This window comes from Phoenix dactylifera, chromosome 11 (genome assembly GCF_051530095.1).
Source record: "Phoenix dactylifera cultivar Ajwa chromosome 11, Ajwa_hap1_PhDact_Kaust_v1.1, whole genome shotgun sequence".
NCBI lineage: Eukaryota > Viridiplantae > Streptophyta > Magnoliopsida > Arecales > Arecaceae > Phoenix > Phoenix dactylifera.
Window position 1 is genome coordinate 5,259,160 of NC_143200.1, and position 72,089 is coordinate 5,331,248.

At 37.4% G+C, this 72,089-nt stretch overlaps 3 protein-coding genes across 6 annotated transcripts; 1 reads left to right on the top strand and 2 right to left on the bottom strand.

Moving 5' to 3' along the window:
* Positions 1-2,619: 2,619 nt before the first annotated feature.
* LOC103707808 (ADP-ribosylation factor GTPase-activating protein AGD3-like) lies at positions 2,620-31,277 on the bottom strand. 4 transcript variants are annotated; one of them, XM_088706595.1, is made up of 20 exons: positions 31,231-31,277; positions 30,605-30,983; positions 25,526-25,602; positions 19,834-19,934; positions 19,648-19,718; positions 18,712-18,774; positions 18,573-18,617; positions 17,357-17,422; positions 17,175-17,222; positions 16,423-16,518; positions 16,298-16,339; positions 13,873-14,088; positions 13,494-13,625; positions 13,144-13,365; positions 12,834-12,920; positions 12,412-12,750; positions 8,675-8,817; positions 8,456-8,552; positions 4,824-5,323; positions 2,620-3,188 (listed from the first exon to the last, which is right to left on the bottom strand). In XM_088706595.1, exons 2-20 carry the CDS (start codon positions 30,647-30,649, stop codon positions 3,071-3,073), a joined length of 2,508 nt encoding a protein of 835 aa, XP_088562721.1. In that variant the 5' UTR covers positions 30,650-30,983; positions 31,231-31,277; the 3' UTR covers positions 2,620-3,070. The 4 variants fall into 4 exon arrangements, with proteins under 4 accessions (XP_088562721.1, XP_088562722.1, XP_088562719.1 ...); XM_088706596.2 differs by having other exon boundaries at positions 31,107-31,231; XM_088706593.1 differs by lacking the exon at positions 31,231-31,277 and adding an exon at positions 26,183-26,313 and having other exon boundaries at positions 30,605-30,858.
* A 16,457-nt stretch (positions 31,278-47,734) lies between these two features.
* On the top strand, positions 47,735-50,955 carry LOC103707807 (uncharacterized). The gene is made up of 3 exons (XM_089926280.1): positions 47,735-48,020; positions 49,970-50,051; positions 50,572-50,955. Exons 1-3 carry the CDS (start codon positions 47,964-47,966, stop codon positions 50,742-50,744), a joined length of 312 nt encoding a protein of 103 aa, XP_089782406.1. The 5' UTR covers positions 47,735-47,963; the 3' UTR covers positions 50,745-50,955.
* An 11,336-nt stretch (positions 50,956-62,291) lies between these two features.
* On the bottom strand, positions 62,292-69,784 carry LOC103707806 (trihelix transcription factor ASR3-like). The gene is made up of 3 exons (XM_008792466.5): positions 68,970-69,784; positions 68,750-68,791; positions 62,292-62,896 (listed from the first exon to the last, which is right to left on the bottom strand). Exons 1-3 carry the CDS (start codon positions 69,619-69,621, stop codon positions 62,622-62,624), a joined length of 969 nt encoding a protein of 322 aa, XP_008790688.3. The 5' UTR covers positions 69,622-69,784; the 3' UTR covers positions 62,292-62,621.
* Positions 69,785-72,089: the final 2,305 nt, after the last annotated feature.

The following is a 72,089-nucleotide window of genomic DNA, read 5'->3' on the forward strand; positions in this document are numbered from 1 at the left end:
TTTTAATGTCTGGAATATTTTTCACTTTTTTCTCTTTTTTTCTGAGTTTAATTACTTGAAACTTTTTCAGCTGCGCATACGAAGCCCTTTTTAGCATGTCAATATGAGCTTAAAAGTTTAAGGTTGGACAAATTGTTAAATGACAGGAGCAAAGAAAGAGATGCCATGATACCACTTCTACCATTAAGAGAGGTGGCCCTGCTTTCTAGAGGATGTTTTGATTGTCTTCACTTTGAACTGACCATCGTGCTAAAATCTTATATTAGCTTTGTTATAAGATTGGTGTACACACCGATTATTTTTTAATCTTACATTATAAAACTGGCTTTTGTTGTGGAAATTGAACTCAATCTACTTTAAAGCAAATGAGTTAGATTTAGATTCAAAGACTGCATGCACAAGGTAAACGAGTTAAGATTATTAAATGATATCTGAGCATCGATTGCCACTTTTCTCTGTCCCTTCTATTCTTTCTTTTCTTTAATTGTGAAAGTAATTTCATTCATGGCTAAAGGCTTCAACTCTATCTGGCAAAAGCCTATACCAACCATCCTGATGTTGCGCCACATGAGCTCTAGTTACAATTGTTGCATCTTTTTTTCTGGCAAATCTATTTCTAGCCAAATTATTAAACTTGCTAAGTTTTAAGAATATAATATCACTTTAGAGTTTTGTACACTGAGGACAGTCCTTTAAATATTTCTTAGGGTGTGTCTGGATGCAATAAATAAGTATGAGATTTCATGATTTTATATTTTTAGAATTAAAAACTCTGATTCTATAATACCAGGATTTTGATCATGCAATATAATTTTATAGAGGCTATAACATCATGAAACTGAAATTGTCAACTTTACATAAATTTTTTCATATATGTTCTTTATCTCTGTATCGTCTTACAACTTTCTGCTCTTCTGATCTTTTCTTCTCAACAAACAAAACTTAACAGATCTAAGAATGTTTTAGTTTTGGATTAGGATCTCATTTTTGGCATATCATATCCAAGATTTCGTCAAAATTATGAAATACGCCTCCTTATTTCTATTTACAAATCAATCTAGTAATATTAATTTTATTTGCAACAAACATATTGGGTTTACGCTAGCAAAATGGTATACAGAATTTTCATAATGATTGGTGGACTGTTGTAAATTAGGGGACAAAATTACCTATCTCCATTTTAAAGGTTCCATTTCTTCCCCTTCTTCTCCCCATCTAAAGTTAGTGATTTTACAGTGCTAGGGTTTTTCACCGAGCTCTCATCAGCCTTTTCCTCCCAAAGTTAAATCTCCTGCCAGTTGCCAATCATTAGGTAAAGATTTAGGATTTTGTCTACAATTCCATTCTTTAATTTTTCATTTAAATTCCATATCTCTATCATATCAATTATTATTTTGTACTTTTAGTTCAACTTAATCTTCCATAACTCTTGTGAATCTGCCAAGAATAAAGAAAGGGAAAGGAGTAGAGACAAATATGAGTTCAAATGTATGTGTTAATTTGCCTGGCAACTTTTAATATCATAATTACATCAATTTTGCCGAGCACGGATAGGGAATTATTTTCGAGTGGAAGCATCGGTGACGACAGCCAGGGCAGCATGAGGAACAAAGATGACAAAAAGATTTTGCCTAAAGGTGAGAAGGGGAGAGCTCTGTGCTTGTAACTCCTTGTTGAGAGCAACCAAGATAGAATAATCATTTACCATTCCTGGTTAACCAAAAACCATGTTTATTTGAAACGAGAGGGGCCTAATTCTAAATTAAATTAACATTATATAGGTTGATTTATAAGTAGAGATAAGGAGACATGTTATACATAATTTCAACAAATCTCTTCAATGTGATATAAAAAACCCTAAGATCGAAAGATAAAATCATAAGATAGTGGTGGTGGGGATATGAAAATACTATTGGATAGATTGTGTCTAAGTAATTCCCCTCTGAATTTGTATGCACACAAAGAAATTTTCGAATATACTCTTGTATACGGTTTTCAGCAGTATTTGTCTCACGGATCATCAAGGTCATCTTATTATTATTTCCATTATTTTCTCTAGGACTACCAGCATTTACCGCCGGCACACAGCTATGGTATGGAAGAAATTATACTCAACACCACATGCACCAACATGACCATATACCACACCAATCATTCCATCTTGTTCCTATAGGCCAATCACCAAGACGAGCAAATGATAAATAAAGCCCATAGAAAAGAGACAAGATGATTGATGTGGTGCACGGCCATATGATGCATACAGTAATATTTGGTACACCTGTTTCAGTTGGGTTGGAACTGTGCAATTGCTAAAATCTAACTTTGGCAGAATTAAGCAGTAGAAAATGAGGTACTTACAGAATTGATTTGACAAGCATGCCACTTGGTTCATAAAAAATTCTTGAATACAGTTTGTTCCAAAAACTAGAGGTACTAATGTCAATTAGTAGATGTTTCAATCAATATACATCCATAAAATTAAAATATCAAGCTCAAATTTCCTCCTCTTTTTTTACCAGCTTCACATGTTTATACTAATACTGCTGACCTATCAAAAACAAACATAGATACTACCCTTTTTTTCTGAGAAGACCACCACATTCCACAAAGAGTGCTGGGTTGGATAAAGTAGATTGTTTCTTATACCAAATCAAAGGAGAGATCCAAATGATAACTAACACTGCATTTCTCCTCAAGCTATAGTTTTCATGGAACAAAGATATGTACAAATTTCCACTATCAGGAGGGTGTCCAATCAAGGTCGACCGAAAAACAAGTTAAATAGACTCGGAAAACAAAACAAGGCAATGTACAAGACTCACACAATGCATGCAGCTGCAAACAAAACCAGACTGAATAAATAAGCAGATACCTTACATTACAGAAGCACCAGGACCGTATCCTGCTTTCCATCCCCAGAACCAATGGAGCTATTTGATTTGTTAAGCATGGGCATCCACAAAGTCACGGGCGATAAGCCACCTGCTCTTGTAGGCCAAATGCTTTTAGCTGGGATTGACCCAAAACTCTTCAAATGTAGTTCCAAGTAATCCTCCTCTGGATTTTCACACTATCTGCTGGGGTCCTCCAAGAGAATAAGAACCTCTTCGTCTATGATGTTTCCAGTCTCTAATGCATACTGTAGGGGGGTTTTGCCATCTCTGTCAGGAGCATGTGGGTCGGCCCCTCTGCAGACAGATGATCACATAATGGGTTTATATCTCATTGTTTTATTAAAAAAAGTCATAAAAAAACATTAAATAGATGATTGATGCTTGAAGCCATGTAATGGCTCCAATTATAGAGGTAAGTTCCACCCATAATGCCGCAAGTACGTACGCACAAGAACATGCCAACTTTTAGATAATAGAACTTAAAAGAGCATATATTATCTGGAACATAAAAAGCTGCGTTCCACTTTGTGGCCTCAGAATGACACATATAACTGAGTTGCATAAAATTGTTACCTACATCCTTACAATCATGGTATCTGACGTGGGAAGGCTTTTTTTAAGACAGCTTTCATTACAAAGCCCTGGTGTAGACATCCACCAGAATCCAAATATATCATAAAACTTTATGGGATTCCTTGTTTGGCAGATGTAGGAAGATCTTTTGTTTAGAAGCTTGTGATCTACTTCCAAACACTAGATTCTGTGATCAATACTCAATACTGCCACAGCAACCGTCGTCTTAGAGCTACTCTAGAGGACATCTAGTACAAAAGAATTCCAGCCTCTTTTCATCAGTCATCATCAGTCGTAGTGATTCAAATCACTTAATGAAGAATGTGAGAAGTCAAACAAATGAAGGTGATATAACCGGGACTGTAAGTTTTATACAAAAAACAACAGCACAACACAATCTTGAAATATAATATAGAATTTCCCCTAAGCAAATAATAGGGAATTTCCCCTCGGCAAGATAGCCACAGACTCACTTTCCATCTAACGTTTATTTTTCGCTGGAGGATGAGAAATTGATAATATGATCTTGCATGGCACTGAGAATGACCTCTTACTTTAAGAACAATCAACCAATATGCCATCAGGTCTGGTCGCTTGTTGTAGATAACATAAACTGTAGCATATAGACAACACAATTCTATTGTTTCCACGTTTGGGAACATGTATAGACAAACTAAGGAGACATACATCGGAGAATATACATTAGATACCACTGCAAGAACATTACCCAGGTGCTTGATCTTTTCTTAAATGACAGACCAGTTACCAAGTGTGTGCTGTAAGTTTTTTTAACACACGCATGCTTGGAGGCAAGAGTTTTGTCTATCAGCAACTACATAACATGTTACATGGCAACAACCTTACAGTCACTACTATGCATAGGAGTGACCATACAAATTATCTAGGCAAACCATAAAGGCAAATCAAACAGCCATGATCAAATAAAAAAAAACATCTGTCCACAGACCACAGCTTTTGTACCACAACAATACTTAGAATGGTATTAAGGATGCTAACCTAATGATGAGGTCTATTGGTAATAGTAGTTGTTCATGACTGATGTCAATTCAGAAACACTACTGAAAAAATAAGTATCCTTGCATAGAGAATGAGAAGAATAATCAAATGGAGAAAAGTATTCACACAAAAAATACATTGTTAAAGCAAATAATAGAGAATAATCCATTAAGATAAATTTAATCAATTGTGCAATTTTTCTGAAAATAGTCTCTTAGAGTCAAAATCCAAGTGGAGTAGCACAATTGAGGAACTTCTAAAGATGCCATAAACTAAGTCTACAATTAAGGATATTTATGATCTAATAAAGATGTCAACAATTAAGGATAAGCAAATCACCTGGAAAGAAGTAGTCTGGCAAACAAATGTCTTCCTTTAAGAATACAATGGTGAAGTGGTGTCCTCCCCCTAAAATCAGTAGAATTTACGTTGGCACCATACTGTAAAAGGAGTTCTACCATACCCATATCTGCTGTTCGGCATGCAAGGTGAAGGAGGGAGAAGCCCACAAGGCATTCATCCAACTCACTTCTGTCTTCATTTGTGCTTAGCGAGCTAAAAGAGCTCATGGTGGAAATCTTCTGCAGGGAATCACCTACTACACAGCTAGAACTTCGATCCAATACTGCAGTTGGCTGCTCTTGCAGAAGCATTGCTTTAGCAAGAGTTAGAGGTGAATTAAAAGATCCCTGACCATACACAACATTGACATCAGCATTTGAAGAAACAATGTGGTGATATACTGCTTTCTTGTCATTGGCACAGACACTGTCCCACATCTCTTGAGCCACTATATGCTGATCTGTCTTTGATTTGCGAACAAAATCCTTCTCTGCATACTGGAGGCACAGAAAAGGTACTTCAGTATCACATTCCTGAAGAACCTAGAAACCTGTCACTAAGAACTACTTTTACAACTTCCAGTGGGCTACAGCAATGATATGTCAAACTAAAGTTAGATTAGATCAATGACACAAAGAGCATGATTTATATATATTCTGCAGAGTATGAATTACGTATTTCTGCAACATATGAAACTTGTTATTAGAACCAGGGAACAGTGCATAAAACTAGATTACATTGCATCAAAGGTACACAAATAGGAGTAGCATATGCTCCAAAAACATCCATCATGCTACTAGCACCAAGGATAGGGCAAACATGTACACTCAACCACTCCTTCAAGGAAAGTCCACATAAGAAGATTACAACATACATAAGCATATGTACCTCAGCCTTATAAATACTAATGACTAAAAAACACAAGTTGCACTTGCATGCATACACAAAGATGCATAAGTACATGCATACATACTAAAGAAAGAAAATTGTGAAGGTGTGAAGTATTCCATATAGAGAAGCCATGGAGAACCTGAAAGAGGTCCATAGGACACAACAACATAAGTTGCATTTAACAGAATAGAGCAACAAAAAGCATGGCTCAGGATGATGTAGAGCAAGAAAGAAGTAATCAATGTAGAAAGAAATAGAAGCAAATGGTCTGACAATCAACATGATTCTTCCTGAAGCACGAAGTGGGGCTTGGCCAGGACAATATAAGAAGCTTCGAAAGAAGCCAAAGGTGGATCAAGTGTTGGGCATCTCTCATAAACATAACCGCACAAGGTACAGTCATCCAGCTGTACATGGTGTATACGCTAAGCCAAGTTATTTCCCCATAATGATGTTTGACAATTGAATTAGAGGTAGTCATGGGTAGAAAAGAACATAAAATAATGCTAAAATATAACAAAAATATGCTAAGATGCAGCAAATTTAGTTCAAATACCTCAAAATTAGTGATATAAAAGAACCAGGTGGAAAAAATAAATAAAGATGAAAAGGGGGAAAAAAATCTAAACAACGGTTAAGACAAGCTACTTCACAGACCGGCTTGATAGACATGGGAAGGCATGAAAGACATTAAAGTAGCAAAAGCTGCCAATTTAGGATATCAAATATGTCAACCCTGATATACAATGTTGACCCATTCCCTATCAGCTTATGAATTGGATTCTAGTGGTTAGTTAACAAAATGTATCATACTGAAATAGAGCTGATCAAAATTCGGGCCGGACCGGGCTCTACAGTAGAAATTAGGCCCGATGGCTATGCCCAGGCCCGGCCCGGCCCGACTATCGGTCTTAAATTTTTGTCTAGGCCCGACCGACTTTATAAATCTGGTCCCAGGCTCGACCCAACAGGCCCGATTTATTTTTTGTTTGGAATCTGAAAATGGGCCAGAATGGCCCAACAGCTTAATGGGCTCTCTAAAACTTTATATATATATAGTGTTTTATATATAAAACACGGGCCGGGCCGGGCCATTTTTAAAAGTTTCCAGGCCCGACCTGATTTTTTGGTCGGGCCGCTTTTCCTGCCCAGGCCCGACCCATGGGCATTTTTTTAATGCCCAAGCCCGAAAATTTTCGGGCCAGGCCAGGCTGGGCGGGCCAGAAGGCCCGTGATCAGCTCTATACTGAAATAAATTGGACTAATTTGTTGTACTTACACAGCATGACGCTGTATAGGGCGAGGGAAAGTCATATAGGGCAGAAAGCTAGAGTTGGATGAACGGCAAAACAAATTTACATCGGGTTTGCATGCAAAAAAAAGGTCAGAACTCTTGTACAGTTTCATGTAAGCAAGAAATGATATCATAATCTAAGGAGAACTGCAGAGATGCACGAGAGGGATGAAGCAAATTGATAAAGAATGGTTCAACTGGTGATGTTGCATAGTCTCTACTTAAAAAACCCTTAATGGAGAAGAGATTAAACAACAAAAACTAGAACACAATTGATTACATTCCAAATGCAGAACACTGACAGCCATTAGAGAATCAAGGTTTAGATACAAACTCCCCTTGAAAACCAAACCAGAATCCTATTGCTTGCTGAAATTAGATAAACCTTATAGTGGTTCACCAAAGACATGACAAATATTCAATGCAGATTCGTCCAGCAAGATCCACAAAATGTATGAGCAAAGAAGAGACAACACTAACTGAAACCTCGAGTAAGAGTGACAACAGTTTGTTGGTTTGCTCATGATATAAAGATATTGGGCCTTGGTACCATGGATTTCAGGTGAAGTCATTGTGATACTTGCACTAACTTGCCATTGAGAGTTGGTGTCTCAATACATACAGGCATGAATAAATGCTGTCCACAACTATTTTCTCTTAACACTCCACCACTCACTGATGCATGACAAGACACCGAGAGCATGATGCAGAAGCTTTGCTCATAAAAAATTGTTATGTGCAAGCACAAATTCATGAAGATTATTTCAGTGACTGCATAGGTCTAGCCTTTTTAATAATAAAGTCTAAATTAATGTAAACAATGTTGCTCTATACTCCATCAACCAGATGATATTTTTCTTTTCAACTTAACTGGATTAATATTTAACTTTTAATTATGTTACTCTATCTACCAACTGCACATCCAGGCAAAATGGCAGGACCCTATCTAGCCAAATTTTCCCCATCCAAGAATTCTGCATCAATTTCAGAAGGTTGGAATTAGGTTGAAAGCCAACAATGAAATGTTCTCGAAACTTGATCAACCATAATCTGAATATTAAGCCTTTCCTGTATAGATAAGTTTTAATGATTACAACCAAGGCTGTTTAGTCCTGTTTCCTCATGACACAATTTAGGTATCGTTTCCAGGTAATAGTAATGTTCTTATTTAGGCTAACTTTTCTCAACTTGTCTCAAGAGCATAAAGATCTTCCTATCAACAGTAAAACCCTCCATGACTATGAAACTCGCTACATGCAAATGGAAAAGCATTGTCACCTAACTCCTCTTTTTTAAAAAAAATTAGTTCCTCTAGGAAAATGATTTTTCTAATGATCAGTTTGAACTTTGAAGATAGAAAGAAAGAACCAATCAATTACTTACTTAAAAGAGAAACATCTTAGTTGGATGAACTATAACAAATAAATGATTATCTTTGCAATACCTTAGCTTGAATGAACTTCTCTTTTACTGAAATAGGGTCTGAGTGCTTGGGTTTGCTGATAGCTGTCTGCTGTTGTTTCTTGTCTAACTTACTGAAACTGCATCACAAGAACATATGCAAGAAAATTTTGTTAACTTTCTCTTAGTTAATCTCTAACTATACAAGGATATGTGAGCCGAACTATATTACAAAATTACTATCTAGTCAGTATAATATTACCTAGAAATGTCTTCGCATTTTCCATTACTTGTTGATGGCAATAATTCCTCCCAGATCGAGTTGGCAAATGTATTGCCCAAAGCTTGAAACAGACTGATAACAGAAGGTTCCCATACTTTGACATCAAGAGTTAAAGATCTTACCTGCAACCCTCCACCATAAAAGAAAAACATGACTGGCAATAAGACGAACTGCAAGAGCTAATTAAATAGCAGGCCACCAGAAAAATACAAACAGCTAATTAAAAAGCAGGCCACCAGAAAAATACAAACTACTTTTTTGTTATCGTTGAGTAAGGAGTAATCTTTTTGCATGAGACAAAACTAGAATTTGAATGCATCACTTGTATCTATCCTGAACAAATTAGCACAATTGCCATTTTAGAAACGACAGAAGTACATTCGACCCGAACCAAGTGGTTTTTTCTGTACCAAACCAAACCAACGCCAAGTCAAAATGAGTCAGCCGGGTCAGGTTGGTTCGGTTATAAAACCCCTCCCCTTCCCCCGATTCACCACAATAAAACCTCTCCCCAACACCCCACCCATGGTTTGGTTTTAAACCCCCCCCCCCCTCCTCCTCTCATGATGGTTCAAGCCTCCCCCTTCCCGCCGACAGTTTGTGGGCACACTGTTCCTCCTTGCTCGCGACCATTCAAGGGTTACGATCATTCGAGAGCATCCTTATATCTCTTATAAAATGTTCAAGGATTTCAATGGTGCCAAACTCACACCCTCTCAGCCGTCAATTGTAAACCCTCGGCCCTCCCCATTCCCCTCACCCCCCCTCCCCTTCCTCTCTTACTCGACTAGACTTAGGGTTAGGGTTTAGAGGGACCCTCCCACTTCCTCCCACCACCACCCCTTCTCTCGTTTAGTCCCTCCCCCCTCCTCCCTATTTTCAGTGTGCCCCAGAATGGCACGATATGGGCCCGTACCGAACTAGTCATTAGCTAATATGCCCTCCGTCCTCTGATACCAGTTCAGTGAACCTTGATTCATACCCTACCCATTTCTTTTAGTAAAAGAATATTGCTGCAACAATTACATCTCAAAATCTTAAACTTGTTCTTTTCCTTAATTCAAAAGATTCCAAATAATTGGTCAATAAAAGAAGAAAGTTCAAAAGAGGAAGAACTTAACATATCAAAATGGTAGTAACCCTACATAAGCCTCTTTATGTGGTACGCATATCCTAAAAGAACATATTCTAAATCATTATCCATGATGCATTTTCAGAAAGCATCACCTCACATGAGGTGAATCTCATAAAAGCCAACTTTAACAATGAAACTACAATAACAATAGTTTCTAAACCGAAAATTCCATAACTAAATGTTTACAAAAACTATAGTAGGCTTGATCCAATGAGGTCTAAAGTTGATAAATCAAAGGAGTTAGAAAATGTTAGCATGGCTGCTTCTTCTATTGCCTTCATGTGAATCCCATATATGCAACATGTGTGATGTCCTGCTTACAGGTGGAATGAATATCCTGATAACTACGTTGCCCTCATACTCTAGCTGCTGTTTTCACTGAAGTGTAGGGGCGAAAGTGGATCGGATATTATCCATCCAGATCCATTTCTGTATCCAAACCTACCCAAATATGGACAGATTATGGCATCCAACTAACATCCATAGCTGTATTTGTATCCATCAAAACAAAAGCGGATATCAATATAGATACATATATCTTGATCCATATATGAATATCCAATTCCATTTGCAATTCTATTTCTGTTTAGTTTTATATAGCTCTCATAAACTTCAAAGGAAAATAACAGCTCAACATATCTTTCATTTAATCAGTTTTCCATACAGCGCCATCTCCAAATTGGTGGATTGCATGCTAAACAAACAGTTTTTTACTCCAAAGTATAAAAATTACTTGGCAAAATCATTAGGATCCACTAGAAAAAGCAGATGATTAAGAGAATAACTATGATTTCATTGTTTTCAGTACAATTATTTGCTTCCTTTAGAAAAATAAAAAAAAGGGAGGCTTATATACCTTATATTTTTATTTTTTGGATGATTATTTGTTTATTTTAGAAAAGCAATAAAAAATGTTGGGAGGCTTAGATGCTTAGAATGTTTTAAAAAATATAAAGTGGAATAATATTTTAGCGATTAAATTTAACCCCAATTTCACATCAATATCAGTATTTGTCAGTATCTGATTAGTAGTCAAATCCATTTAAAACAAACAGGGATACAAATTTTACCATCTGACTAATTTCGTATTTGTATTTGCCAAACAAAAATGGATTTGCATATAGACAAACTGAAACCTGATCTCTGTTTTCAACCCTATCAAAGTGGTTGCAATCACCAAAAGCAGTAAGAACTAATTTAGGCCATAGTTTTCTGCTTGGAGTTCCTGAAGAAGCCTAAGCCTACAGGTTGATCATCTGACGACAGCAAAAATCCAGCAGAGAAAGGCTCTCCTCCAACATCAACGAAAAGTAAAAGAACAGATATTTTCAAATGTTCTTGGAAAGCAAATGTTTCTTCCATGAGCTAGGATGTAAGATGCAAGATAGTTTAAACTACCATACCTACCATGAGGCTTGTTGGCTATCCAATTCAGCATTGATGAACTCTAACATCTATAGCATTAGCCAACCATTGGAGAGACCTAAATCTGCCTGAATCAGTTTGGCTGGGACCTTTTTTCTAGAATCAGTCAAATCATAGTTTATTTATGTTATTAGCAACTTGACCCACCTACAAAACCTCCTTCAAGATTCTTGGTGATTTACCCAATCTCTTGGGATCAGCTACCCAAAACTATGAATTGGTTTGGGTTGCCTGAGTCCATAATTGTTTCCCATATTACTGGTTCTTATGTTCTAGGAGTTTTGCATTGCCTCATCAATTTATCATCATACTTGTACCTTTTTATTATTATTATCGGTCTTCCAATACTATTTTTTGGTTAGTTATTGGATTGCAAGCTCCTAGCTTGGAATTTGGGTGATTTTCGTACTTTGAATTATTGATCATCTTTTATCAGTTATCTATTGGCCTGAAAATGGCAATCCCCTCCCTAAAAAAAAGGAAGAAAGAGGGGGAAGAAAAATCTTATACTCTGTTTTGTCCTTTTGGAGAGTCTTGGATTTACATTCTGGCAAGCAGATTCTTGGAACCCTTTGGTTTTCCATCTTTTTTTTTTCTTTTGGCAAAGTCATTCTTAGGATTCCATTTGCTAGGTTTTCATATCTTCATGAGCCATACAAATTCTACTTCAAAATAGGATTTCATTAGCCCTCTACAAGTCAGATTACACTGGCTTCTTAATGTTTCATCTTCCCAACCCATCCATATCTAGCCTTAGACCCAGCATTTAGTTTTAAAAGATATGCATCTTTTGCCAGTTTTAAGGTCAATCTTACCAATAGCCTTTTCCACTTGGGAGCAGCCCAAGTACCCTGACAATATATAAGGATGTGTGCCAAAGGTGAATGAATTACAATTTCACTGCTCAAGAGTTTCAAGATAAGGGATAAGGAAAGCAAAAGAATTAATATATTCAGGAATAAGAACTTAAATAACAGTTTAAGCCAGCTGGCAAAAATTCCAGTTGTACAGTGATGACAGGTTAAGCATACACAGAAGGATGTGTGTCTGAATTGTGTGTCTGAATGCACATGCATTTGTGACTCCACAAATACAAGTGGGAGCAGTCCAGAACAAATTTCAAAATATGTATGTATGGTGCCAATCTTTTGCTTACCTTAGATATATGCACACCAAGATTTCGATGAACCCCAGAACACTCGATGCATACCAGAACGCCGAGGTTTAAGGATGCCCAGTCAGGCTCAGAAGCACCACAGTCAGCACAAGTGTCATTTCCACATACTTTTCTTAGCACATCAATTGGTTTCTCGTGCTTTGCATTGAACCTATGCTGTTGTGAGCTTCTGCCAGAACGCTCACAATGCCCACTCATAAAGTTCCTGTCCAATGAGGAGTCTTCATTTAAGTGATCAAAATCAGATGAGCTACCAAGTGAGCTACTTTCACTGGCAGCTCGATGATGGCCGCTGCTTGTAGGGCTGGCGAGGAGGCGCTGAAATGAATTTGGGACAAGCAATTAAGATGAAGCCATGAAGTATGCGGTCATGCAGCAACATAAATGTTCTCTTTACCAACCTGTTCAGGTGACTGGGAGCTCAGTAGAGAAGCAATAACTCCAGTTATTTTTTCAATCCAATCCATCTGGTCCATTGCACTCTCCGCCTGCATCAACATACATAATCAGCTAGCAGATAAAATATAGACTCCACTTTGATAGATACAAGAAACATTGATGTTTAATAATGACAAACACAATCAACAGTATAAATTCATTTTAAGCAATCTAATAAGTAATAGAATTTGCAGACCCAATGTTAGCAGCAGTAGTCATAACAAGTAGTAAGAGAATTATAATTTTACGTTTTATGATGACTTAGCATTCTACCTGCAAAGTGTAGTTCTTCGCCGGTGAAATGATCCTGAAGCAGAAACGTAAGTCTGATTGGTCTGCATCAACTTTTATCGTTGAAGTGAGCAGGTTTACAGTATGACGTGCAACAGATTTCTCATCATGTACACCACCATGATAGTGAGAAGAGAACCACCGGCTCAGCAATCCAGAACCATGTTCAGATGAGTTGTGACTTCTCTGACTAGAATGAGCTCCCTAAAATTACACAGTGCATGTTAAGAAAGACATAAAATATGAGTTAAAACAGAGCAAATCCAGTCAGGTCAAGAAAATGATAAAAGAAATTACTTTCAGTAATTTCATTAAATACAGTAAGGACCTACAGATGGTCTGCTCCACTGCTTGCGATAGTAGTATAGCATTCCTCGACTATCAAGGACAAAAAACCTTCTCTTCCAATCACCTCTCAAGTTTGATGAACGTTTTGAAAGATAACCTTGGCGAATAGTTTGAACCTGCAAGATCATATCAATAGTGGTAATGCCATTAATTTAAATAATACAAGTATTTAGCCAAACAGAATTAACATCAACCTAAGCAAGAGGTATTCAAAGATATTTAGTTAACCAAAGAATAAGCAGCATCAAAAGTTTCAAAATCATGGCATTCAAATATAGCTAAGGTAGCAACCAGTTTAATTTTTTAGCCAAAACATAATGTACTGAGAGCTATAAAAATTGGAATTTAATCAAAATATGTCACCTTTCCCTTTGCAGCTGACTGCATCACAGCCTCTATCATTTTATGAGAACTTCTGCCAATAGCTTGTATGCCATCTCCATTAGGAGAATCATGCGACCCATTTGAAGACCATCGACTTTCTCGGTCAATCTGCCTTTTGAATTCTTGCATTCTCTCAATAAGAGCCGCCTGCTCATAGTTAGACCGTTCTCTTGATTGTTGTGCATAAGCCAGAACCTTTAGATAATATGTGCACAAGGATTTTAGTACTCCACATTTTAGATTATATAATAAATGTGTTTTTTTCTTGGCGTTAAATGTTAGCTTGAGTAGCTGAAAAAAGTAGGAAACCAAGCAGACAAGATTTATCGCTTAAACATAGGACTTACACCAGCCCAAAGTCTAGCCCAAGGATGACGAATGTGGGTAGGAAAGGGCCAGTCTAACATATGCAGCTAAGAATCATAGTAGTTCAGCAAGGACAAAGAGCTCGAGAAATCTTAATATAGTTAATCACAGTCAGGACTGCTCATCTTACATGTGCATACACAGATTACTATTAGTAATTACTGATTAGAACTCGTAACAGTAGAGTAAGATTTTCCTTGACGTTAGATTGTGCCTGTGATCTGAAGTTTTGAAACTTTTTTGATAGCTAGGACCTATGATTTGATGATTGTAATACCAAAATAACTATACCTGAAATTTACAAGGACCTACATTTAAAGACCCGGTCCAGTCTGGCTGTCCCAGATTGGACATGTAAGAATCCGGGTCTTGGGGCAGGTCCAGGACCCTGCTACATATAAAACCAGTAGTCCTAGTTGGTACCAGTTCGTGCCGGCCCGTACAGACTAAGTTGGCGACCAGGACCAGCCAGGACACATGAAAAAACAAAAGAGAGACATATGCCTCTTTTATTTTCCCAGTTTGTTTAACCTATATATATAACTTCAAGAAAAATCTTGACAGTGGGCCCCAGCCCCTGGGCCAAAGATCCAAAGTGAGGTACTGTACCAGTACATTCTCTGAAAATAAGATGTAACATTACAAGGAAGAGAGAAAAAGAAGCCAGAGAGCAGATCATGGGCACCATAAACCCAATAGCAAATTGGTGCCTATACCGACACCATAAACCTAATCATCGGCTCAACTAACCTACCCTAATTCTTAAATATGACAAACAAACTCTAAAAATTCCTCTAAGCAATCATTGGAAAGAACAAATGACAGAAAGAAAAGAAATGGTGTTCAGTGACTTACTGATATGCCAATCCATCCCGACCCAGTTGCTAACAGATGACAGGTCAAGGACCAAGATTTAAAACTATGCCTTCTACAAATATTCAACAAAATAACTATAAAAGCTTAACCATTCCCTTAGCAGTAATAAGTATGTGGCATACTGGTGTTAGCTGTTTATTTTCCTCCCAGGGTTATTAAGTTCTTTATGAAATTTTATTTCACATCTGATTTCTGGCATTCTAAAATCCATAAATTATTCGTGTAACCAAAAAGATAAAGGAAGCCATCAATTCTAGATATTTTCATAACAACTATGGTACAGGGTGTCTCAAGTCCAGTTCAGAAGTCAGATAAGTAGAAGCTTAAATTCTCTACTTAAGTTACCCAGACCACTGGAGGATTCTACTAAGGCTTTGGCATATACAGCCTCAAACTTATATAGCCAGTTATATATAATAGAAATATAAGTCTTAGATAGGAAACTCTATGAAATTTAATGTTATTCAATACAAGTATGTGCTCTTCCCCTTTTTCCCCTTCTCAAAGCACCCATTCATGCTCTGCACTAGGCTACTAGGTTTTAACAAACCTCTCTATCTTTTTACATAATGACAAGATTTATGAATATACAACAACAAACCAGAGATATGTAAAGATCAGCCTAGTTAATATAAGCAACAAAGTTTCTAACCTTCCTTCCCAAAGTTTTAGCAATAAATCTAGTAAAAAGCTATTTTTTCCAACATCCACATTCATGTGGTGAGTAGAACCATCTACCAACTAAGCCATTCTGGTAGTGATTGCAAATAAACATAAACACCAGAATGACGTTATGATTTTCATCAAAACAAAATGCAGCAGATGCATCACATAACCAAATTTATTTCGTATATGGAAGGCAGGTGTTTCAATTTCATCATGCATAACGCATGCAGCGTAATTCTGAAACCTAACTCTCCAATCAATATCAGACAAAAGTTGGATGAGATAACTAACACTCACAATGGAATTTTTGGGAAACTTACAACAAGAAATGGTTATCATGAAGATCTGTACATGCATTTTGGAAGATTTCTCAGTCAAAAGGTATAAACCATTACAAGCATCCAGCAATGTTGTATGATTATGAATATAGCCAATTTCTCCAACCATATGAATGCAAAAGTAGCACAGAGTTAGAAGGCATATGCTTAAAATGAACCTGGTGGATGTATGGTTCCATCTGATGCAGTAGTTCATATCCCTGCATAAATGGCCATAAAAGATTAAAAATCACTATACTAAGATGGACAACAAAAACCTGATAAATCCAACCACAAGAATTACTTGTTTGAAATAGCGAAGATGAGCATCCATTGTTCCACTAACAGCCTCTAAAAATTCGAATCTCTTCTTTGCCTCGATGTTTGAAAGAGCAGTAACCTGGGCATTCATAAGAAATCTATCTTAACATGACACAATATTAATTATTATACATATATGAATATATATACATATATATACATATATATATGTATATATGAATATATATACATATATGAATATTATACATATATGAATATTTATACATATATATATATATATAGCTAGACTTAGCTACACTCGAGTAGATCTCCACTTAGATCAGGTCAGGTCTATATTGAACAATGGAAATCCCACATCGAAAATCCAAGCCGTTGGATGTAACCTACTAGCTTTAAACTACTTACACACCAAAAATTATGCGATTTAGAGATCTCTAGCCTATACATCAGTGGTCAAAAAATTGGACAATCTAAATAACATCAAATTGTCTATATTTTTTCAATCACTTGATGCATAGGCTGGAGGCCTCCAAATTACAAGATTTTTGGTGTGCAAGTTGTTAGAGATAGTAGATCACATACAACGGCTCGGATCATCGATATGGGACCCACATCAACCAATCTAGTCTTGACTAGATCTAAATGGAGATCCACTCGAGTATCGCCAAGTCCAGCTCTCTCTATATATATGTGTGTGTGTGTGTGTGCGCACGCGCAGAGACATGCAAACACATTGAGTACATAAGGATAAGTTAGATAGGGTGATATAATTACCAGACTAAAACGGGCTTGTTCAAATGATGATCTTGCACTATGGAGCTCCTGGATTATGTCCATAATTAATTCCTTAATTAGTAAGAGGACACTCAGAAGGAAAAAATTGCAGAACTTGGGATAAATTACTCTCTCATTATATGAAAAAATCACTTTAATATAGAAAAGTATACGGTAATTACATCCTCTAGGACAGTAGCTATGTCTGCTTTTGTGCCTTTCTTCAGTGACAGATACTTCTCGCGAGCCTATCATACAAACACCAGAAACTGTCAATGTCAGATTCATAACAAAATATAAACAATATTCCAGAATCAATAAAACCATTAAAATCTAGTCGCATTCAATAGGTGAAAAGCTTATTTCTTGAACTTCCTTGAAAATCAATTATAATAATGATGAAGTAAGTCAGAATGGCTGAGCAATGTCAAATAGATCCACCAAAAAGGTAATCAATATTTTTTATTTGTTCCTGCATGAGAGTATTCACATGGAGAGGTGTTACAATCAGTCGCCACTGTAGGCTAATCCAACTTGATGTTTTTCTTGAAAGAGATCCAGGTTTGTAATTTGTATTTCACAAGGATTGCATAACTTAAACCGATTAAAAGAAAATTTGGCTTCTGTGAACAATTAGGGATCCTGGATATCTGTAATATTAATAAAGTGCCATGATTTATTTATTCAAAAGATATGGTTAGATTTATCCTTCATGCCTTATTCATTTTATTCCAACCTTGAAGGAATTTTGAAATTGGCAAAGGGATTAAACAAGCTCCTATTTTCTAAAAGTTATTTAAAAAGTCTAATTATCGTTTTAATTCTTTAACATTTCTAACTTAAGGTGGGCAAATCTTATCATCTTTAATGACTTAACATGGTTATTAAAAATAGTTAAGTTATAACAAAAAAGATGATTTGGTAGCCCTAAGTTATGTCTTCCACAAGTCAGCCAGGCATTCATCTCCCATTATAGATTTTATTAAGAACAGAATCCAATTATAAAAACAAAAGTACATATATGTGCTGGTTCCTGGAGATATTTTATTAAGATGAATAGTTCGATACTTCTGTCCATTAGCTCCACTTAAAGCACAATCATAACATGAACCACCATCAATTAGCCAAAGTTTTCTGGGTCAAATCTCAACTTCATTTAGCAACAAAGCAACAATGACTAATTCAACACAACAAGTTGAGGAAATTGGTAGGCTAAAGAACACACCACATAGTGAATATAAACCATCAGCCATGGCTAGACAGGTATGCAACCATAATAGATCAATTTATACTCTTTTCACACTTTTACAGTAAAGTTGCATAACCATCTGGCACAACAAAAATAATAGTTTGTCAAAGACATGATTAAAATATAAAATAACAATCCTACAAACTGACCTGATCATAGAGAAGGCTAGCCTTGTCAAAACGCTTACGGGCATCCTGCAACAAGATGAGAAGTATACAATGTATAGTTACAAATGCTTGCAGTCATAAAATTGCAAAGCTTCTAGGAAACAATAGACAATAAACATGCCTTGACATCATGCAGATCAATATCTACAAATTGCAGCAATCTGTCATTTAACATGTGCTCGACCTGTATGCAAGAATATCAGAATATCAACACTAGAAGAAGCAGAGAAAAACATAATACAAAATACAGTTAAATAATATCACTGAAACATGAGAAACAGGATTTGGCTTGGTCAAGGTGAAAATATCATATTAGCTCAAGTTGGCACTGGATGACTAATTGGCTGACTAGAGGGTGAAATGAAGCAGCTTACATATATCTTGGTGGATGATGAACCAGTACTTTAGTTGGTAAATATAACAAAACTATCTACAAATAGGCTTCTAGATCTTACTTCACCAATCAGTTCTGAAGTCATATCTGGCGAGAAACTAGACTACTTCAAATCTTTCCTCATTACTTACAGGTAAAATAAACTAGCAAGTTGAGCTGTGCAGACAGCAGGAGATAATATAATCGTCATAGTGCAAATTAATTAAATTTAAACCTCAAATTGGCAAATATTGTTAACCAGTTATTGCAAGCATTGTCTTATAATCTTGTGTCTGCTTAATATATCTACCCCCTCTCTAACAAGATTCCGGTAGAACTCATTTTCCACTAGTGCTTTTCAAGAACTTTCCTTCTTTGGGGTAATCTCAACTTTTTAACAAGATATAATTTCTAACATAACATAGTTACTTTAAAAAAAAAGGGACAAAATCCATACTTATACGATAGCGGGTTGGAAACTCTAATATCATCAATAAATGTTATATTATTCGGCATTGTGAGCAAAATAAAACATGAGAAAAAAGCTCCATCTTGTGGACCCATCTGTATGAAGATAGATTAAAACACTACCATAAAGATAGTTATTCGGGTGAGAAGAAACTAATAAGGGGGAACTTATTTCTGTTCATATACATCTTGAAGCATATAATTTAGGCACTTTACCTGGGAACGTAGGACTTCTTTATATGTCCCTATTTCTCTCAAAGCAATTGTAAATTTGGTCATAACAGGTCCTGCATAAGAATTAGATAACCAGTAAGCAAGTAAATCAGATAATCTTATACTTTCTAAACATCAGTTTGAAGCAAACAAAAAAATTGAAGGCAAAACAAAATTTCCAGGACTAACCTCCAAAAGCAACACTAATGGGGTCATTGTGCCCTCCTCCAAATGTTTCGAGAGAGCTTGCAAAAGCTATATCCCCATCATATGCCTCACCAAGTCCTTCTCTGGAAGTCAAGAGAAAACACCATTAAATATTAAAGATCTAGAAGGCAGGACAGAAGCATGAAAAAAATTCCAATTTGTAATCATATGCCAATCAGAAGTGTCACTGTGATAGGGTGAGTTAAAAAAACATGCACACACACATAAACACACAAACAGAGAGACTAGAATTGCCTACTGCATTACCTTGAAAAGTTTGTTAGTAAAAATGACCAGGAATCGAAAAATCAAATCATTATCAAATATTTTACCGCAAAGAGACAAGTAGCTGATCATTATCAAATGCATAAGCTTTTTTCATGGTTCAGATAATTCAAAATAAACAATATGATAAAAGTGGGGAAAGGCAATTCACAAAATTTATCTCAAGCTCCAAAATTAAATCTAAGATAACTAATTTTGCGTAAGAAAATAATTGTGATGCTATAAGCAGCAAAAAAAGATTGTGTAAAAAGAATCTTAAAAACAATTACAGGCCTGAAACTACCAACTTCCATTCAAATACCAGAGCAGTACACCGACAAGATTTGAATCAACCATGCTATCTGAGATTCTAGACAACTTTAATCCAGCAACACATACAATTGAAATAAGTGGGCAGGTAGTGTGTTAACGGTCTTCATGCTTTATAGCAAGGGATCATAGATGATTATCATCAGAAACTGCTAAAAAACCAAACTTGTCCCTTATGGATTAGAATCAAAACTCTCTCCTGGGTAATTTCTATATCCCATTAAATTTTAATGTGAATCCTGGTCAATTGTTTTGAACCTATTCTTATTCTGAGATTAGGAAAGGGTGGAATATTGTGCAGCATGCACTTTGGTGGAGATGTCAAAAGAGAAGAATAGGACATGAAAATCCAGCCTCATGGTTGAAGCAATGCAGCATAATATCATTTAAATGCTGCATTTGGAATAAGGTGCAAGAACTCTATTCTTAGAGTGACCCTTGATTTCTTTTGAGATGATTGTTTTAGATCCTTTAAGAAATAGAAATTGTAATTATCAACTTGATTTTGGCAGAACTAGCAAAGTTTGTGGTATCCCTGCATGAGGATAGATCTTGCATGCTAGAACATTAACACCATTCAAAATGATTGGGATGTATGGATACGAATTCCTTTCCTTCAGGAAATTAAAAGATAAGGCTAATTGGAATTCTTAGACCTGGTCAGATTATGAAATTATTAAATATGACAATGAAGTCCATTATATTTGAAGCACATTTTCCAATCTTAGAAGCAGACTGGTGGATGCAGCACAGAGAACAACCAAGTGGTGCAGGAAGATTGTTTTTGAGATCATGAAGTGCTTTAGAGTCCTTGCTGGTATGGGCGTCCAAATATGTTTATGCATGTATGGAGATATGTATCTGTGTGGATTTTATCTGATATTGCAATTCAGACTAGAATATAGCTGAATAAGGATATAATAAACGGATTTGTATTCTCATCTCTATGCCTCCATATCTGTATATGAACCCTATTTGAACACTTCATATATGTGTTTGACTAAAAATATGGATAAGCATCTACCAAAGGATAGGGCATATCCAGTTCCACTTCCACTACTACAATTACGTTGTTTTACAGTGATTGACAGTACACATGGTCCACATAAGGAGCTGAAGGTAAGCGCCTTTCTCGCCCTGCGCATTTGGTTGGCAGGATGCCTAAGGGTACTTGGTCTGGTCTTTCAAGGATATTTGGTCCAGTCTTTCAAGGATATTTGGTCTGGTCTTGCAAGGATATTTGGTCTGGTCTGATTGGTATATTTGTTGTTCTAAATGACGGTACTCGAAGTCTGCCCACAAAAACTTCCATTTTCTATCTCCTATGCCTAGATTCTTCCGTGCAATTTCCTGGCCGGAATCGACCTCTGAATCGGATCACCTCATGGCTTTTGAATGACAAGTGAAGGACCCCTACAAGCCTTTCTAAAGTGTGGCACACCCAGGGAAGTAGGGGGGTGTGCAAAGCCTAGAGAGGCGGAAGCGGCAAATCGCATCAAACGAGTTCTCCGCTTATACTCAAATCAGGTAATATCAATCTCGTAACATTTTCTGATATATTTGATAGTCGCCGACATTTTCTTAATCTTTGTTATGGTTGTTGAGGCTGCTGAAGCAACTATTAGGCTAGCTATTGTTTCATTAATCCATCGGGGTTAATCCCTTGGTCGACGGCTTTGTTATAGAAAAGGGGGTGGTAGTGGGTTCCATGCATAGACATAAGAGACAATCAAGGTTGACAAACAACCATGATGTTACCATTGATGACAATGGCAATGTCAGAATTCATGTGGTAATGAGAATGTTGTTGGAGTTCATGAGAAAGGCACCATTGTCTGTTCTTACATTTAATCATGACAACCAAACAATCGATGATTAGGAGTTACACAGATGGCATGCATCAGTTACTATCATGGAAGGTGATGGTAATTATCATGGAATTGTCACATCGATGGCATCAATACTTTTCCCAAAAAAAAAAAAATAGTATTGCAAGCGGCCACATTTTCCAAAAGATAATATATGATTATGCCGCTCATCTTAATATTTATCAATGTTGCAAAATGAGAAGGAACATCACCATGAATTAACACATGGAATGTTGTACCGCCCTTGGTTCAAGAAATCTAGCAAAACAAGGGAGAGGGAGCGGGGGCGGACTGTCACGATTCCGCACCTTGGTTCAAGAAATCCAACAAAACAAGGGAGAGGGAGAAAGAGATAGAGGAAGAGAGAGGGAGGAAACGAGACATAGAGGAAGGAAGGGAGAGGGAGAGGGAGGGAGAGGGAGGGAGGGCCCTGTTTTCGTGCGGTCGGAGAAGAGGGGACTTGAAAGCCCTCCCTCCCTCTCTCGGCCTCTCTCCCCCTCCTTCTCTCTCCATCCCTTCCACTCCCTCTCCCTCCCTCTCTCTCTCTCTCTCTTCAACGAAACAAGGGCACCGCCCCTATTTTCATGCGGCCAGAGGAGAGGGGGCTCGGAAGCCCTCTCTCCCTATCCCTTCCTCTCCCTCCCCCTCCCTCCCTCCCTCCCTCCCTCCCTCTCTTTTTTCTCTCTTTCTCCCCTCCCTCATCGGCTCTGGCTATATCGATACTAGCCCAGAACAGCATGGTACCATATCATACCGTAGCGCCAAACAATCAGTACGGGTCCCGATACCGGCACAATGTACCTTGAATTAATGCATTTCTCTTGTTATCAATACATTTGAATTTATGAAAATATATGACACCTTTTAAGCATTCTTCATGATTTATGCTTGCACTTGGATAGAATCAAACAACAACAAAGGATTAACAATCGGTGCTTTTTTTGTTTATTTTTTAGATGTTAAAAAAGACCTGCAGCCAACTTCATTCACAATGAAGGCTCACAAAAACATATCTTTCCATAAGATATTAATTAGAGTCATAGGCATCCCACGCTCAATCCTCACGTTCTCATTTTGATCGCATCAAGCATTTTTTTGCATGCCAATCACCAGCCCTGTTGGCATCCCACTCCACATCTCACTGGAGCATTCTCCATTCTACTCAACATATGTTTTATGTAGATTCATTGGCCATGTACCATGGTTGAGGATGCGCGATGTTCACAAGCTGACACAAGATATGAATGTCACCATATTGCTCCTATGACTTCTTTACAATACTACAGTTAGCTATTTCCTTTAAGTAATTATGTTTTCATTTGAATGTGCATAGTTCATCTCATAAATTTGATTTAGATACATCAGTCGCCTGATACTCGATTATTTACCAACTTTAAGTACAATAACAGCAAAAGATAAATGCATTATAATTTGGTCATGGGCACCTGTCTAATGCAGGATGATAATACTCACTCAACGGGATTGCTCAATTTATCAACCCATGGAACAAAAGACATATAAATGACTGTGATAGTATGTAATTTGATGACAAGAACGGTTCTTCTTATGGTCATATCAAAATTATCTGAACATAATATGGATCAATTACGATTGATGAGATGAATTTCAAGTTGCAGGCTACTCCAAGAGTCAGCCTTAAGCCCATATTGATGCAGCACAGGGTGCAGCCAACAAGTACCATGACCAGCTGGACCATGCCAAGCTTCATAGGAGCCAATGAATCCAAATTTTTCTATAATTTTTTCATTAGAGACAATATTGAATTTTAGCCAAGTTTCTATATTTGTAGTAGAATAATTCTAGAATGTTTCCTAATTATTGAGTCAAATTTAAAGTATAATTCTATATTGGGTGAGGATCATCTTTGAAACTTATTGCCTAGTTCTACGACTTGCAATGTTATATAATTCCTATAAGCAATTAAGATGATCAAAAAGTATTAAAGATGTACAATAAAGATGAGCATGTTAAGTTGAATGTTAAATCAAACCAACTAGATAGGATTACAAACAAGCAAGTTAAAGGAGGTAAAGGTTTAGAGCATACAGCATGTGGAATATTAACCGAGATGGTAGGCATGAGATGCAAAGATCTAAGGAGGACACTATTAAGAATGCAAGTTTGGCGTGTTGAAGAAATAAGATTGAGAACAACCATAAATATTTAGAAAAGCTAGCAATGAGCAAGGTTTTAAATCCCGTGGGACGGGTTGTTCCGATTTTCCCGTGGAATGGAATGCACTGCCGTCCCACCCCATCCTGACACTTAGGAAAGGGGATGTCCCAAGCCGTGCCGATCGGGATGGTGGGACAATGACAAAACGGTCCTATCCCGACACTTGGGATGGTACCCTGTCCCAATGTCCTGTGCGATGTCCCGCGAGACTCGAGTCGTCGGCAATGACAGCAAATGTAGCCCTCAACTAGAATGGGAGGTAAAAGAACTTCATGCATTGGCCCTAAACCGTTGAACTAAATCTTGTATACGATTATAATTATAGAAACCAAGTCAATTATAGTGGTAGCATTTTAACAAAAACTCTTTGGAGAGAGATGATTTGTAGGACCATCATGAGACTAATGTCCCTATCCCCACCTCTTCTTTTAAGCTGATATCGATACTAGTTATCAAAAATAATAACCCTTTTTAGAGGGAGTAGGCTACGTTCATAATCCCATTGAGACTAGGTGTTTAAAAGAAATTAGGGATATAGATTCCTTCCATTAGAATTATATAATAGATGCATCAGCTCTAAGGATTTTTTAAGCATGTATTTCTCTTAATTTAATAAATGGAAAGAATCATCTATACTTGCAAAATACAATGTGTGGCGACACGCATTTCATCTGCATGTTACCTATCTAATCACAACTGAAAAATATATTATATATCAAACAATGGTAATTACATTGAAATTATTCTAAGATACTAATTAAAGAGACTAATTATGAACAGGAAAAGATCTCAATTATGATGACAGACATTTCTTGTGTACTTGTCCAAAGAGAAACTTTCCCAAATTTCAAAAGAAACATAAAGATAATGTGTGACTCACAGAAGTTTGTCTTAATACTCAAACCATAAAAATTGCATAATTTTCTGTATATACCTACTTTCTCATGCAAAAGGAATTTCAAGAAACAAGATTGAGTTGAAAACGTAGTTTAAAAGAATCAAAAATCTTGACATACGTATACTTGCGACAGCCTTTATAAAACTTTAGACACCTCTCCCTCAACGATTCAGCACTTTCTTCCAGTGATTGAACCTGTTTATTGGGAAATACAAACCAGTTGTCAATATCATCCAGAAAAAATAAAACTCAATGATGCATGAGTAACATAAATAAAATCAATGATAAAAAAGTGAAATAATTTATTGTTCTATTCAATTATTCTTTGTAACCATTTAATGGTTTTTGGCCATGCATGACCCTTAGCAACCAACCACCACAGGAAGTATGTAATTGCAAATAAATTTCCTATTCTTCCCCTCTATCTGACTTCTTGTTGTGAGTTATTTTCTATGATCTTCAAAATAAGATCAAAGAATGAGAACTGCTGGAGGCAAATATGTTGAATATTCCTCGAAACCTACCCACTGATTTATAATATGGAACACAAAATTGCAGCACTGCACTACATAGCATTTCCCTTTTTCAGTACTCTTTCACTGATAAAATGGAAAGTTTTCTCTGCAACAGTGCAGCAGAAACAATCTACACCAGGCCAGTGAATAAGAAATATGGCGTTAAGAAAAGAGTATGGAGAGCAGCAAGAAAAGTAGCAGCACACCGAAAAACAGGAGAATCAAGCAGATAGTGTCATCTAGAATTTTAGTAAGCTTACCATGCACAATTCACTAAAATAGAAATCAGGGATGCAACATGTTCTGGATAAGCTGAACAGCCCCAACCAATCCAGAAGTTTTTGGAGTGCTGGCAAATACATATGTAGATGATTGAGTTATGATTGGAAAACTGCACCAAGACCATTTGTCTGAGTTCAAGTTGAGGTATAGGACTACCTAACACAACTAAAAAACACGCCAGAATTTATTAAGCTCTCATGGTGACATGAAACTACTTGAATTATATATACAGATACAGAAATATTAAATCTCATCTAGCAGTTTTAAACATAAACAAAGAAATCTTCACTTGTAATTGTCATCTTACATGTTGTTTCAGGCTGCCTTCTCTTATCTCTCCCCATTTCAATCTCTCCATTTAGTCTCCTCAACTTACCAAATTCCATTACTCTATTTCTGCATCATCAAGTGCTACTATCTAGAAATCTAGTATTGTCTTCTCCACTCATGACATACTCTTGTTGATGTTGTCAGTATGGTTTGACTCCAGCAGGACTCATTGTCAGTGTTCCTTCAAGAATGAAACAATAGTATCTAATAATTTCGAACAAGATGGCCAGCTTGACCATCTCCATAGCACCTGCAGTAAGCCAGTAACCCTCTCTCTCACACACATGCTCTCTACTCTTCTCTCTCATACTTCCAACCATTCCAAAAGCAACTTGATTGGAATTGTGGCCAGGTTGAATTTCTGGCACTCTAGTCAGTTTCGTGATAATGGGTTGGTCTTCGTCTGGGGCTACATTAGAACAATCCTCTTTCTTAATCAGTTTGGCAAGAGCTAGCCCACAGCCCATGTCACCCAAACTTGTTGCATATATTATTGATATACTTTCAAGTTTCAACAAGTCTTTGATTTAAAACAGAAGAAAATATCCTCAGCATTGTCTTCATAGAATTTACCTTTTGATATATCCAAATAATAGTAGAATTCTTCCAAGATCTAATCATCTCCTTAGTAAAGCATATAATTGCTGTTTCTGGGAGTGAATCTCGGACAGGAACTGCTGTAATCAATTTCTTATTTCATAGGAGGTACTACACCCAAGAGGTCTAGGTACTATAGCAGTATATTACCAGAACAGAACCATATGTTAGTGAGGCTCGACCTAGTGTCTAACGAATAATGCACATCTTTATCTTGTTAGATGCCATAAACAATATAAAAAGATTGATGCAGTAGCTGTGTATTTTGCCCATTAGAGTAAAAGAATTCCAACATGAATACAGCATCATAACTTCCAATTTTGTTGGTCCAAACCACAAATACTCCAAAAGCAAGGAACAACTCTATGAAAGACGTAAGGAATGAGACAAGTTTAGGTTCAACTCAAAGAGATTTCTTTCGGATGTAAAAGACAACAAAACAACACGACTATTAGGTGCGACCATAATGCAGCAAACAGCAACTGTCAACAAATATGCTTCAAACAATTTGTTTCCAGACTTAACTAATTGTTGTGCCAGCCACAAGTTTCAAAGTATCAGACCAAACTATAATATGATGCAGGATTATGTATCATGTCCTGGCCCATATAGCACAGTTTTGTAGTGCATTAGTCTTTATTATTTTCCTTTCTGTCTTTACATGCTTTCTTGTTCACTTTATTTCTTATCTTATTTTTTCCATTTTATGTTTAAATGCTCTGTTATGTGTTTTCTAGCAGCAATATCATTGTACGCTCACTTGCCAATAATTATCTTCTTCAGTTCCATCCCTCTAGTTGATCACAGTGTTCCACCAAAACAGATAAAAAAAACAAATTCCATATTGTGAAGAATTTTTACATAACAATTTTTTGTTCCCAGCTAGTTATATATAGATTGATAGATAGATAGATGCATACATACATACATACATATACATTTATCAATCACTGTAAGTGCATATATCCATTTGATCAGTAAATGTCAAAAATTGGGTGATGGCCACTGAACCATTATGACATCCCTGGATGACAAAGTGATGAAAAATGAAGCACGATGGCAAGGACATGTACAATGAAGATTTTAAAAAAAGCTCCTATAGGGAGAGACGCCCCAAAAATGTAAAGGAGGACCTAGTAAAGAGGGATTGAAGACCTAAGAGGAAAAAAACATAGGAGTGACAAAAGATTTGCAAAGATTTTTGATGTACCTATCAACAAAAAATATTGCAACGAAGGGTTTATAAAGCTAACCTAGATTGATTGGGACATTGCTTGATGAGCCACTGAACTTAGTAGGCTAATGGGCCAAATTATTTTGTTTGATTAGAATAAGTTGAGTTATCAAGTTTTGAATGGTTGCCATCAAAATACCCCACCTACTCTCAATGTTGGCTTGGTTTGCCTCCAAGCATGTTAAAAGAAAACCAGAAAAAATTGAACTTCAGCTAAAAAAAAAAAATCAAAACATTTGTAAAGTAGGATTCTCAATCATCATTTCATCCAGTCATAGTGGCACCCCATAATGTTGAATTAAAAAGGATTGAAATTTGAAGATCCTTGCAAAATGGCAGCTCCATCCTCTCCATAATAGTTATTTCACTTCATACGTATAGCAAACAAAGTTTGCACAAAAACTATTTTGTTAATGAGTGCCAATGAGTTTAAAAGGGAGTGCAACGAACCAGTTATTATGACATTATTACATAAAAGTAGCAATATTTCCCAACATTTCAATTCCCATAATATCCCTAATTATATTTCTCCATTAGTGACCTTACTCTTAACCTTGGCATACTCTTCCTAATCCTAGGTCTGTTATCGCTAGGAGTCCTTGACGATCATCTTACCTAGCATCCTTGATCTCTCTCTCCACCCTACCAAAACCCTAATTCTAAAAACTCTTCAATATTATTGGTTTGGAGACCCATGATCCTTTTACTCGCAAGAACCAATTTCCCCAAAAGTTAATAATTAACTAATTTTAACTTTAAAAAATAGAATTTAGGTTTTCTTGAAAAAAGGTTAGAATTTAGTCAAATTGCCTTATATCAGAAATCTTTAGAAGCCACTTGCATTATAACTAGTGTATCACAAAATTGTATTGGATCTTCTTGGACGTTGGAACATCAAACCACCCACCCCTGGGGTTTGATATCATTAGCTCCACCAATTACTTGGCTCCTTCTAAGAGGTGAATAGTTGTATGACACTAATTTCCCTTGGGAGAAACTCTGCCACGCTAAAGTTGTGGCCCACAACTACCAGCAGCATTTCCTTGAGCTCCCAATTTAACACTTACTCTGGCGCCAAACATAAGTTTAACACATTTTTGTTGTGTTTTATTGTTACTAGGAAATTAGGGCGAAAATTTGTCTAGAACAGAGTTAGCTTGAATAAGGTTTTGGACCAATTTTAGAAGCTATTACTTTTTTTAAAGAATTTTACACATCATGCTACTTTCTCATGTGACATGAGAATGGACTTGGTGAATGTTCTCTCCAAAAGACTGGTCATCGATGATGAATAAATTGATGAATTACCCCTGTTTATGATAGAGTCCTAAAACCCCACCATCATTCGTTTAAAAAAAAAAAGCAAAAGAAAAAATGATCCATCAAACTGATTTCGATTCAGCTTTGCCCCTCCTCAAAAGGAGACAGTATGAGCATGTGGACAGATAAGCCCAAGATATCATTGCCCGAGGAGCTCTAATCTGACACAACCAAGGGTCTTTTTCCAAGGATATATGTGCAGAAGTTAGCATTTCAACAATTGGCTATGCAAATTCCTTCTCTACGTGCATGATGCAATGATTGGCAGCCATGTGCATTTGAATACTTATGTTTTTATGATGTCATGGAAACCTCACAATCAATTAAACCAACAAACTACCCTTTGATCAATATGTGTGTACATGCATGAACATGTTGGATTTCAAAATACCACCTTTTTGCAACAACATGCCGTAAACTGCGAGAAAAATCCTATGGCCAATTTGTTGCAGCATGTACTGAATGCAATTGGTTGCAAGAATGAAGACGAGCCATAGTACATGTTCCCAAGGGCTTGCTAACTTCTCTCGCTAGTATCTAGTCAAAGGAATTCCATGCATTACTCTATAATCAGCAGACTAATATCATGTAAGAGCTCGCAACAGCTCTCAAGGTACTCGTGCCTATAAAGACCTAAGAGTACAATCATCTAATTTCCAAAAAAAAATCGAAATACAGGTAAATCATGCTCCAAAAACCAGGCTCATTACAAAGAGCACATCATTCAAGTTAAAATGCTGATAAAGTGGCAGTCTGGAAGATTGTGCTTAAAAAAATAGCAATTATTAAGATATTGAAACCAAAGGGAAGGCCTTTTGAACATCTGCATCGACAACAAAGAAAAAATCATGCATGCATCTAACGGCCTCGAAAAAAAAAAACGAAAAAATTGAGCCAGACTCAGCTGTGAGCCCCTCACCTGCTTCCGAAACATGGGAGAGTCATCGAGCTTGGTGAAATACATGGTGAAGACGAAAACTTTTCCTCCTCCCCAAACCAAATCCTCATCAACGCCCACGCTCCAATCCCCAGCTCGCCCAACCCGACCTCTAATCCAACCCCGGACAATAACAACCCGTCCGAACCCTCAGAGAGGACAGAATCCAGCAAAATTGAACTCCCAACGCATCAATTCCGCTCCGTCAGATCCGGACCCACTGCGGATCGAAATCCACTCCAATTTCTCAACCCCGATCGTCACGAGAAGCTTCTTCCGGCGAAGCCCATCAGCATTCCCTAAGATTTTATCTCTCTCTACCTCCAGAACGCAAGCTCTACAGCTTCAAGGTTCCGAAAACCTAGAAATTCGAAGAAAGAGAGAAAAACAACGAAAAAACACGACGAAATGAGGCGATTAAGGAGGAAACGCAACTCTGATCGAAGAGATTTGGGGAATCGAAGGGAATAATTTAGGGAGAAACCTCAGAGAGAGAGAGAGAGAGAGAGGGGGGGTGGGGGGAGGAGAGAGGGGAACCGAAAAAGGAAGAGAGAGAAAAAGAAAAAAAGGGGAATTTTTTTTGGAGGGAAGAATTTATTTTTACTAACCGGATTTAGAGGGGAGTTTAGCTCTTAAACGTCGGGGCCTTGTGGGTGTCCCGACCGTCATTTCTAGGCGCGAATTATTCATGGAGATGGAGGGCGGTCACCGCCCGGTGAGCCAGTTCAGAAAACAGTAGCCCGCTTTATTTGTTTCTTTTTTGGTTTTTTAACAGCAACTTGTTCTTTATATTCAGAAACTCTGATTGTGTTGTAGTTTGTTTGATCCTTCTCTTTTTCAGACAATTTTTTAGTTTTTTTTATAAACTCTGCCAAGAGAAACACCAATTTGTTAGAAATTTGGCCATAGGGACACTAATATGCTTGGATTTGATTGCCTTGTATGACTCGAGCATAAGAAAAACAATTCCATTTTTTTAGATTCTCCACTATTTTTTTATTTATTTATATTTATTAAATTATATATATATTATAACAATATAAATTGATAGATTTAACTATTTTAATATTAAAATAAAACTCTTTTAATTTCTCTTTTTGTCAAAGCCTGCTTTGTGTGATTAAAATATCCTTCACACATTGTCTCTCCGATCGTTGCTTTGAAATTTCTTTGTGTCATATATATCATAATTACTCTATTTTGTTAATGATTGGATAATACCATGATGGTAGCTATAGAGATGGAATAGTAGTCAAAAATTGTAAATAAAAAAATACTAAATCTCATAGTTATATATAGGATAAATATAACAAAGTCTTGTCATGTTTATATAATAATATTCCTAAGTATGTATTCTGATTATACTTTTATCAACTAAAGTATATCTAGCTAATTATCTCTATTATTATAATATGAATTTATTTAGTCCAACAGTCAAATCCTCATGTCTTTGGTCTTCATATATTTGCAGGTTCCCTCACCTATTCATTAAATAAATTGGCCTTCATATCTTTATAGACTCTCTCACAATTTTAAATACGGCCTTCCAAATCTTTGTTAGAGAAGACAATTGCACGAGTTTAATGTAAAGGTGTTTTCATCATATTACAAACAACATGATAAATAGATAATTGTAAATATTTTATTATTTCTTTTGTATGCATTGTTAGAATAATTATGATTAACATGCATTTCACATGCCTGATGCCCAATGCTTGTGCATATTATTTGAATAGCAGCTCACAATCCATGAAGGGAGATATGCATGATATTAGATGATGATATACTTGCATAAAAGGTATAATCTCATATAAGTTAAATGTAAGGTCAGGGATTTAATTTTTATAAAAGGTCAAATTTTATACGCATTTTTTAGTGATATAATACCATCAATAGAGATCAAATGTCAAAGAAGAAATGGATTTTGCTATGATCCATTTGATCAAAGGAAAAACACATAGATAGTACCTAGAGTTTTTGAAATGAAAATCTTGTACACTTTAAGGATCAAAATTGCAGCATATAAGGACTTGCAAACCAATATTTAAACATGCCAAGTTATTTAACATTTGTATTTTTTTAATAAAAGCATGGAAAAATTATACTTCCATGAAAAACAAAATAGCTCCCTTACACATGCTTTAGCTTAAACTGATATTCATGATAGAAAACCAAAAAATCCAAATATAAGAAATGTAGTCCAATGCACTATTTTTGGCTAGCTAATCTATTAGTTGGTTATTTTGCATGTATGTGTGTGATAGCAAGGAAAAAAAAAAGAGCCAATAGTCAAATATTAGTTGTAATGACTACTATGAGCAAAGACTTTTCTTCTTCTTCTTCTTTTAAGAAGAATCTAATCCATAACTTTCATGACTATAGAAGCCCCAAGCCTCTTAAAATTTCTATAAAGAGACGTTTCAAAAAATCAATGGTTCAAAAAAATAAATATTTTTTTAAGTATCATGTTAAAGTCTCAATGGCTCCCAAATCCTTTGAGTAAAGTACAATTATATTTTAGAACCTTAGACTATTTTTAGAGAGAGGTATATTTTTAAAACATACTAAAAAATAATTAAATTAACCATTTGAAAGGCCATAGAGCACCTTCACAATATCATAAAAAAAATTCAACAATGTAATCTCTACATGATATGAAACTCATCTAAAAATAGTGCTAATATCGATAAAAATACTTATCTTGGAATACACCAACATACATGATTTTCCAACTTGGCATTTCTCCTTTTTTTTTAATTTTTTAATACTATGAATTGCGGACAAACTAATAAATAAAACCCCTCCTTTCTATTTTTTAAAAGATGTTGGTACTTATTATTAATAATAAATAAGTGAAAAAAGGGAGAGAATAATTTATAGTTATTTCAGTGTATATTTACCACTGAAGGTGAGCAGATCCACACTGTCATTATGATGTGAAATTATAATAATTTATAGTTATTTATGAAAGCCACACTGCCCCGAGTCCCGATCTGACAGTTTGGAAGGTGGGGCTTGGATTGCATCTTTCGCCCCAAATAATGATTGGTATTATTTCACGACACTAACCGTTAGATCACGATCTGCACATCTCTCAAAGCGACAACTGATCAATCCAACGGTTATTTTGCGCGAAGGAAGGCAAATTCTTCTTTCCGGCCAAAGATACAACCCCTGTGCTGGATGAGGGGAACGGAGAGAGCTGTTCTTAAAGAAAAGATGTCCCCCGCGCCTTTCCAGGATACCGTTACCGGGCCCCACGCCTCCCAACACACCAGCTTCAAAACACCCACCATCGCACCACTCACTGATACTCGGGTCCCACATCAAGCTGCCAGCTTGGGTGTTGACTTGGGTGTTTGCACTGCGTCGACCAGCCACGTAGACGAAGTACGTCCACCCTCCCGGTTTTGTTCGGGTTCGTGGTTTTCGGGCTTCCCTCCTCTTTTTAGTACGGCGGGACCCACTGCAGCAGAGTGGTCCCTTATTCCAAATATCAAGAGATCTGGACCGTCCGATGATGGAACCGGATCAGATATATATTAAATTTATCACGGTGTATCTCGTAGCCCGGCTCCCATGTGACGGCATCGTCCCTCCATCCGCGTTAACCCGCCGGCTAAAACTTTCTCCTGGTGGCGCATTGATCGAGCGGTCGGCATCGCTGGACCTCATTGTAGGATGCGAGTTTTGGTGACGTTCCGATGTACGATAGGCCGTACAATTTTAATTACATCTATGTCGAAGTTAATGCACGCAGTACACCTAGGACGTGCTTTGGTAACCCAACATCATCACCACGGTGACCAAAAATTTCGGATGATCCGAATACCGGAATGATTTCATCCAATAATCTAATATCAATGCTTTTGATAGACCATGATTTAATAATTAAAAATTTCTAAATATTTATAAGTAACTTGGTATGGTACGAAAATCTAAAATTATCGATCATATAATATAACAAATACTCTTAATATATCTTAAATGAATTTTTTATATATTTTTAATTTTAATGAATCAAAAATACAAGTCAATATATTAATTTCTATAATAGCTCCATAATTTTGTCAAATATTCTACTTTTAGTAGCCTTATCATATATTTATTAATCATATAAAATATATTATAATAAAATATTAATATATTTATCAATATATTAATTATTAATATATTCTATAAAGATATATTTATTACTCCTATAAATTATTAATTTTATAAAAATATGTTATTTTTTATTATAGAATAAATATTTTTATTTATACTTATAATAAATTTTTTTAATACTAATAATTATTTTGATTAGAAAAATAAGGTAAATAGGAGTAATATATTAAATATTTTCATTATATAAATATAAAATATAATAATATATTTCTACTATAATTTAAAATTATCCTTCAATAACAATATGATATTGATATGATTAGTAATATATTATAATATAATATATATCATTAATATAATATATAATATCAACATAATATTATATATATATATAACATTGACATAATATATTGATGGTATATTGATATATTATTTTTTCTGCTAAATTGAGGGGTATTTTTATCTTTAACTTTCAACCTAGGATCACTGCCCTGGGACGATTTTGGATTTCCGACTTCAAGGCCGAGTATCCCATCATCGGATTGGGCGGTGATTTAAGGAATGGAGGTGATTTAGGATCACTGTGGTGCAACCAAATGTGGTGATCTCATTACCTCCACCCACATCACCATTGATCCTGGGACGATCACCCCATACTAAATGCTCCCCTATCAAGATGGCCTCATGGATGGTTGGCAGGGCCGGTCCAATTCTTAGGCGACTCAGACGGTCGCCTAAGTTCCCAACCCAAAAAAGGCCCACTACAAAAAAGACCTCAAAGATAAAAAAGAAAGAAAAGAGGCTCCCTTGTGAGTTCACCTTAGGCCGACTCACTGCAGAGAAGGCCTCAAAGACAAAATGGCCTTAGGCCCCTCAAATACATTAGGCCGCTTCTGATGGTTGGCATGAAGAGACGGAGGAGAGAATGGTGAACGAAAAAATAAAAAAAGAACCCATATTTGATTAGAATTGAATATATATATATATATTTTTATAAGAATAAAAATTTATATTTTATCATATATATATATATATATATATATATATGGGATATGGATATTTTTTTAAAACAATCCTCATGCTTTTTGGTAGAATATGGTAAAATTGTTTCTTTTAAAAGCATCACAAATATTATACATAATTTTTTAAAAAAATAAATACTCAATCAAATATAAGCTATTGTTGAATGCCATTTTTTCGTGATCAATCAAATATATCAAAATTATTTTTTTAAGCATCATATATTGAAATATCAACTTTTAGAAGAAAAAAATATTTCAGCGAACAAATTTTTTTTATGCAAACCAAACGAGTTCTATAAATTATTGGTAGCCAATTAACAATCATAGTTCAATAGGGATAATAGCATCATATAAATTTAGCTTTTATTAGAACATATGGTTAAATATCAAATGTTGGTGGCATAGAAATAATAGTTGTTTCGCAAAATTTACGCTTAATATTAGAATACTTAAAACCTTCATAATTGTATCAAATTTAATATTTTATTTAAAATTGTTATATAAGTATTTTTTTTATTTGTTATCTGCTATTTTCCTTCTCAATAGCTAATAATTGTTGTTCGAGCAATTAATATTTGGTTTTTCAAAATCAAAATCCATAATGGAACTGCACATATTTCTCATTACATGATAAGTAGACACATTTATGAGATCTCTTCTTGAGGGACATTGTCATTAAAAGGGGAAAAAAGAGGAAACATCGGTGGGTGCTTTAAAAGTGGAGATAGAATTTTAATGTTAAAATTGGACTTCATCAGAGTCAATTTAAGATTCTGGACAGGATGCAGTGTAGTTTCAAATAGCCAGAGCCCAGAGCTGGTCCTTCTCAACAAAACATCTCTCCATATAAGATAATGGCTTCTAAACAAATCTTTGTTTTCTCAAGAGGTCGAGACTTGCAAGTATGGAAACAAACAGATACACATCCCAAGTGACAAGATCTCTTGTTATTGAACAATTTGTTATTTCTAGTGTGGATGATCCAAGCATCCTGCCTATAAGATTTCTTCCATTTCTAATGCTTTCAGTATCTAAGCATCCATCATCAGTGGATTTCTTGCCTAAAAAGGTTCAAAATCTCTAGCATGGTATTATTGATTGTCCCATGAAGAGCAAAGGATTTTTATGGATCACTTGTTTGTGTAGATTTTTTATGCCAAAAGGGTGACAAATTATAAGATACTTTGACTAACAGCGGTAATGGAGTTAGCGTCGTGGATGGCTTCAGGAGGGGAATGCAAGATGTTTGGGGTGATGGAAGTGGCATTTGACATGGAGAGCGAGGTGGCCATCTTCTTTCTTGGTGGAATATTTCGTCACTACGGAAAATTGCGAAGTGGTGGGGATGGACCAATCTAATCTTCTTTCTTGGTGGGATATTTCGTAACTAGGAAGCTATGGGAAGTGGTGGGGATGAAACTATGTAAGGTCCCATGAGGCCCCTTCGGGCAAGGAAACTTACATATAGGATACTGTGAAAAGCTATTGCATCTTTTTCTTTGATGTCTCCAAGATGTTGTGGTCTCCTATTGCCGCCCTTTCTATCTCATTCTGAATGAGCCAGAAAAAGTTAGATGTGTGCGCGAGCGTGCCATCAGCATTGAACTAGTCAGAAAGATATTAATCGAATAGAAGATAGAGAATAGCATGGGTCTAGGTGCTTTGACTTTCAAAAACTTTCGCCACTATCATACCATCATTCGAATAAGATAGAATTTGATAGGGGGTATAGTGCTAGACTATAATTAAGGGTGTAGCATTGGGCTACAATAGGGTATAGCACTAGGTTATAATAAGGATGTAATACTAAATTATGGTAGGAGTGTAATATTGAGCTGTGATAGATAATCTAAGTTACACATACCCGTAGGATAAAAGATTAAGAGAAAGATAAACTAATATGATTGAATTGATTGTCGAAGGATCCTTTGTAGAGTACAATTTTACTATTTATATTAATACACAACAACTGCTTGCAAACATAATAACTGTCCCCTCTGACGGTTGCTTCCCACATTAGTCTCCATTCTTGATGATTTTGGTAAGTGTTTCCAATTGTCTTCCTACTATGCACATATACAAACACAATCACTCTGCAACTACGAGACCCTGTCAAGCTCTGATTTACCCTGGCAGCTTATTCTGGCCATCTCTTCACTTATTTAGCCTACAATATAGTTCTCTCCTCTTGAGAATCTAAAACTGATATAGTTGTATCGATCTTCTTCTCATTATAGGTAAAGTATCATGAGAAAGTTGGTCAATTGTTTCGTTGACCACTTACCTATATTTTCATGCTTTAATAAAAAAATGAGATTGCTAAGTTCATTTCTTATAGGTAGCATTTACCCATGAAATAGACGAAAAAACTTATCCACCAAGAAGATGGGTAAGTTAGATTTCCATCAACCAGATAAAATGACCCTACTTTTTGTTTCTAAAATACCCCTTTTATGTTGGTACACTAATAAATCCTAATCTCTTATTTGCTAACAAACATTAACTTGACATTTATCTATTTTGATACTCTTATTTAGCTTGGACTTGAATTATTATTGTTCATACATTAGTAATGATGTTTAGCATATAAAGCAAAATGGCTTTATCGTGTCCACATTGCTAGCTGAATTCAAGCATTTTTTTTCTTTACCTATGTTTAATTGAATGTATTTTTCACTATTTGGTCATGCTCTTGTGTCATGTAGCTCTTCCAATTTTATATAGCCAAAAAACTAGTTTAGTACGAAAAAATTAGGCTTCAATTACAAAGGGATTGTATATGGTAAGTGTGCGAATTGGACTTAGAAGCATAAATGATATTATGAAAAAGATGAATAGATCTTAGCAACTCACTCTAAAAACTATAATGCAAAAAAAATAGGTAATTGATTCCTAAGGTACCTCTCAATAGCACAAACATCTAGACAAACATCTAGACTCCTCATCAAATTTCTGGAATTTAAGATAAATAATTTTTGATGTCCAGCAACTATTGCTACATGTTCTCGAGTCTTGTAGTCATGCGGCACTTCTTCGACACAGTTGTGATGGCAGAGGATTGAAAATAGACCTACGTCACCCTAATCCTGAAGAAGGTGGATGCTACGGAGGCGGGCCACTTCCGCCCGATCAGCCTATGTACCATCTTATACAAAGCGACGACAAAGATTTTGGTAGCCAGATTGAGGAGTATTGTTTCGAGGATCATTAGCCCGGAGCAGGGTGCTTTTGTGGGGGCCGAAGCATCTTCGACAATGTGCTGATTGCACATGAGTTTATATGTGACCTTTGGAGGGCGCCGTCTTAGAGGAGTTTGATGGGCATCAAGCTGGATATGGAAAGGGCATATGACAGGATGAGCTGGAGCTTTTCAAGGACCATGCTTGTGAGCTTTGGATTTCATGAGAGGGTCATGACCATCCTGCTACCTAGTGGTCAGGCGAGTGATAGATTGTTGTGGGCCCCAATAGGAAGGGCGAGAGTGCGTGCCAAAGATTTGCAGGCATTGATAGGCAGGGAGGCTACCCGGCAAATTGAGGGCAAGTGGATATGGAGATTGAATGTGCACCCCCAAGTGGCCTTATTCATTTGGAAATTAGCTTGGGGATGTCTACCGACCCAGGGTGTGTTTTCAAGGAGTGTTAGGATTACTCTGATGTGTGAGGAGTGCACTACTATGGAGGAGACCATCAGCCACGCTCTTCTCGGGTGCCCCTGGGTTGTGCAGATCTGGCGATGGGCGCCTGGTACCCTACCGCGGCATGTGGGGTCGGTGGAGGCTTTGTTGTATCACCTAAGGATGCTAATGAGTAGACCGGAGACCGTGGAGCGGGGCATCACTATTGCTTATATGGCGTATCATATCTGGCTAGACAGGGATGCGCATACTTTTGAGAGGAGGAGGACATCCACGAGGGCAGTGGAGAATAAAGCCATTCGCCATGTGACCGAGATTATCGCCGCTACCCAGTCACCTTCACCAGGGTGGGTTAGGGACATCTGGGGCTTCCGCACCGCTTCTATAGTACCCACCCCCTGGCCACCTCAAGGTGAACTTCGACGGTAGTATCCTGACAAGTGGAGACAACAGAGAGACGGGATTTGTGATCCGGGATCATAGTTTCAGTCTGGTTGTGGCAGGCAAGCGGCGCACTTGTGATATGACTGCTATTGGAGCTGAGCTCAGAGCAGCATAGGAGGGGATCACCTATGCGAGGAGTCTTCTAGGCGCTGACTGCATTATCCTGAAGAGAGACTCTACTATGGTGATTGAGTGAATTCATCAGGTTGAGCAATAAGGCGATGACCATCTATTACTCAGGGATATTTAGAGATTAGTGTCCGGATGTCGCTACATCTAGATTGCTTATGTTTATTAGGAAGCGAACATGGTTGCTTCCTTTGCTACTCATCATTTGGAAGAGGTCTTGTGGATAGGGTCCGACTCTGCCCCTTAATTTCTGTGTCATCTTATTTCCTTGACTCTGTCGGTAATACTCATGCTAAACTGACGTGAGCTGCTGTTGTACAAAAAAAATAAAAAAATAAAAACTATTGCTACCCTCTGATAGCACATAAATGTGCACCGCACATGCCTAAGGTTGGAAACTTTTTTCTTGATACCAGCCATTCAACATAGTGCCAAGGGCCAATTCACTTATACTTCCTATTTTAGGTTTCGAGTCCCTCAGCTCTCCTCTCTCTGGGAGAAAACCCTGCTTTCCTACCATGTGAATTATAGCTACCACTGAAACTGGAACTCAGGGATGCATTCTTCAAGATATAATTTTTCTTTCTGCCTAGCATTCTTTTCATGTTACCTCACTTTGAGTTGAACCAATAGAATAATCGATAAAGCACCTGTAATATAACTAGCTCCAGGCTCTACATTGAATGAATTAATATTATTGCAAAACAGCCCTTCATAATATCAATGTTAAAATACTTGTAGATTAAAAGTTGTTGGGTTTCCCATGCCCTAGGGCGCAGCGGAAGATACGGGATTATAAAATTTTCTTATAAAACCCATTATATGAAACCCTAATAAGCCAAGATCGCCTTAATAGTATGACCAAATAATGTAGAAAATATAATCTTGGTATAGAAGAATACCTATCACGCTATATCCAATATGTCTGAAGATGTCCTAAGGTGCCCAAATGTTCACCCTCCGATGTTGATCCACACAGGAATGGGTTCAAGACTCTAGCTCTACCAAAACTTGATTCAAATTGTTCAATCCTTCCAAAGGATTTAATTGGCTGATTTTCCTTCACTTCCTTCTTCCTTTCTACCTCTAAAACATTCACTAGCCTTTTTGTCGTAAAGAAGACCCTCTTGTCTTGGGTTAGGATAAAAAAGAGAGGCTTGTAAGAAAGAAGGGATAAGGGAGAGAGAAGGAGAGACTTTTTCTTTGATGATCTTTAGAACCCCAAGGCACCTCCTTATTTATAAGAGATGGAGGGATGCATCCCTTTATGATGCATCCCATCCACACACCTCATCATGATGAGGCATGTGCAAAGAGAGGCATCCCATCATGATGGGGTGCTAAGGAGAAGGGTGTATCAACTTCTTTCTCATGTCTCCCTCTTAAATCCTGATGATCCAAGGGCCCAAATGCAGTGAACCAAAGCCAATGGTCCAGATCTAGGCACCATCTAATGGTCCAGATCAAGATGCCATCACCGATGGTCCAGATTCAGGCGCTGAGCAACGGTCTAGATCTTTCAGCCAGAGAGCCATCCAGTGGTCCAGATTCAGGCGCTGACCAATGGTCCAGATCCTTCATCCAGAAATCCATCCAATGGTCCAGATGAAGGCGCCAACCAGTGGACCAGATCCTTCATCCAGGAAACCATCCAATGGTCCAGATGAAGGCGCCAACTAGTGGACCAGATCCTTTATCCAGGAAGTGATCCAATGGTCCAGAAGTGAAGGCCCTATCAAACCCAATCCAATTGGGTTTAACCAACTTAAAGAAAACATTAAACCTAATCAAATCAGGTCTAATTAAAGCCAAATGGGTTCCAACTCTTGGCTAACCCATATTAGGTCATGATCTAATCATATTAGATCAACCTAACCTAAGAATCAGATTCGAATTTAATTTGAATCAGGAGCTAGGGTTTGCAACACGTGCTAGCATGTTCATCTTGCAAACATGATCTAATCCAATTAGACCCTTGATCAATTTCCTTGTGTGTGACCCATTGGGTTCCTTATCTTAGCCAGCAGTAGGTGCAGGTGCAAGTTGACCTAACCTGATTAGAATACCTCTAATCCAATTTAGGTTCAATTTAGTGCTAAACCTGACTTAGCAATCAGAACCTTTCTGATGCTTTGATCTAATCAAACTCTTTGATCCGATCAATCCACAAGACATGATTGACGTCTAGCAACGTATCATGTCTACCCGGAAGATGAGGAATGTATTAGACAAATCCAAACATACCCTTCAGTGGCAAGTTACTGTGCAATTCAATCCCTCAGTCATACTACATCCTGAATAAGTGCATGAGTATGGATCAATATCAAACTCAATCACTTATTCATATCTCTCTCAATCTTTTATATGATAATTCAAACAATGAAACATTAGAAACTCTTTCTAATATTCATTTTGCTTTGATCAAAGGCTTCTTGAATCATCATAAGATTAGAGTAAGTAGGATGTTACCTTCTCTTACTAGAAGTGACTGGTTCCTTGTTGACCTACTCACAACCTTCGTACAAAATCTACCATATCCAGAATACCCCGTACACAACGCAATATCGTAAATGAGGGTAAACCAAAACATAGCTTCAAGTGCACAAGGTACCATGGTGATCTCAGGTCTAAGGATCACTTGCACAACTCCCACTATGAGAATCATCTTTTGATAATTAAGTAAAAATCCATAAGATGTTCTCATGGCTGGTCATTTCAGTGAACTCATTCCTCTAATGAGCACCCCACATCTTTGTATTAGTGTCTCACACAAGTGATTGTGAGATCAATCACCCTCTACATTGAGCATACATAAGATGTGCCAGTCTTTCCGGTAATATTGATCCCCGACTCAATATACCAATTTGACTGGGAATATTCTAAATTAGGATTTTAGGGTTTTAGGTCTCACTGGTATGATCTCATCATAACCCTAAAACCAATGTCCTAATTTATGGGGTTCATCATCCAATAATAAAATAGATAAGCAGCAAATGATGAAACACAATGCCTTTATTGATATATATCGAGTGTCAAAGTACATGATTTGGAGGATTACAAAGAGAAACCCATCAAATGATTGGCTTATAGGGCATCTACTCTTTCAAAAGTTTGGTTGAGATGGAAATTCTCTCTCTTAATCTTATATTAGATGACAGGTCCATCATGATTTTTATGATAATCTACATGCATTCTCTTACCAAATGAAACTTTTGTCAAGCTTAACTAGTTTGTCTGATATTCTATATATGGCACCATTCTTATTTGCTGTTTTGATGTAGTCTGAGAACAACAAGAGGGTTAACTATTTATGTTTTGAGATTATAATCAACAGAATAAATAACAGGGACATCATTGGATCATGAATAAAATGTGCGTGGCCATGTTTAGGGACTTCTTCAAAGAATATATTTCTAAATCAACTGTCGTTTTGCAAGGTGTAACTTTTATTTGTCCAAGGTAAAGATCTCCAATGTTGCTGCGAGTGTAATAAATACTTCTTTCTACCATGTCAACCTCACCGACAAAGACATGTTGAGTAAGAACTCTAGATTTAGTTGTTTACTGAAATATGGGAAACCTTTCATCCTCAGAAATAACTATCAAGATATCTCTGCAGGTATGCAAGCATATTTGCAGTATCTTAGAAACTAAAGTCAGCATATGATTTCTCTCTCCCTCTGTGTGTGTGTGTGTGTGTGTGTGGTGTCCTGTGTTTTAAACATTTTATGTAGAAACTGAAAAATTAGATTGATCTATTACAAACATATTTGCAAATGGAATTGATATTAAGCATCCTCAATTGGGTGCATATTTGTAACTGATGCCACCATCCATTATGTCTCCAATGTCGTGAATGACATGAATGTTTTTCTTTAAACTCTTTTCTTTGTTCCTTTTCTTTTTGTCTTGCAATTGCATTGCCTCTCTGTCAATTTTGTTTGACTAATTTTTCAGTTCATATGATTTATTTTTCTCCATAAAGATTCTCGGCAGTGATATATGCATCTTATCAATCAAAACATGTAGTGTCTAACTGCATATATGATGAGTTTTTCTGTGAAACAGATCATACCTTTCTTACTTGACAGATTTCTTAGCAAGATGGTTGTCATTGTTACGTTATTTCTCCAGTCAAGGTTTGTTTCTGAGTTCTTTCCAAATGCTTGCACACAAGCAGAAATATCCTTGTGCAAAACTTTTGGTATTCTATGTAAACAGTTAGACTTCTTCTAGTCAGTCTAAGCAATACTGTAAGGCAGCTATGGGATTGACATCTTCTCCAATATGGATGGGGGGTCCCTTGACTGCTGGACCAAAGAATATTGTCATTCTATTCTTTCTATTAGAAAAGTAGCTTGATTTCTATCTTTTTCCTCTCTGAAGTACAGTTTATTGATCATTGCTAACCATCCACTGGGGACATGGAGCCTTTTTTTTTCTGTGAGATGGAAAAATCTTTGAGCTTCGGACTATGGGAGAAGCTTGAAACCTCTAGCTAGAAAAGGATAACAGGTTGCATCAACTCATGACTCAAGTAAAGCATCTCAGAGTTAGTTACTCCCTCCAAAATTTAATTTTTTGGAAGCCATGCAAGTACAAAATCAGGTTAGTACAATTTTTGCTGATAAAACTAGTGTATTTACTTCAAATTTATTAATCAGGGAAGAAAAAAAATTCTAGCAAGCATATTTTTGAGTTTTCAAAATAATCCATGTAATAACTTGTTCATTGAGGCACGAGTTGGAAAATTCCTGATCTTGTTTGCCGCAGAATCTGTGATTAGAAATGTCAAAGGTTGCTCTTTGGTGACTGGAATTTTGATTGGGATAATGGATTCTTTGAGTCAGGAGGTCTGATAGTCATCAGTGATACTATAGGTGACTGCCCCCCTATGTGTTCTTGGATAGCTAGTCTCCCTCCCTAAGGAGCTTTGAATAATTTTTTTCGGAATCTTCTGCAACTGAGTGCAGTGGTTTCCTTGACTTGAACTTTTCTGCTACATAACATGGTATTTAGATAAATAAAATGGGTTGCAGACTGGAGCTGAATCATTCCTCGGACTTTCTCAGTTAGCAACTTGGTGAGGAATCCATTGTAGAAGATGCGACGGAGCAGAAGTAGTACAGGTAATAATGCATTAAAATCTAATCAGTGCCAAATTGGATTGATTTAGAGGTATTCCAGGTAGATTGGTGTCGATTTGTAAGATGATTCACTTTACTCTTTAATCTTTAAATCAATTTAGGTTGCCACTTGATGTGGGAAACTAGTAAAGGGTCATGAATGCAAATTTGAATTTTGAATTTTTTTTCCCATATGTGGTCTAACATTCAGGATACAACTTGAGGCACTATTCAATATAGAGAGCTAGGCTTAGACAATTAACATTGTTTGAGTCAGCCATTCTGTTGTTGCCCATAATTATCTGTCACAAGTTGAGATTTTGTAACAATTTGGCTAACAGACATGATGAATGTAACTTTTTATTTTTTTGTGTGTGGGGATAAGTTAAGTTCTCAAATTACAATCTCATGAGCAATAAATCTGCAGCATCAGCTGTGATCAAATGACGTAGTGACAGCGGAAATTTAGCCATGCAAGCAATTCATAATCTGCAAGCTAATGTACTTCGCCACAAGCACGCGAGCATTTAAAAGCCTGAAGATGAGCTCGTCGGTCTCCTATAGGTTCTGCAAGGCAGAGGCGCTGCATTGCCACTCTTGTTAATCCAGGCCACTATGGTTGAGGAGTCCCTTTCCAGCCATAGCTCAGTATGAAGTGCATCAAGGAAACAGAATTCCTTCCCATTTCCCAAGCACCACAAATGATGACCCAGAGCTTCCTTTCTTTTTCTTTCTTTCTTTTATTTTTTATTTTTTGTTACAACGAATGGGTCATACAATTCTAGTATGAATACATCTAAAAAGGTCAAAATATAATAAGTCATGGAGTACTCTAGGCACCATCAAGAGGAGTTTGAGAGCAAACCCTCGGGGGTAGCTGAGTGATGGAGGGTGAACAGTGAAAGCTAAAACTCTCACCAAATTTTCGAAGGAAGAGTTGGCTAATTAAATTTTCAGAGTCCCGTTCATGTCCAAAAAAATGTTGGCACCTTCATATGGACTTTCACCTTCCAAGCCAAGCTAAATGACCCTCATTTGAAGTTAAATATATGTTTCTGTAGCTTACCTTCCTATGTAAACCATCACTCAAACACAATTCATCACAAGGTATACCAGCAATTCTGCCGGGAAAACAATGTTAAGCCTCTGTATATCTCATTCCCCTCGAAGATTAAGAAACTGTGCAAGAATCTGCTGATCATTAAGCGAAAGGAATGTAATATTACTAAAATATTTATGTATCTATTCATGTGAGAATAACAATGAGAGAAGCAAGAGCAATAAATCAATAGAGAAACTAGCAACAAGATACTGAATTTTCCTGCCAAGAAAAGAGTTGAGAAGAAGCCAAGAATTTTACCATGTTTCAGAGAATGCTGTTCTTATGCTTGTTTATGTTCTGCAATCACTAGCTCCAGGATTAAGGCCCTTTTCATTTCAATTCACATAATCATGACATGTAGGCATAGCCATCAAAAACGCATGATCTAATTATTTGACCTGTGTGGGGTTACTTAGGAGATGAGAAGAAAGGTCATGGGAGACATATGATGATCAGATAAAGCTAGTATTTCCTCCTACTTAGTTCCATTCCTTATTCCTTAGAATACATGGCTAATGAACATAGGATTCTGTTGTCTCATATTCTCTTAGAAATATCACCATCACCTTTTTGGTGACTAATGGCCATATTAAGCTTCCACAGACTCCACCAAAGATTTACATATTGTAGTTTTTAGGGTTGTTTGGAGAATGCTTTAGTCAGTGGCGTGTGAAGAAAGTCTAGGTAGGTGGTGAAAGGATCGCCCACTAATTTCAAAAGTAGAGAGACGGATGGAGAAGCATCATCCTTCACTACTAGACCATTTTGTCCCCCCCCTTTGTAGAAACCATCTTTATACTTTATAAATTCTGGCAGTCATGTTATTACTCCAACAACATTTGTGCTCACAAAGTTGCTGATTTTTTATTCAGAATATGCAAGTCAGCATCACCATTCTATTCTGAGTGAGTCAATTGGTTTGGTAAGCATAAGCACAATGATGAATGAAATTGAATCATGAGTGGTTCAGAAAAAGAAAAATTTTTGTGGATCTTGTGAACACAAGTAGCACCTAAATATATCGCGCATGTCGGTGCAGGGTGCAAGAGAGGTGAGGGTGAGGGTGAGGTTGCATCTAAATATGTCGCACTTCTAAATCACGTAACCTTAATTGGAACCAAATGTGTTTGCTAACCAACAAGGATTTAAGGAATATAAAGTATATTTACTTTTATAATGGATTCTACAAACATGTGGAGTTGGTACCAAATGTGTGTTGCTATATATTAAATCACAAATCTCAATATGGCTTTTGCTATTGCTTGTTAATGAGTAACCAATGATTCACAAATCTTTTCTTCTGGTTAGCGCAATCTTTCGGATTATAAACCAAAACCAAGACAACATTTTTTTTTTTTCTAACAAGGATTAGTGAAATATCTATGAATACAATACCTTGTGTGACACTGTACTCAAGGCTTGAGCTCATTACAAACAAAACCAATGCAACTCTTCCAATGAGTGGAATTTAGTGATTTGTCTAAGAATCTAATACCATGTTGGGACACTAATTAAAAGCTTTCGACATCCTGTAGGACACACCCTACTATGCAATGATGTACAGGGGTAAAAGAAGGAATTCCAGTACTTCTTTCCATCTTCCCTTGGTTTGTAGAAGGCGAAGTGAGACTTCTAGAGGCGGCTATTGGCATATCCTTAATAGATTAAATGAATTCTGAAGTTGGACTTACAAGAAGAGAGGAGCTTCGCAAGAAATCCACAGTGGAGAAATCATAGGTAATGAAAGGAAAAACCAGAAGCCCAAGGTGCCTTCATGGCTGAAGCAAGTGAACAAGCGTTAAGGTTTGCAGAGAATTTGTCTCTTCCTTCGGTACGCGCTCTCTCTCTGTGTGTGTGTGTGTGTGTGTGTGTGTGTGTGTGTGTGTGTGTGTGAAAGGTGTCTTGATGGAATATGATCCAAGCCTGGAACTCTGCTTTCTTTCTTGTATTTCAACCATTTAATCTCTCTCTCTCTTTCTCTCTCTCTCATATCCATTAGTTCTACGTTTGCTCTTGTTCTAGTTCATTCTTTGTTTGGCACTTCATTATTAAGAGAATTGAATTAAAATCTATTCCATAGTAGATTTTTTTTAGTACTCACCTTTATATGATATAAGATCAAGCTTCCACCTCTTATACAGAGGATGAAAATGAAGATAAAAGATTGAAAGACTAGAGGTTACTGATCACTAGACCTCTTATGAGAGTCCATTGATTCAGTGGAGTTGAACATGATCATATAGTATAACAATATGGATATCACTGATATAATTTGAGGTGCTTGTAATTGATATATGATCTATTTTGTAATGAACAGAAGGACAGCAATCTCAGCATCATAGCTCCTAGTTCTAATGATATTTTGAGCTTCTACCTATCACAATTTTGACGGCCTTCACTGTTAGAAGTGTGATATAGTTTCAGATCAGGGAGTGGGTAATTGTTGGTGTTATCGTCTGTAATTTTTCTGCAAAGATGCTTTACCCCAAAAAGAGGGTAAAAAGAAAGATCTGATACACAATTGCCTAGATACATTCTAGATTAGGTGACGTCACATCTCACTAAGTCAAGATAATAAATGTTAAGACCCCACTCGCTAAGTAAAAGTTTTTTTTTTTTTCAGAGAGAAGATCCACAAAGTCGGCAAGAATTTATTAAGAAAAAGCATAAAAATCTCGTCCATGGAAAAAAAAAAGGGAAGAAAGAAAAGTATAAAAAAAAAGAGACAGCCGAACTAACTCATACAGCACAACAACCTAGCCAAACAAGCCACATATCAGTTCAAAATTTAAAACTCAAAGGAATCTAGTTGGATTTCCCCTCTCTGCAACATTTCCTTTGTAGCCATAGCCGCTTAACATTGACCTTCTTGTCATCCTCCAACTTCACATTCGCCCTCTCTGCAGCGTTTCTCTAGTGGCCTAATTTCACTCACTAGTAAAAAATTATGTAGACTTGTTTCTGGAAGAATATTAAATATAATGCTACTTTCAGAAAAATTAATCGAATTTCTCGGTCATAACTAACTAGTTCTATTGATAGTTATAATTTATCGGATGGGCTAGTCAATTAAACATCTAAGTCACAAAAAAAATCATTATAACATCATAAAAATATTTTTGTATTTGCTTTCCTTATATCATTATAATTAGAAGCATATGCCTTATATCTTCTCATATGTAAAACTCAGTGTATAGACACATACAATGCACATTTTGAAAAACTTTGAAAGAAAAAAAAAATCTTTTTTTGCTCAAAACTGCTCTCCTTTCTATCTATTTTCCTACATGCATGTGTGGATGCATGCAATGCTTGTGCCTGCACCCAAAAAAAAAAAAAAGACCCCATTATTCTTATAATAGATCGAGATTATTAGACTCTGGTCAGGTAGGGCATAAAGAATTTGACTCGGAATTGATGTATGAGTAATAGATAAATTATCTGATAAGAATTTTTCATTCCTCATCTTAATGAAGCTTGTTACTAGTCCAATATTTTCTTATTTAGAATTAAATTTCTCATCCCTTATAGCAGAATTCTTTCCAACTCAGCTCAACATTTTAATATATAGGCTAGACTCTAACATCAACATAATGGGACCTCAACCTGAGCTTGGCCAAATAATTGACAAGGTCTGCAGGGTTCGAACCCTGGACCGACAACAATTTGGGTTGATTTGATCTAGTCTCTTGTACTGAGACACTTCTTCTGATATTCTTGTATTCCTCTTAAGAGGCAGCTAAATTGATGATTATATGTGCAAATGTTACATGCATGTAGGTGCAAGTAGTTGTGGTGAGTGCCAATATGGGCTGCAGCCACTGCCAGGAAAGGGTCTCAAGGATTGTCTCCAAGATGAATGGTGAGGATTAAATTGTGCACCACATAAACCACAACTTACTATTAATATAACTACAAGATTAGAGATGAAATTATCGAACCTGCTCGGCTGCCACAAGGCTGCTCAATCTTTCACCACCTTGGCCTCATGGCTACTCCATCAGGTGTAGATGAGCATCCACAGGCCATGAGCCCTGACTGAGCTATAAACTTCAATGAACATTATTAGGCTTTAGAATTACACCACAAACTATGTTATTGAGACATGTAGATCAAAAAAGATGATTACGCCGCAAACTATACCTAATGATTACACCACAAGCCATGTTATTGTGACATGTAGATCAAAAAAGATGCTTGAAAATTCTGTGAATCACTTCACATGGAGTCAAACAAATGGCCTTCAGTTCAGGAGCCATGCAAGTTCTTATTGCTTGGTCTTATCAGTTTGTTGACTGTCATTATAGAAAAGTCCAGCCAACCACCTGATTCAATGCTCCTTTGAACGCATCAATCTCAATTGTTGCTGTTGATTTGTTTAGCAGGATTGCTGGATTACATGGTGGACATGCGCAAGAAAGAAGTCACAGTTAGGGGAATTGTGAGCAGTAAAAAGAGAAAGAGATCTCATCAAGGAATCTGTCGTCACATCAATAAGAAGAAATCTCCAGGCTCCTTGGGCTTATTTAAAATGATGTGCTTCTGTGCCTTCTAAGATCTCCAGGTTTCGTTTGCTTCAGAAGTGATTACCTTGCATTAAAAGAAGATTCGTGCAACAATAGCCACACTGTGTTGGAAACTTGTATGTTTTTTCATTTTATTTGCAAAGGGTGAAAGGTAAACATATATTATTTTTTGCTGTAAAGACAGAGAATTATCATTTTCTACTGCAAAGATATCATCTCATAGTAGCTTCTCTTCCTCAACTGATCCACTGCTTGCTCCAGCATGTAAGGTAAGTTGGTGCATTAAAACCAATTTAAGGAGTTTTTATGAGGACCGTGCGGGCATGTGTTTAGTCTCACATCAGTTATTCATTAGATAGATTTTAGATACTTATATAGGATCGAGAAATCCAGAAAAATATCTTCCGGCTACCCATTTTGGGTGAGGTCCTGGATTATAACAAATAGTATCAAAGTGGACCCGGCCCGTAACCTATATGGATTAGGGGACACTACAGCACAGATCTATTGAGGCTGATGATGGGCTTATCGTAGTGATTGTGATTAGATTTGAATGAATATGAACCCTTAGCTTGATGAGGATGTCATGGCTTAAACGAGAAGAGTATGTGAAGATCCATGAGGGCGTGTATTTAGTCCAATATCAGTTATTCGCTAGGTAGATCTTGGGTACTTATATAGAATCAAGGAACCCAAATAATACTTTCTGGCTAACTATTTTGGGTGAGATCCTGGGTTGTGATAGTTTTACCTTTTAACACAAGGACATAACGTCTCCAATTTGCTATTTTTGAGGCTATCTAAATGCTCTAGAAGTAAAAAAAAGAGGAGATGTAAGGTGGATGATTACACCTGGTTGAGATGATTATGCCTTAATTGCTTGACTCAAACTTTTATGGAAATAAAGAAGATAAGAGAAGGGGTCTTACAGGTTAGCATAGTTTATAGCCACTATAATGCTTTGATCACTTATCGATGGCAGTTATTGCTACCATTCAACACAAGGATATGACCCAAGATATGGTGTGCTAGTATTGGGATCTATACTGGTTATCTGATAGCATAGTATGGCATGGTACCGTGTTGTTCCATTCCAAACCCATACCTACGTAGCCAAAGCCGGCAAGGAAGAGGGACAGGAAAAAGAAAAGAGAGGAAAAGAGAGAGAGGGAGAGGGAGAGGGAGAGGGAGAGGGAGAGGGCTTTAGAGTCTCCTCTCCTCCGACTATATGAAAATAGGGTTAGAGCCCCTATTTCAAAATGCAACAAGAGTTGCGCCCTATTTTTTTTATTTTTTAAAAATAAAGTCGGCACATGACAACTGATTTGTATGGTATTGGGTACATATTGTGTCGAGTTAGGGTACATCGAACTAGGAGAGGGGGAAAGAGGAGAGAGAGAGGAGGGAGAGAGGGGCAGGGAAAGAGAGAGAGAGAGAGAGAAGGAGCTTAGAGAGAGGGGAGAGAGAGAAGGAGAAGGAGGAAGAGAGAGAGAGGAAGGGAGGGAGGGAGGGAGGGGGAGAGGGAGGGGAAAGAGGGGGATTATGGAGAGGGAGGAGAAAGAGGAAGAGAGGGAGGGAGGGGGAGAGAGAGAAAGATTTCCTAGAGACTTCATTGAGGAGGCCGGGCGGAGGATCCTAGGATCAGGGTTGCCTATCTAGCTTACCACTGTTGGCTAGATAGGAATGCCCGGATCTTTGAGGGCAGTAGAGTGCACCCAATTTTAGCAGCGAAGAGGGCTCTTCTTCATGCGGAGGAGATTATCTGTGGCGCCACGTCGTCATCCCTGGGGTTGGCCGAGAAATTCTAGGGCTCGCCTCTTGCTCATGCAGCGCCCAGGACCGTGTAGGTCTTATGGGAGCTCTCACCCCCTAGCTTTCTCAAGGTGTACTTCGACGGTAGTGTTGGCGAGGGAGAGTGCACTGGAGGTGTGGGCTTCGTCATCAAGGATTGTGATGCCCTCTGATAGTGGCTGGGGGCCGACGGATCTTTGACACGTCTGTGGTCAGTGCTAAGCTTAGAGCTGCATGGAAGGGAGTTGTCTATGCGTGGCGGGTGCTGGGTGCGGACCACATTCTGCTCGAGGGAGACTCGGCCTCAGTGATTGAGTGGATCCGGGATCCAAAGCTCGATGAGAGGTCCAGCCCGTTGATCCGTGATGTCCGCAGATTCTTGGACGATGATAGTCTATCGTGGGCTAGACATGTCTACATGGAGGCAAACAACGCGGCTGATTGGGTAGCCTTATTCGCGGCCCACCATTGAGGAGGCTTTACCTAGAGGGACCATATGTCGGTGCCTTATCCCCTATGTTATCTTTTTTTTTCTGATTTTTAGGCTGCACCTATTTTTGGCGGGTGTCAATTGCCGTTGTACCAAAAAAAAGATAACATAATGCAAGAGACCGGCAATGTATCCAGTTGATGAGTCTCTAGTCCTTAAAATATTTTCATGGTATCTGAAGTGCTCATCATCTGTCCGTCTCTTACGAAGAATCCTTTCTATCTAGTGCTTACCCACCACGATTGACTTCACTTCCTCTACCAACCAATATGTCAAATGAAGGTAGCAGAAACAAGCAACCCAGAATGTAAGAACATCAATAATTTTTTTTCGCTACACAAAGAACATCAATAATTGAGGTGGAAAACAATTAAAGAAGGAAAAACAATGGGTCACTAACCAAATCTACCGATCAACGAAATAAAGAGTATAAGAGGCCCACAGCAACAAAAAAATTGCAAGAACAAAAGAATACCTCTACAAGAGACATCAATAAGCTTCCAACTTACAAAGTTGGTGAAGCACACCCTCAAAGAGAAAAATTATAACTTTCCAGAAGCAGCACAAAACCTTGTAGATAGAATGGATGAAGAAAAAACAAATCCTTGCAACTTGGACTCCAATGCAACAATAATGAGTAGTAAACCCAACACAGCCATCCATGATCCATCCATAGGTGCAGAGACACTCCCTCTGACGTTGCTACCATCTCTTCAGTCCTTGCAGCAATTCCATCTGCAGCATTGATGCCCAAAACAACTTTGGCTGCATCGGCTCTATAACTCTCAAGTATTCTTCCTACTATGGTCACTCCCCTTCATTCTCTCCGCATCTTCATTCACACCACCTCTTTCTTTTCCATATATTTCCTCCCCCTTATTTTTTGTGCCTCAACATTGCCTCACTCGAACCCTTTTCAAATTTTTTTTGTTTCACCTCAGTCCTATCCCACGTTCAATCCCTCTCCATCAATTTTATCCACCACACCAGTCCCTCCAATCGTTTCTCCTCCCACTATAATAGCTCTAAATATTTCCCACCTTGCCTTCATCAAGTTTGATTCCACCAACTATGTGCAAGGGAAATCTTGGTGTGGATTTGTTCTCATCAGTCATGGACTTATAAGATATGTGGATGGATCCTTTCCATATCATTCTGTTCCTGATGAGAATAGCCAATTGTGCAAGAATGCTGCATGCAGAACTTGGATATGAATGGACGAAAGTAATTTCCGTTCTTGGCTCACAGCCATCTTTTTTGATAAGATACCACGAGAAGTTTATGATCTAAAAACTTCCTAGTAAAAGTGGGATGCACATCTCAAGCAATTCCTTGAGCTGTTGGGCTCAAGAAATGCTCCTTAAGGATCATTTTTAGGAGCACATTGAGACATATCTTCACAAGCTGATGACTCTTCATGACTCCCACTATTAATTTCCTTGTCACAAACAGGGATCTGGTTCTCAATGCCTTACTTGGCCTTCTCACTGATTAAGAGTTATTTGTTACAGATATCTCAAATTTTTTCTATACATTTCCTTCATTGAGCTCCGACCTTGCATGCTTACGCACAAGTAAGGTCTTGCTTGTTTACATCAACTTGTTTAAAATCAGACCGCTGTCATTGCTAATGTTAATGATCCACCTAGAAATTAACCATGGCAAAGGCCATGGTAGAGGTGGGCGTGGATGTCGTCGAAGTGCTAGAGACTGTCAACCACCGAACAAGGTTGTTGTAATAGAAATCAATGCTAACAGCATTAAAATGGTGCTGAGACTTGCTTGCCAACCTACTGAAGGTGATGGTTTAGTTCTAAGAATTGAAAGTCTATACTAGGTTGTTGTAATAGAAATCAATGCTAAAGCATATATGACCCATGCTGAAGGTGCTATGTCAAATCTCGCACTGAATACTAATGATACATCTGTTAAAGTTGGTGATGGTTTAGTTCTAAGATTAAAAGTATTAGTTCTACTACTAATGCAGTGCTAACAAAACCTCTCTCTCAAAATCTTTTTACATCAGCCGGGATAGGCACCTCCCAATTGCAAAAGAGTGAAATAATATCTCTACTTGGTTACATCCAATTAGTTCTCACATGATCCTATAGATCTGAACAAAATTTAGTCACATGATCCAACCTGGTCTTACTTAATCATACTAGATCAGACTTAGTCTCTCCCAACTCCACTTTAATTCTAAAAGCCATGAATATAATGTAGGTTTAGACTAGACCAAAGTGTCATGGCAACACCAACACCATCCATGATATCTCCATCCCTCTCCATTAGCATAGGCGTATACCGTGAAGAATATTTTATCACATAAGGGTGCATTTTTACTAAAATCGTCCTCTCGATCCTTAAGCCTCCATCATCCTCCTCCTTAGGGACCACTTATCTCTTAATGTGACAAGTGATACTCCAGTAAGCCACCACCACATTTTTTGTCATGATTTCCATTGTTAACTCAACCCTTTACCCCCTCTTGTCCCATATGTCTCCCTAAACACTTCCCTCCGGTACTATCACCCTTGCACCAAATCCTAACCCTACATAATGATAAAGATTGGATATCCTCCATAACAAATTTTTCCTCTATTCATGTCAATTCCGTGAAAAACAATAGCTTGAGATGGGTACTTAATGTTTGGCCCTCATGCCTTCCCCTAATGACACCGAGCACTTAAGACTCTCCTTGGATCTGGTTTAAATCACATTCATGCCACTCCATCATGATCCATTAGATCACTTTCTCCCCCTCCTATAAAACTCTAGCCTTTCGTACCTTTCCCACATCATCAATCCAAAAGAATAGAAAACTAGCCTATTCTTTTCTTATATTTATCTCCATTTTTCGATTATGATGTATGTCTTCATGCTAGCCCTTCATTCTCTTCTATCCTCCTATCAATTCAAAGGAATACAAACAAAAAAACACATCCTCCTTAAATCCTAACCCTACACCTTCTCAATCCCCTCCTCTACCTCTGTGGCCAATAAAAGCCCTCTACCCCATATCAATCTTAGCCCCTCTCATTAAACCTAATCCTTAAACTACTCCTCTTCTTTCATAAATATCCTCTCATTCTATCCCACAATAATGGCAGAAAATATGAAAAATTAGAAAGCTTAGGGGATACTCTATCAAAATTCTACCAAGAAAAATTTAGATCTTCATCCCTTTCCCATGTCAATTTCTACTTCCATCCAACCCCAAAATGCTAATCCTACCACTCATACTTAGGCCCTGTTTGGGGAAGCTTTTGGAGGGCCAGAAAGCACTTTCTGGCCCTCCAAAAGTACTTTTAGATGAAAAACTGTGTTTGGTAAATTTTTCAAAAAGCTGTTTCAGCTTTTGCGGAAAGCTGAAAATAGCTTTTAGGAGGAAGCTCCAATTTGGAGCTTTTGGGAGGAAGCTGTTTCAGCTTTTTCGGAAAGCTGTATTTTTGATAAAAATGCTCATATTAAAATAACATAATTACATAGTTTATCCTTGTATAAACCTAAAAATCTGTTGGAGCCAAGAACCCAAGCCGTCAGACTCCCTTCCGTAAGAAAAGGTATTTTTCTTTTCAATTTTTGTATGCATCTCTTGAACCACATTTTAAAAGAAAAAAATTTTAATCCTTTTCCATACCTTCCAAAATCAGCCTATTGTTTTTTTTTTATCATCAACCTCGCGGCCCACGCTGAGGTCCTCCTCGAGCGTGGACCACGAAGAAGAGCCCCTGGACCGCGGAAAATTATTTTATGGAAAATTATGGGAAATTATTTTATACTAATAATTATAATATTTTATACCTTTATTTTTGTACTATACTATAAATATAATATCATATTATATTATATCATAATACATTAATATGTTATGTTAAATAATTTAATATTATGTTATATTATGAAAAATTAATTTATACTAATAATTATAATATTTTATACCTTTATTTTTGTATTATACTATAAATATGATATCATATTATATTATATCATAATACATTAATATGTTATGTTAAATAATTTAATATTAGGTTATATTATGGAAAATTAATTTATACTAATAATTATAATATTTTATACCTTTATTATTGTATTATACTATAAATATTATATTATATTACATTACATTATAATACATTAATATGTTATTTTAAATAATTTAATATTATGTTATATTATGGAAAATTAATTTATAATAATAATTATAATATTTTATACCTTTATTATTGTATTATACTATAAATATTGTATTATATTACATTACATTATAATACATTAATATGTTATTTTAAATAATTTAATATTATGTTATATTATGAGAAATTAATTTATACTAATAATTATAATATTTTATACTTTTATTATTGTATTATACTATAAATATAATATATATTACATTATATCATAATACATTAATATGTTATGTTAAATAATTTAATATTATGTTATATTACCAAATATTAATTTACTCTAATAATTATATTACTATTATGCTATATTAACATAATATTATTTTATATTACAATAATATTATACTATATCATATATTTATGTATTAATTTATGTTATGTTTTATTATGTTCTGTTGTATAATACTATGCAATGTTCTTTATGGTAATTTTGTCATATAAAAGTACTTTCTCAGTTTGTTTACCAAACACAAAACAAAGTACCACAGCACTTTACGAATGTAGTTACCAAACAGCAAACAGCCTTTTATAACAGCTCTACTTCCGACAGCTCTACTGCCAACAGCTCCCCCAAACAGGGCCTTAGTCTCTTGCAACCAAGATAACAAGAAGCGCAATTGCAAGTAAGTATTGAGTACTACATCCTCTTCTCCCCTTCTCTTTCCCTCTTTCTTTTGTTTTCTTCATTATTTTCTTCTTGAAATCTAGTCAAGTGGAAATATGAATATTGTTCTACCTAGGACCTCCTTATAAGAGGGACGGTGGGGTGCACCTTAATTCAGGCCCTTTTCTATTATTAACCATGATCCAAATTCTTTTGTCTTGTCCTCTATAGATTTTCTAGTTTACCGACAAGGCTAGCTAGCTAGATGGCAACTCCTCCCATGGGGCAGCGTGACAGCTAAAAATATTCTTTCTAACAAAAGACAACTTAAATAACAATCGTTTGTCATTTGTAATGGTTTTCAGTGTCATGTAAATGATAGTAACATAATGGGAGCCCTCTTTTTGTTATGCGATTCCAATAGTAGTCTTCATTCGTTGTAGTCCTTGATTCAACATCCTGACGTGGTTTGGTGGCATGTCTTTTTTGAAGATGGACCTCCCGTGGACGTTTGTTTCTTCCCCCAGTGATTTATTAGAAGTTTGAATATGTGCGAGGGTGCAAGGGTGGTTGGAGAGAGAATGCCGCAACCATGGTTTGAGCATGTTGGGTTAACCAGCTCTCGTCAAAAGTTGTGCGCAGCTGCAACGCCATGCACTGATTCAGGACGTGGAGCCTCGCTTCATGCATCTCTCTTCTTACGATAACCATCGCCAATTTATTATTATCATTTTTTTTATAATAGATAATTTATATAATTCTAATATGAATACATCCAAAAGAATCAGAAAGTAATGGATCACGAAGCATTCCTTTAGAGTGATTTACTACAAACGAAGCCTTCCAATTCGCAACTCCATTAGCCTTCCTATAGATATACTTGGCTCGGAAAAAGACTAGGTCTCTGCCTGCCATGCTCCAAATATTTCAGAGCAGAAGATGACAGCCACTTCTGTCGTCAGTGCAGCTCTGAATCCAACCGATCACCATAGCCAAGTCATCTATGTTGGCCAGCAGTATGCGCCGAGCATGACATCGCCAACTTCTTCATCGCATCTCTCTCTTCTTTTTTTTTTTTGGTCACATCAACTTCCCCATTGAATTGTTTGCCCCAAGAGATCATTTTCAGACTCATCCTCCAGGGCTGTGTAAGACCCCATTGTATATCCAGAAGCAGTGCCACCTGCTTGGTGAATGCTTTGTTTCGGGATAGGGGATGTCCAGTTCTTAAAGAGGTAGACCATCCGTTTAGCCATCTCTGAATGAAAGCATGCTTTGAATCGAAACCTTCTTCCATTGTGCTCTTTCCATATACCCCATGGGCACCCCGTTCAAAAGCAATGCATCGACTGCTGCTGTCAACTCCTTCCTCTCTAGGGTCGTTCTCCAGTTATTCTATAATTCATATAGATTACTCAGTAACTTCTGAATTTGTAGCCTTTGGAGCAATAGTTTCCAAACTGCTTGGGGGCAAGAGCATCCCAACATTAGGTGGCCCATGGTTTCAACATGATATCCACAAAGGGGACGTCCGTGTGGTGCCAGGATTCCTCTCTTTATCAGTGTCGGTCATGAGTAACTTCCAAACTATGCCACTCGACTTCCATGTGGTCTGGTGGCATGTCACGTTGCCATAGATCAGCAGCATGAGAGAGGAATACTAGCACCCTGAATAAGTTGTTCCATCATTATCCTATTTTATTCTTCTCTAATTTTGTTGGTCCTTGCAAAAAAATGCCTTATTGGGAAATACCATAAGCTATCATTTGATACTATTGCTTCCTAGTTCTCTAAACATGTACTTTTGATTCATTCAGATGTGAGGATATCTCCTGATATATCTGCAACAACCCAGAACCTCACCCAAAATGATTAGCCGAAAGTTACTAATTGAGTTTCTTAATCATGTATAAATACCCAAGATCTACCCAGCGAATAACCGATGTGGGACTAAACACACGCCCGCACGGATCCTCACATACTCCCCCCGTTCAAGCCCTGACGTCCTTATCAGGCTAAGGGTTCAAATCCATTCAAATCTAATCACAAACACCACGATCGGCTCATGGTTAGCCCTAATGGATCAGTGCTGCAGTGTTCTCTAGTCCACATAGATTATGAGCCGGGTCCGCTCTGATACCATTTGTAACAACTCAAGACCTCACCCAAAATGGCTAGCCGGAAGTTACTAATTGGGTTTCTTGATCCTGCATAAATACCCAAAATCTACCCAGCGAATAACCGATGTGGGACTAAACACACACCTGCACGGGTCCTCACAATATCATTTTCCGATTTCCATTATTTTATCATCTTTGTCGAGATAGCTGCTTTTCTTCGGTTTTCCCCATTAACAAACAAATCAGAAGCATTCTTTCACTTCTGCAAAAACATTTAAAATTTTGGCGGAAAATTTTTTTAATACCAAGATAAAATATCCACAAACTGAAGGGGTTTGTGATATATCTCCGTGTTTCATATTTGAACATACCAAACAAAATGGTGTAGCTAAACAGAAACATCATCGCATAAGCGAAATGGCAAGAACCATGCTCTGCATGCTGACATGCCTTCTCAGTTTTGGTGAAAGCAGTCCATACGGTTGCATTTATCATAAGTCATATTACAAGAACTGAAACTGATGATCACCAATCACCAATTGAGAAACTTTTCTATAAACCACCTGACTGCTCTATTTTTCGAGTATTTTGGCTGCTTGTGTCTTCCTCATTTGCCCTCAAAGCTCCAAACACTCTCCTTAGGCTCCATATTTTATATTCATTGGCTATGTTTTAAATCAAAAGGGTTATATTATTATGGTCCAATTCTAGCAATGCTCAAGATTGTAATGACATATGGAAGACTTAACTGAGACATGAAATTATTGAACAATTTTCAGTTGAACAAGATGAAGATATCATACTCGACTAATTCAACAGTACGCTTGGGTTGCTTGATTGATACCAATAGTCAGCAAATGGATCTTTCTGGTTTGGTTAAAATTATAAATGGAACAATTTTAGTTTAGAATGATACCCTTTTGTAGCCCAACTAGCTATCCCTTGCTGCTAATTCATGTAAGCAAATGATTATAATAAAAATAAACATGGAGAAATTATTAGGAATAGGGAAATTTCAGAAGGTAATTGTGCAAGCAGGAGGCTGATTTGGGTTATAGAATAATAATAAAAAAAAAGCAACACCATCCAGTAACAACATAATGTGAAACAAAATTGTATTACCACTTAGTTTGTCTCAGACCAATTTGCACATTTGTGAGTGAAGGATGAGCCTAGCTAAAATTAGCATAATCAAGAAAACACAGTGATCTTCAGGATGTATGCACAACAACTGTATCCAAGCATGAGTTATCTAAAGTGATCATAATCCAGACATCCCTAAGGCTCCCCAAGACTTTCTGATGGTTAAGTAGTATAAATATTTTCAGCTTCTTTTTGTCATGGCATGACAAATTTTCTATATTCTGGAAAAATGATATACAAGAAGGAAAACTCCAAAGCACCTGACTTCGATCATGAGTTCCAGTTATTCTGGATGTTACAAAATTTATGATTTGAATGTGAAGTACTAGATTCGAAGAGATGTAACTATCTTGGTGAAAACAAAATAGTATTTGGGACATGACTGAGTTTTTATTGTTTTTACTTTTTTATCATGGATCTTTTCTGGAGCTAGATAAAATTGTCCTCATTAGGTCCTTTACAATTTTAAAGGCCTGGGGACAAGACACTCTTCTGCAAGAAACAAGCTACAATTCCAGCTCCAAAAAAATGACGGAAAGCCAAAAGCACTCAGAAATTAAATATTCTTTGGTCATCTTCGAAGAAATTAATGCCATCTTGCCTCAAGTTTGTGTCTCAATAAGATAATCCGACTTCCTGGAGCCATTGAGCAACAGGATTTGCTCAGGAGACATGTTCGTCACTATGTTCTTCTTTTAATACTAGTTAAGTTTATGCACAATTCCCTCATGCAGCCAAAAGCCTTGAATTATTTAAAGTTCACCTTCGATAATCTATTAGTAAGCCAAATATCATGATTCAACAGTTTCACAACCACTCGTGCTGACACAGAAGTAAATGAGCAAGGCTGAGCCAAAGCAAGAAAAAATGAAATCCAAAAGGATGCCAAAGATGATTTTTACAACTTGAATATGTTGAGGAACCTGTAAGATTTTAGTAGAGTCTAGCACTTGGGTGATTAAATGAAGGGACTTCCTCTTCAATAGTTTTCCGCCTCCATTTAGCACTTTTGGGTTCTCACTGCAAGTCCATGTAGCTTAAAAGAGCTTAAAGACCTAGAAGAAAGAGCTGTGGAAAGAGGCCCAGCTGCAGGGGGGGTAAACTCTCCAAGAAGCAGAAGTTGGCCCCTAAGAATAGACTCCCAACCCCCTCCAAAAAAAAAGAATCTTGTGCAAAATAAACCACAAATTTTTTTTTAAAAAAAAGAAAACACAAATTAATGAACTTACTGCAGAATATTAACACAAAAAAATCCTTTATTAACAAATTAAAAAAGTTTCCAATCTCTGAACAAATCCCAGCTTACATAATATTCTATGTAAGCAAAACTTATTCACCACCAATCCCTAGTACTACCAAGACTATGCAATCAAAAATCAATTGATAAAAATGGGGTGCTGTCAAACTCTATTCTCTCCCTATAAACTGCTATCTGCTTAGTTACTTTGTGATTATAAGATCGAAAAATCATTGCTATCAAGCCTTTCAAAATTTATATTGAGTTATGGCTTCATCTATCCATACACTATCTTCTAGTCACTTCCTTGCGTCCTCATTATTGAGTCTGTCTATAGTTTATCTGCGATTCTTCCAAGGGCGTCCCCGAGTTTGTTAAGAACACTAAGCACTCTATTAGCTTGGTCCTTCCTTTGGTCTCTATCCAATTGACAGTTGACGTTTTGAGCTTCGAGTTGGGCTGTCAGCATCTTGCTGTTTCTCTCCAACAGTTCAATCAGTTGTTTGGTGTCTCCTGCTCCTTCCTGTGATGTCTGCTTCCGTTTCTGTCCTCTAGGTGACGAACCCTTCTCTTTGTTATCATTTGACTGCTTATTGTTCACCATTTCTGCAGAACTAAAACTAGTCATGCACCCACAAGAGGTAACGAACTGACACTGCTCTGGAATGGGCAACTCAATATTATCATCAGCATATCCATACAACTTGTTAGGGCCAATAGAAGTTCCCATACAGTTAATTACAAACTCATTATGTAGGTTATGCTCCGCACTAATGGATAAAGTTGGAGTATAGAGTAAAAAAGATAACAAACAATTTTTAAATGAAATGAAAAATAAAAAAGAAATACCAGATTGCATTAAGAGAAGGGCATTTAATATTCCGTAAATGACTTTGCATCGATTCACTGAAAAAACTTTGCAAGGACCGCTAGAGCATGATCATAGGATGGGAATGACTTTTCATCAAGACATAAAGAATCTTTACACATCTTCGTGATATATGCATATTAACTTCTGATTCTGTAGCCACATATTGCATATAAAGGGCAGGGGAAGTCTTTTATAAATAAGTCGTTAAAGTTACAGGTGACATGCTGTCGATTGCATTTGCTAAGACTCTTTAGGACTATAGACAACAGTGCTCATAATAAAAACATTGATGTCAGAGTATTCAATCAGCATATCATGCATCTAGTGCAGTGCTTTGACCCCCAGACATTCATACACTTACATAGTAACAATGAAAGAAAGTGGATTGCAAATAAATTAGACCATTACTTATCTACCTGATAGAGTGCATCACTCTTACTGCAAAAATCATTTAAATAAGCTTTGTTGTATTAGTAGCTGTGTTTTTATGGATGGTGCAAGGAAGGAGACAAAGCAAGTAATCATTCAAATCCATGCAACTCTGAGGGAGAAAAGGGGGGCATGCAAGAATGTAGTGATCATTGATGATTTGTGGAACTGACTGCAATAGTCCACAAATATAATAAACACACCTATAACTCTTCTTTGGTTTTATTAAATAAATCTCCAGCCAGTCATATGTTGGAATCATGTACGCTCTCAAAGCTATTTATATGTAATTGTTGTAACATCAATTTAACAAAATTATGGATTTTTTTCATATATAGTCATGAACAGTACTGGGTATCCATCACTCAGACCTAAGAGAAAAAAAGAGTCCACAAGTGCTAATTCATTATGGAGCATCCAATTAATTAGTGCACCATGGGGAGGATCAGATGTTATTATGCTCATGGAAATTGTTCACAGCTGCAGGTGAATTGGTAGTGCACCTATGTGGCTGTCATGATGTATGGTTACTACATGATGTTTCTCAACCACCAGTGTGTGTCTCTGCATTGACACTGTGTGTTGCACATTGAACTAGACAGCAGGCACCTTTGGAAACCACTAGGGTGTGACTCCACATTGACACGGCGTGTTTCACTTATGGGCCAAACCCATATCAATTATGTTACACTTAGTATGCTTGATAGTGAGATAATTGGTTTACTAGATTCACGTGCGAGTAATACACTTCATTTTTAGGCTATCTAGAACTATTGACACTTTTAGATACTAGAGATGGTAGGACACGACACGACACGAAACAACACATCTGGAAACTTCATGTCTTGTTAACATCAGCAAAAAGTGTTTGATACTTGATACATTTTTTTAGCACCATGCATGGAACTCTTAGTTTGCCCTTAAGTTGTTCTAAACAGTTCAAATAACTCTTAAATTTTTTAATTTTTTTTGGGACACTTCAAACCAGTTCTGGCAAACCACGCCGAACTGGCCGGTTCGAGGTGTATCGAATTGGCCAGTTCGAGGTATACCGAACCAGACCAATCAGTTACCGGCATCGTTTGAGGCGTCGAATCGAGATATAAGCCTTTCCTCGATTATGGGTTGGAACCAGCTACTTTGCATCTCCTTTCTAGCTCTCCCGCCACTGCAAAGCCTTGCGAAGCTTCCTCTTCCGACCTCACTCTCTCCAGGTAAGTTCTCTCTCCCTCTCTCTTTCTCTCTCTCTCTCTCTTGGTCCCTGTCAATGGCTCAAAGCTCCTTGTAGCAGTCCCAATCACCCTCTCTCTCCCCATTGATGCTTCCCTTCTCTCAAATCTCCCTCTCCTCCCTCCTCACTCCCCTCTCCCTCTCCCTCCCTCTCTTTCTCCCTCACTCCCTTTCTCTCCGTTTTTCGGTACGCTTCTACACAATACGATGCGGACATGTACTGTATTGAACCGGTCACCGTCCAGTACGAGCCTCAATAACAGTCTAGTAGATCTTGCTTCAAGTAAAGTGTCCTTATATGTCTGTATAAACTTATCAAGATTATATAGATGCTTTAAATAAAATATCATTATATTTTAAATATAAATATATTAGACATCAAACAAGTACCTCAAAACATCAAGTCTAGCAAATAAATTCATTTTTTTGTTAAATAGTATCTATAATTTTAAGTTTCTTTTATTTTGAATAAGCATTAAAGACAAACACAGATGTATATGTAGCCATGTTCCTGTGACTAGATTTTTGGAGGCTGTCATGTTGAACACTTGAGGATACTTTGACGCTTGGCACCCATGCCAAGTGTCTAGGTAACATTGGCGAATAAGGGTTAGAAAATCCAACATAGGAACTATCATATGGCACATGTCCATATTGTGGCAAAGATATGTTCAGACACAAGAGATACGAGGCTCGTCTATATGAATTGATTTACAAAACTATTATATTTAATAATTATTTATTTTATAAACAACTTCACGCAAATGATTTTATTAAATTTGTCTTTAATATGACCCAAGATTCTAATGGACCATGACATCATACCAGTTCAACGTTGGACAATGTATCTAATTTTGAAAAATGGCCATGTGAGGACATAGAATTGATGGAAGATTGAATTGCTACAAATGGTTGTGCATGAATAAGGAGACTGTTGGTTTAATCTTAGTTCACCAGATATCCAGTAATGCATAGTGGGCACTAGGCACTGCAACCCCATACTAGACAACATTGTTATTGTGTGACTAAGACAAACCTATAGGTTTGGTTTTGATGAGCAGGAAGATGAGCTGAGTTAACCTGGTAACACATCAGACCTAGTCCATCCTTATCTCCTCGCAAGTTGAATTTGATTTCAATTTATTTCTCTGTCCGTCAGAATATTTCACTTGCCTTATTGCAAACAAGAAAGTTTCCTAAATTAATTAAGCTAACCACCTGAGGTAACCCAAATCCCATAAGAAGTTTAAAATTAAATAAGGGCGAGGTCATACACTTTGTGTTTGTGTGGACTGCCCCCTCTTCCTATCCAGTACACACAAGGAGAAAGAGAGAGGGTGTGAAGTGGTGTTTCCCCCTTCACTCTTCTCAAGTGCGCATGAAAAAGAGGGAGAGTAGGAGTCAGTTATACTCCTCCTACTATGTGGGCGACTAATGATTGTGGGACGTTGGGATTATTATGTGGATTTTGAGAGCTCCTTCTCATACTGGAAAATTAAGATACTAAGAAAAAAGTGAGAAGAGGAGAGAAAGAAAGGACAAAGAACCAAGAAGATAGCTCTTCAACTCTCTAGCCTCAAGAATATGAGGATTTAGAAAATTTTAATAATCAAACATCATAAGCCTGAAATATATTTAATATGTAACATAAAATCTAAAAGAAACAATAAATAAGACAATATTAACCAATATGCTACCTAAAAAAGATATCTAAAATCATCAAAGATTAATCATAAACTTTATCAACTTCTTAACACCAATCAGCCCCTAATAGATCACAATTTGACCAAATAGCCTAAATTAGCAATCACAGATCTTGAGGCTATCTTCCCAATAAGCATAAAAGAAAAGAGTATAATATCAGTAGAATCCAATATCTCTGTTATGAATTAACTTTTTAAATCTTGCTAGTTTATTCTATCTGTAAAGATTATCAGTGTATAAATTTGGTAATCCTTAAGTGTCTCTTGATTTCTAATGACAAAGTTTTCAGTTGTATTTGATTTTGTTCTCTTTTCCATCTTGCTTTCCAATATTGAACATATCCCCAACCAGACCCATAAAGTTCCAGCTCTTTGATTACTATGATGACGCAGCTGCTCTGTATGTGGAGAATAAAATAACAGACTTTCTTCCCAAAATTAGCATGGCCCTATTCAGTTATCTTCATCATCAAAGTTATTGTACAAATTTCTAATTAACTACCTGAGTACCTACATATTTCTGTCAACTGGGTCAGTTAAAACACCGACCTCTTTGTGGTGTTTTCACTTAGCATCTTACCGGTCAGTGTCTTTGGGTTCTACTAGGATTCATTTGCTTAATGAGTTGATGGTTCTCCATCTTTTTACGATTAAAAAAAAAATAAATATAGATAAATTTTAGCATCTTTGCTATGTTATGTCCTTCTGGTGTTATTAGATACCGATTGTGGGCCACAATTGTTATCCTTTAGTGTTTTATAAGAATAAAACCTCTCATCATTTTATAAAGTATTAAGGCCAAGCATGTTAGGACATACTTCTCTGACTCCATTATAATTTCAAAATGCCATTTTGATCTTATCAAAATCTACAATTGTAGCAAACTGTGCAATAGCCAAGTGTTAGCGTCCCTCTATTTGGAGGAAGTTCTAGTTTCAAACCTCTGGAGGTGTTCTCCAAGTGTTTGACCAGGGTAATTTCTCCCACCATCTCTTTGAAATGATTGGTGGTGCCCTGTCATTATTCTCAAAACATTTGGAACTCAAAGCAACTGCTAAATGATTTCTGTATTCATCTGTAGGATCGAGGTAAAGATTGAGAATCCAATCATATCAAATTGTGAAAACCATGCATTGGTTACTGTTTGATCATTGAATTGTTAACTCAGGTAAACTTTCGTCTATTCAACAAAACTAATTCTACACAGGAAATCACTCCTCAAATACGGAAATAATTATCTTGATTTTGAAGAATCATTAACTGGGCAAAAAAGAAAAGAACAGTAGAACGGAGCAACATGATAAAAGTGATTTATAAACACTCAAGAAACACATATAATAAGCATCACTTAGACATGTATAGTTATAGGAATATAAAATTGGATGGATGCCTATAATGTAACAATTCATTTGAAACAAAAGAATACCAGTTCAAGAACCATCTTGATAGAAACAAGATATAATTTTCTGCCTTCCATCATATATAAGTCGAACATAACCTTGATCTTGTAAGGATTTTCAGAAGTTCTGAAACCAATTCCCCAGGTATTTCTGTAGTCATCCTTAAAAATGAAGCTTTAAACTGTGAAGATCCACCTTATAAGTCTACAGAAATTACGGAAAGACTATGATTTTAACATCGATTTGTTAGCTAAATCTGCACCAGACAACAATCCAGTGTCTTGCTATCTACTGAAGAACCACTAAAAAAAATGAAAACAAATCAGAGATGAAGCAACCGACACAAAGCTATTAACCACCCAAATTTCCTTAGGTCCTTCACCAATCACACTTAACAGCACCACCGTCAACCCCAAGCTGGCAGTGGAAAGAATGATGGTGAATTTGGACTCACAAACCAGCATCAAGAATTTAGAAGGATTCTTGATTGTCGCATTTATGATTTGCTAGAATATGGTATGTGCAATGCATGTGATAGAATACTGCAAGAGAAATATGGTGAAGAGTTGCATAACAAAGACATGAAGAGCTTCACATACAATGGAGTTTCAGACATACAGTAGAATAGGCAAACAGATTAAACAGCGAGTAAGATGAAACTTCCGAGTATGAAACAAAGAAGAGAACTTTTTTTCCGAGCAGTGATATGAAGCAAGCTATGATTACTTACAGTTACAAACACCCAAGAAATAATCCATTAGTTGCATGATGTTTTCAATAAACTAATATTTCTAATCTAATGACTCAATCAAGAACAAGAGAGTACCTGGATCAGAAGACTCTTGCGGAAATGGTTCATACTTCCTCTCTGCATCCAAAACCAAAGCATTCGATTCGGAATCAACAAGAAAACCAAAATACCCCACAAATCACCAAAACAAAAACTCAAACTTTCATCCATAAGCCAAATAGCCGTTTCAATTCAAAGCATCCATTTTCTTGGGCACTCCAAGATCAAATTTTTCGTCTAATCCAACTCAAATTACCTGAAATGGGCACCACCACCATCGCTTGTGGCCTCTCATCCTCCTCTGACGGCTCCTCCTCCTGCTCGAAATCGGAGGACAGTCCATCATCCGCCGCCGTCCGGCCACTGTCGAAGATGGCCTCCTCCTCGTCGTCCTCCTCGTCCGCCGCCGGTGCCTTCTTCCCCTCATCCTCCTCCTCCTCCTCCTCCTCCGCAGCCGCCGCCACCTCCCCTTCCGCCTTTACCTCCGCCCCCCCGTCGAGGATCTCGTACACCCCCCGGTCGAAGAACCCCGGCAGCCCCCGCTGCCGCCGGCGGTCATTCCTCATCGCCCAGAAGGACTCCCCCTTCGCCGCCCCCGGCCCCTTCTCCCAAGCCCGTATCTTCCTGAAATCGCACGCCAGGTTGCTCCACCGCTTCCGGCACTGCATCGCCCCCCGATCCACCCCGTGACGAAGGCAGTACGACGCCACCGCCACCCACTTCGGCTCCGCCATCGCCGCCGCCCTCCCGGCCCGGCGCCTGCCCCGCCCCTCCACCACCCGCTTCCCCTGTATCAACACCAGGATCTCGTGCCGCGTCCACCGCGGCAGGCGATGCGGCCGGGCGGCGCTGCCTCCGCCGCTTTCCTCCCGGCCTTTGCCGACGGCCATGCTGACGGCGCTTGCCATGCTGAATGTCGGAGATGGCAGTCGCACGTGACAACCTGACGGCGACTTAACGGAAATGTGGCCTCCCCCTTCTAAAATATCAGCCCTTAGCAAGGGAAAGGTACGAAGGAAGAAAAGAAAGGGAGGATGATACGGAGAAAAAAAAATGGAAAGCCCAAAAAGAGGGTGGTCCTCGTATTAAGGACACTAATCTTACCTTTAAGCCTTCAACTTTATCCTTATATGGGTTACCAATACAAGGAATTGTTTTAATAATTATATATTTCTACACCATAAGGTGATCAAATGGCCTTTGGAATGCATTGATTAGGATCCAATACGTAAAGAGTTTCTAAATCTACATTTGCTTTTGAATAAGGAAACTAGAGAGATATCGCTTTCCCTGTTTGAATTGATAATAAGGCACCAATATGACCCTCCTATGGCGATAGAGGTCATGTTTGAATTGCTTGCCTTAGAAATTCTTATGTAGATTATGTATTTATCTTCCTTGTTGTTCTTGCAAAATCATCCTATTTGCTCGTAATGATGTCATGATTAGCTTTACAAGAGAGAAATTGGTGTGATACAAAGGACACTTGCCAAATGGGGATATGTACCAAAGATAAAGCAGATAATTAATTGGTATTCACATAAAAATCTCTATGTAGGCCTTTGAAATTAAAGAACTACCTGCTTGTTTTTTAAGATTATAATTTTCTAGCTCATGTATTAGATGTCAACTCAAAATTGTCTTTATCCAATACTTGGACCAGCATATAAAAAATATGATGTTGGATAGAAAATAGAATCAAGGAGAAAGTGGAGGAAAATCCTAAGATTTAATAGTGATATAATTGTCTTGTCACAAAAAACAATAAAACTTCAAACTAACATGTCATTCCCTAGTTGATGGCCACAGGTAGGTAGCACATCTAAGACATTCAGTCTAAGTTTTGAAACATATTACCCAATCTATGAGTTCGAAGAACATCATCAAATCAATATTGTTATAAGAGATATATATATAATGTTTTCATAAATTGAGATTTATTGATTTATGGCAAAAATAGAAGATAAAAAGTAAAAATAAATAATTAAGGCTAATCTATGAACGAGAAAGATCATAGCTAAGAAGAGATAACCAAGTTAAAACCCTCAAAACGATGAATTTAAAGTGCTCAATTGGCGTAAGTTTGCCCTGTCATGCAGCACATTGCATATATTTTTCTTTCTCTAAAGAGCAGGGATGATTCCAAAAACTTAAGGTATATGTTAACTAACCAATTGATTCCAAAAACTTGAGATATTAAGAAAGGAATTAAGTATATATTGAACCTTGGCAGGGGATCCTATGGTCGATTGCCTTGAGAACTCTTTCTTAAAATTAAATAGATAGATAACCAGTAGGTGCAATAAAAATAAAATACATCCAAGTGTGACCTCATTTGCAAAATCTTTTTGCATCTAGAGGTGGGCAACGGGCCGTGCCGGGCCGGCCCGGCCCAGGCCCCCCGGGCCCAAAGACTAAACGGGCCGTGCCTGGCACGGCCCGTCCAGCACGGAAGGCCCGCCCGGCCCGGCCCCAGGCCCCTCTATTGGTGGGCCGGGCCGGGCACGGCACGTCACGGGCCGTGCCAGGCACGGCCCGTAACGGGCGCAAACGGGCCGTGCCAGGCACGGCCCGCAACGTCTCCAAACGGGCCGTGCCTGGCACGGCCCGTAACGACTCCAGACGGGCCGTGCCAGGCACGGCCCGTCTGGAGAGGGGGGAGGAAAATAGCCGTTTCCAACAGCTATTTTCGTGAAAATGACCCTTTTACCCCTCCCAACAGTCCAATAACGGCTGAATTGAGGGGTATTTTGGGAAAAAAAAAATTTGGGGCTTCTATAAATAGCCCATTCCTCCCTCATTCTCACCACACCAAACCTCTCATTCTCTCCTTCTCTACTGCTATTATTTCTCTCTTCTAAAGTGCTCTTCTAGCAATTTAATTTTTAGTTTGTTCAAGTGCTACACAAGAGGAGGTTCCTGTTGAGAAGAGAAGGTCGCTTCTGTTGAGAGCACAAGAGGAAGCTCGGAATCTCGGCTCTGCCTTTGCCCTCCGACCCTCTACTCAATTCCTCCTTGCGGTTAGTTTTTATTTTTTGAATTAATCATAGATATGTCATCTTTTGAGGAAAGTCAGTTTGGCATTCCTGTTTCTGAGGGAGAAGAAACTAATCCCCAACCCCCTGTTCCTAGTTCCTCTAGAACTGGTGAACCGAGTGAAGGTCAAACCTCTTCTCGTAAGAGGACTAGTACTGTATGGAATGAATTTGATAGAGTTATGGTTGAGGGAGTCTGGAAAGCTAAATGTAAAAAATGTGCCAAACTTTATAGTTGTAGTAGTAGTGGGGGAACAGGGCATTTAAAAAGACATCAAGAGAGTCATAGGATGCATGATTCTCATGCTCAAACTCAAAGTACCCTTAATATACAAGGGGGA

Excerpts from the sequence above, each read along its gene's own strand:
- LOC103707808 (XM_088706592.2), bottom strand. The coding sequence starts at position 30,187 with ATGTACTATGGCTCGTCTTCATTCTTGCAACCAATTGCATTCAGTACA. Across the intron at positions 16,340-16,422 it reads ATCTTCGCTATTTCAAACAA|GGATATGAACTACTGCATCA; the intron begins GTAATTCTTGTG and ends CCATTTATGCAG. Across the intron at positions 13,366-13,493 it reads AGCAGTGGAGCAGACCATCT|GGAGCTCATTCTAGTCAGAG; the intron begins GTAGGTCCTTAC and ends GTGTAATTTTAG.
- LOC103707807 (XM_089926280.1), top strand. The coding sequence starts at position 47,964 with ATGGCTGAAGCAAGTGAACAAGCGTTAAGGTTTGCAGAGAATTTGTCT. Across the intron at positions 48,021-49,969 it reads AGAATTTGTCTCTTCCTTCG|GTGCAAGTAGTTGTGGTGAG; the intron begins GTACGCGCTCTC and ends ACATGCATGTAG. Across the intron at positions 50,052-50,571 it reads GATTGTCTCCAAGATGAATG|CAGGATTGCTGGATTACATG; the intron begins GTGAGGATTAAA and ends TGATTTGTTTAG.
- LOC103707806 (XM_008792466.5), bottom strand. The coding sequence starts at position 69,621 with ATGGCAAGCGCCGTCAGCATGGCCGTCGGCAAAGGCCGGGAGGAAAGC. Across the intron at positions 68,792-68,969 it reads GGTGGTGGTGCCCATTTCAG|AGAGGAAGTATGAACCATTT; the intron begins GTAATTTGAGTT and ends TTTTGGATGCAG. Across the intron at positions 62,897-68,749 it reads GCAAGAGTCTTCTGATCCAG|AAATGGTGAACAATAAGCAG; the intron begins GTACTCTCTTGT and ends TTAGTTCTGCAG.